The sequence below is a fragment of the Bidens hawaiensis genome, unplaced genomic scaffold, assembly GCF_021521415.1.
Source record: "Bidens hawaiensis isolate Kalapana, Puna unplaced genomic scaffold, B.hawaiensis_p1.1 tig00008123_1, whole genome shotgun sequence".
NCBI lineage: Eukaryota > Viridiplantae > Streptophyta > Magnoliopsida > Asterales > Asteraceae > Bidens > Bidens hawaiensis.
Genome location: NW_027491577.1, coordinates 93644 through 165732, shown reverse-complemented (window position 1 = coordinate 165732; position 72089 = coordinate 93644). Strand labels below are relative to the sequence as shown.

The following is a 72089-nucleotide window of genomic DNA, read 5'->3' as shown; positions in this document are numbered from 1 at the left end:
TCATTAACGAAAGTTTAACGAACTAGCCTTAATTCATATCCAAATTCGTTAAGGAAAGAATGACGAAATAGCCCCATTCGTTGAGGTCCAAGTCGTTATGAGGACCAGTTCGTCAATTCGTTATGAGGACCAGTTCGTCATAAGGTCCAATTCGTTATAAGGACTGGTTCGTTATAGTAGCCAATTCGTCATGAAGGCAGATTCATTATGAAGTAACGAATGGGTTCATTCGTTATGAACACAATTCGTTAAGAACTGGGTAACGAAATAGAATTTTACTAAAACGACAAAATGGTCCCTAGACTTAGAATAAAATAGATTAATTACAAAGAAGCCCTCGAACTTTCGACCCTATCCAAGGGCTCTGCCCCTTGGACCCTGCTAGGGGCTGCCGCCCTTAGACCCCGCTGCCAGGGGCGCTGCCAGTTCGTCATAAGGTCCAAATCGTTGTAAGGACCGGTTCGTTATAGTAGCCAATTCGTCATGAAGGTAGATTCGTTATGAAGTAACGAATGGGTTCACTTGTTATGAACACAATTCGTTAACAACTGGGTAACTAACTAGAAGTTTAATAAAATGACAAAATGGTCCCTTGACTTAGAATAAAATGGATCAATTACAAAGAAGCCCTCAAACTTTTTGAGTTAGCAAATAAAATAATGATTTAAAATTCTAATTGAGAATGTGTTAAGACAGTTAATGGAAATAAACCTTTTCCAAGCTGACCTGGCAGCTCGACCCCATCCAGGGGCTCTGCCCCTTGGACCCTGCTAGGGGCTGCTGCCTCTAGACCCCGCTGCCAGGGGCGCTGCCCCCGGACCCTCATTCGTTGAGGGTTATAATTAGACTAAAAACGCGATATGGGTAATGATAGTTAATTGATATGTACAATTATTATACAGTTAGTCGCGCATAGCTAAAGAAGGGAATAACCATTAACGGTGAACATAACCGCACTCAGGTGAGTTTCTAGCCCCATTCCTTGTTATATTTTTGGGGCTGTGTGCATACTCAATGTGATTAGTTACTACACTTACCTTAAGTGGTAAGTGTATGCCTTACATGATTATGTATAAATGAATGCTTGACGGTGCGTGAACGATCTTCGGATATTGCATGTACCGTCGGGTGATGATAGAAGATATGAATGATATGTATAAAAAGTATGAATGATTGCTTGTCGGTACGTGAACGATTTTCGAATAATGCACGTACTGTCAAGTTATAATGTTATGTATAATGTACGAATGATATGCACGTATGTTATGAAAGAATGTAAGAGATAGCCACGTACAGAAGAAAGGGACTGAGCTCTAATAATACTCAAGGTAGAAAGGGACTGGACCCAAATAATATTAGAGGCAGAAAAGGGACTGAGCCCTTTATAAATCTCGAGGCAGAAAGGGACCGGACCCAAATAATATCTGAGGCAGAAAAAGGGACCGGACCCTAATAATATCTGAGGCAGTTTAGAATAATGTAAAGTGGAGTTTAAAGTAGTATATGAAGGTACGTATTTGTATTATGAATGAAGCATGAAAGTATGAAGTACGTAGTTATGAATGAATTGTATGTTGTATAATTAACTAGAACTCACTCAGCGTAGCTGACTTTTAGTATGCATGCAGGTGAGTAGGATGAGGCAGCTCGCTTGAGGGGAACACATGGCATGGAATTGAAGATGCTGGCATCTCAAGGAAATGTTATGTTATTCTAAAGACTAAGTTTTATGTTTAAACTACTTTGAATGTTTATTTCGACAAGATCTGAAAGCTGTGTAATATAATCTGGTTGAAGTTTATTATTCCGCGAATGTTTTAATTAACTCTGATGTTTAGAACTGTGTTTATGAGTAAATCCAACATCCAAAGTGAGGCATCGGTAAAGGGGCCTTACATAACGGTGTTATACTTTTTTCAGAATTTCAAACTAACTTTTAGGGCTTTTGATCGGAAGAAGAATACGAATAAATTGATGTAAAAGTTAACTAGAATCGGTGATCCAAACGAGTTGGTTTTTGCTTCAATTTGTGTGCTTGAACTTCCAATTAACAAAAATCAAGTCGTTTGGATCACCGTTTTGAGTTAAGTTTTACATCAATCTATTCGTATTCTCCTTCCGATCAGAAACCCTAAAAATTACTTTGAAATTTGGAAAAAGGTATAACGTCGTTAAGTCATTTTTAACGGAGGACCACTGGGGGCCAACTTTTTGAAATTTGGGACCGCCAGTGGTGATAAAATAAATAGGGATTATTATCGGCCAATACCATTCAATAGGGATTATTAAAATCCAATAAACCTAATTTTTATAGGCATATCAACTGAAAAAAAATATATATTATGTTTTGATATTTATTGTTAAAAAACACGTTGATATATGCTAATAAATTGAGTGGAAAGAAATTGTTTTTTAATATAAAGAAATTGTATTATATGAATAAATTGTATTTTTGTTAAGATAAAATGAAGATGGTGTAAATAAAAAATTAAATTAAATTAGTGTTTTTATCATTTTAATTATTATAGTTAGACTAGTTAGATATATTAAATTGAGAAACATTTATTATGGTTATATTAGTTGTATAACTAAAAAGAGAGAGTGCATTTATTGTCACATTTACATCTTTTTTATTTATTTTAAATATTTAAAACATTAAATAAAATTAGTTGCTCATATTCATTTCTCGCATTTCTTGTACTAATATCATTTCTCTCCTGAACTTAAGCACATATATATATACACACACTAGCTTTAGAACTCGTGTAATGCACAAAAATTCAATTAAGCTATAAAAAATAAATTATTAAATTAAAAAAACTATATTTTATCAAATTAAATGGTTTTATAAGTTCAAATTATATTTTCTAATTCATACAAACTAGCAGAATTACCCGCGCGTTGCGACGGGATCCGGTTGGGAGCGACTTAGTTCAGTTCATTGGTATAATATCGACATTCATATAGCACTCGAAAAACACCGTGATGAGGGGGGGCTCTTATAACCGAAAGATGAAACAATGGATTTGGAATGTACGTATAAATAAGATTGTGAGATTTCTTATGACCAAAACATAAATAGTGTAGCTAAAACATAAGCTAGAATCTCAAGATGTAGGTAAAAGTTTATTTGAAATTTATTTAAATCAAAATGTTTGCGTTATTTATACATGGCATTAACTCTATGTATTATATGTCGTTGAAAGAAAAAAAAACTCCTATGTACTATATAATCTAAACTTTTACTTAGGAAAAGGCATACAAATAATTTTAATTAATACAATAACTTAGAGAAATAAATGCAAAATATATAAAATGGATCAAAACGTACAAGTTATATTAAATATAATATAATTTAATCCAATCGTCATGTAAAAAAATTAGATGTCGTTAAAAAAAGGTAAAAAAAATAGATCATCCTTATTTCTTTGTCTTTAAGTAAAGATGAAATTAAAGTCGTTCTCATTTTAATAAAGACTTGAATTTGCTATAATTACACATCACTTGCTAATTTGATATAAGCGTGATTACGATGCAACTCTTCAAAAAGTCCAACATACAACCTGTTGAGTCAACATGTCTATTTACGTGTCCATTATAATAATAAATCCACACATCAGTGTTGTTGGAGGGTTTGCTCCATTGCCAAACCAACCATCAATATGGGAAACATCGTACCCTCTTGCACACCATGTTCGTGATACAACCTATTTGGGTCCTTGAATCATCAAGTTCGGTGGCGATTCGATTTTTCCATCAGCGTCCGCTTGCTTGTAGCGGCGGAGGTATCACATTCATGATTGATCAGTTTTAACCATTTTTTTTAATTAGATTTTTTCAAAGCATAATGTACTACGGTGAATTCGCCAATGGTTGAGGGTTATATTGAGGCATTCTTAATTCCGTTATTGATACACGTAATTAGATATATGTTTTGGGGAAAATATTGGAAGTGGTTGTGACGGTTAAACGTTGGACGAAATAAATGAACAATACTTTGACAAAATAAGAACGTCGATTCAAACTCTGCATTAATTACTTAATTAAATGTTCATAAAAATAAGTCCAAATTAAAAAATCATTCATACAAAGAGAGGGAAATATAGAGTTTATATTTGTAAACATAACCAAGTTTATATTTGTAATGGTGGGATTTGAAGGTGTATTTATAGGTTTGGGATAGTGACGGTTGCTTGACGGTTAAAAGGTAGTTGTATTGGTGAAATGGCACGACGGTTGATGGAATTGTTGAGTTGGTTTTTAAAGGTGTTTTGAAAATGAAATTACGCCATATTATGACACGATTTATAATGTTGAATTAAATTATTCACTTATTCCACGGGTTATTTTTTCATATTGACCAAGGCTTAATTCATTTATTATATTTTAATGATGAAAACAGTTTCAATAATTATATGTTATATTATGAAAGTATTTTCAATAACAATAATATATGATTAGGATGCAAAAGTTATTTGTAAAACATTGCTCTAAGAATAACAATAAAATTTAAAATGGGAACTATGAGCATATGTAATTTATAATGTAGGTTTTTCTTGTAAAAATGTTAGAAAATAGGTTTGCTATAAATTCTAAATGTAGTATAGATAATACGTTGTGTATTCTGACACAATTTCTTTATAATCACGAAAAAGATACATATAAACACAGTTCTAAATATTATAGTGAATTAAAACTTTTGCAGAATAATATAAAAGTCAACCATTCATTGCAAACATCCATAACTTGTCTTTTAAAGAAATAACATAGAACATAGTATTCAAAACATCATGACAAATATTCAAATGCCAGTCTCTTCCAATCCTGCCATGTGTCTCTCTCAAGTCAGCTGTCTCAGTCGATTAACCTGTGTGCATACTAAAAGTCAGCTACGCTTAGTGATTTCTAGTTAATCAGACGACATGCAATACATTCGCATACTTACATATGCACCCGATGGTACATACCTTCATATTTACTTACATACTAACATGTGTCACACCCCAACCTACGGCGGAAATGCCGGGGCGTGAACTGATTGTCACAGCTCATAAGGTTACTATCATGAAATTATAAAGCGATAATATCTAATTAATTTATTTATTATCAAACAACATTCATATACAACAAAAATAAAGAAAATTACAAATACAAAACCAACTGTTCTTGTATATGTTTTATCCTAAAGTCATCTCTATGTGAGCTTCAGTTCGATAAGCAATCCAAATCTATAACCTGCAAATGCGTACAAAATATATGTTTGTCAACAACACATGTTGAGTGAGTAGATCACCAGTTTTGACACAAACAAAAATGGTAATAATATATATAGGTGAATAAAAATAGGCAAAACTGTTATCTGTGAGTATAAACAATTAAATCATAGCACATACATAAACAATCAACCATAAAGAAAGGACTAAACCGTTGCCATGCGAATGGGCATTGGTTACCAAAAATGAGGTGTCGGTGAAACCATTGCCAATGTGATCGGGCTCCGGCCACTACGACGGTCGTATGATTATACTATAATGAGATTATGTTGGACCTCTCTGAATGCGATTCAAGTAAGCAAGTAAGCATATAGCAAGTAACATGCAATCATTTAATTGATACAGCACAAAGACCACAGTTTGCGTTTGAGAGATAATAAGATAAATAAAATGATAAATGGTACGCAAGTGTCCCCAAAACATTTGAAAACAAGTAAAATAGGGGAGTGATTACTCACCTGATCGGATGAACGATGAACCCTTCGGGATTCACTGACAAGTATTCCTAGTTAAAATAATATTAATAAGATTAATCATAGAGATGTAACATAATTTAATGGTTTAAGATTTAGGTGTAATTGGAGTTATGATTGGGATTATGGATTTGGCGTTCAAATTCTACGGATTATTTGTTATTACGAAAACAATATTAGTAGTCATGATAATTATATCTTGGAATACTTAACGAAAATCTAGCTTTATAAATATAATTAATAAGTTTAAAATACAATAGTTACAATTTAAAGTATGATACATATATATATATTATAAAATTATTATAAACAAATTTTATAAAGATGTTTAATGACTAGAGAACACCAATAACGGTGTCGGGTTATAAATAAAATAACGATGATTTATTATTATCAAAATATACTTATAATACATACATACATACATACATACATATAAATATATATGTCTTTTTACGTAAACGAAAACTTAAGACGGGATTTATTTACAAAGACCATAAACTTAGAGATGTAGATTGATAAAATATTATTTACATTAAATTATTAAATAATCATTTATTAAAACTAGTTATATTAATTAACAAAATATTAAATATAAATAAGGCCTAAAAATGCGGGTGGCCGGGTTCGAACCCGCGACCACCGGAATCTCAATACCCAGCCCAACCAACTGCTCTAGCATGATAGATGATTAATAACTGAAAGCGATATAATATATACAACAACTGGTAAAAACCTCCAAATCATAAAACCCTAGAAGCTACAATAGATCGATCTGCTTGTTAATTGATAAATTCACATTAGGGCTTTTATATTACGGATCAAGACGAACTCGTTGAGATGTTTAATTACTTGTCACGACGCTGGATTGATGGTGAACCATCAACGAAACCGACGGCGACCAAGGGGTACGAACAGAGGGTACACAGCTTGCTAAAATTCAATTAATTGATAGAGTATGGTCGCAAGGTGAGGAATAAGGTGTACTAGGGTTTAATCGCGTTTTCATATACGATTTAGGTATATACGTATTATGATATGAGACGGGTTAGATATAAATGTTAATAAATATTAGATTGATCGACTTTTCTTAATTGGATTGTCGGTAAGGTTCGAAATACGCGTATAAGCGATTTGCAATAATCAATTCCAATAATATGGCGAGAATTAAGCCTCAAGCAATCAAAATAGGTTATGGGTTGAGGTTTAAACGAGTTACGGGTTCCTGGTTAGGTGGGTTAAAGGGTTGGATGTTATAAATTGCTGATCAGTCCCTAAACTAATGAGATGGAATCATAAACGAGCAAAAGTATAGTTTGGGGTTAAAGTTGTATAAGTTTGAAAGTAATTTATATTTAATAAATAGATATTTAAACAATTAATAGAATATTAAATACTCGATAGAAACGATATTTTATCATATATAGTAAAATAAAATTTACCCGAATATTAAAACGGGTCGGGTTGCAGATATTATATAATATTCGGAAATACCGAGTTGTTACAGTCTCCCCTACTTTAGAGAATTTCGTCCCAAAATTAAAGAATACTATAATAACACCATTATATTTTGAGAATAGGAAAAAAAATTTAAAAATATAATAAAAAAAATAATCATAACACAGAACCTTGAATAGTCCAAAACAACGCTCCAAATGAAAATCCGAAAAGGGCACTTATATATAGGATGTACCAGCGGCGTATCCACCATGTCCTTATCATCTCTCCATTTGTACCGTTATCCCATCTACTCTCGATTCTATATTATGACACACAATTGCACGCATTATGATTTCCATGCGAGGACTTCGATAATTATGTAGGCCTCCATAATTACTTAGGTCGTCGGATGGTCCACATAACTCGTCACTAAGTGTGGTTTACAAAATATTTGAAAGGCGGGATTTTGTGTGAAAAGTTATTAATTTATTATAAATATGAGGAAAGTTTTAACATATTATAAGACCATTGCGAGTTGATTTATTATAAGTGTAAAATCTCAAGATTTTATAAAATATTTCTAATAACGCAATTTAGATGAACTTTCAAATTTGATTAATGAAATTAGTGAAAATTTTAAAGTAACTTAAAAGTTAATAGAAACGGAAACATTGAATGCGTTTGTTATTATCGTTATTATCGTTGTTATGAGGGTGAGTAACGGTAAATGAATCGAAATTTCACTGAAAGAAATTAGTGAACAAGATTAAATTGATTGCATTAGTGTTTTGAGTTAGAATTTATACCCTGGAGATTGTAGGGGTTATCTCTTTGACAATACTTGTGGTCATAAAGTGGGTGTAGAGAATATATGACCTATATTGTTTGATGTAGAAATCATTATATAATTATGTAAATTTTGATTAAATGAGTATAAATAATAAGTTGTGTAAATTTTTTATTAGTTATTAAAGAAAAAGTGAAATTCGACATAAGTTGGGCTAGCGTTAATCATGACTTAAGGATAAGTCAGAATTTAAATGAGGTAATCTATTCGATAATTCGTTAAGTAGGTGATATAATCAATGAGATGATTTGATATGATATTTTATCGAAACATAACAAATTAAAATGTTAATACTTATAATTTGAGGGTGATAACTGAGATGTAACTGATAGTTATTGGGGGTATTGAGTTACTTGTGATAAGTTCGTTAGTTGATAACGTGATAATCGTGAACATGAGGGACGTTGTTTAAATATTAAGGTATTTAATAATACTTTTATTTTATTTGATAGTCTGATGATGTTATAATATGCGTAGGAGAAAATAGCTATTAATTGCTCTTGATAATTTGTGAATGTGATAATATGAGTGCGAGATAACTGATTAGATAATTAAATAGTAAATTGTTTAGATGAACTTGTGATAACAGAGTCCCAGTGAGTGAATGATTTGTGCTTCATCATGGGAATGAAAATATTTGTGAGTATGTGAATGAATTGAATCAATAAGTCTTGGTTCAATGTAATTGAATAATTAAATAATTGAGTCAAGTCGTAACTTGTTTCAAAAAGAATAAAATATATAAACAAATAATAAATAACGTAAGTTTCTCGATATATTGGGTTTCCCATGAGCTTATTCATGATATTTTGTTGGTCCATGAGTGTTACGTGCCGTTTTAACCGACCAAACTAAATAACCAATGACAAATGTAAGTATGAGTAGTTGAAGTATCTCATGTATCACCACACGTGATAATGCTCCAACCAAATATCGTAAATATAATAATTGTGAAAATGAATAGTTGGCGTGTCCATGGCGTCCCATGGATTTTTCACCCGACCAGACATTTAAAAAGTAATAAAATAATAACAATAAAACGCAATGGAAAAAAAATGTAACCGTTAACTGATTACGATAAACACTAGAAACGTAAAAACAAAACTTAGGAAGTCCTAAAAGAAATTCCAGTCAACGAGAACAACCAACAAAAAAAATTTTAATGTAAATATATATCTTGGGAATGAGGTATTGCGTCGGAGTTATAAAAATATTTTGAGGATGAGACACAGTCTCGGAGTAATAAAATATTTTGAGAGTGAAGCATAGCTTCGGAGTTGTGTGTGTACATGACAATAAAATAAACAATTAGCTAAGCAGCCAAATAAGTATTTAATCTAACAAGTAATTACGTAAGCTGTAAACAACCAAATAGAACACATTAGGTAAACAAATAAGCACGTATGGGGTTCCTAAGCATGTTACTAAGGCACCACTAACGACCTATCTTAAACCTTCGGCTCTGATACCAATCAGTTCACGCCCCGGCATTTCCGCCGTAGGTTGGGGTGTGACAACATGCATACGTACTTTCATTCTTTCTTTCATACTTACATACATACTTTTATTCATACATATACGTTTTAAAGAGCATTTTGCCCTATAACCTTCGCCGATATTATTAGGGTCGGTTCCCTACATTCTCCAATATTATTAGGGTCGGTTCCCTACATTCGCCGATATTATTGGGGTCTTTTCCCTACACTCGCCGATATTATTAGGGTCGGTTCCCTACATTCGCCGATATTATTAGGGTCGGTTCCCTTTTCTAACTATACCTTTCGTTCGTCATATAACCATACGTACCTTTCTTTATATAACCGTCCTTTCGTACATACTCATTTCATTACGTACTTTCATACATACATATTTCATACTAGGCATTCTACATATTACTTTCCCTGCCGATACGTGCAATATCCGAAAATCATTCACGTACCGTCAAGCATTCATTCATAACATTCATACATATTATCACATCAATCATTATGGCATACACTTACCATTTAAGGTAAGTGTATAAACTTTCACATTGAGTATGCACGCAGCCCTGAAAACATAACAAGGAAGTAGGGCTAGAAACTCATCTGAATGCGGTTACGTTCACCGTTTTCGGTTATTCCTTTCTTTAGCTGTGCGGGACTAACTGTATAACAATTGTACATATCAATTAACTATCACTACCCATATCGCATTTCTAGTCTAATTATAACCCTCGATGAACTGGGGTCCGGGGGCAGCGCCCCTGGCATCAGGGTTCTAGGGGCGGCAGCCCCTAGTAGGGTCCAAGAGGCAGAGTCCCTGGCTGGGGTCTAGCTGCCAGGTCAGCTTGGAAAAATTTTATTTCCATTAACTATCTTAACACATTTTCCATTAGAATTCTTTAATAATATTTTATTGTCGACCCATTAATCCTTTAAGGAATCTTTCATTAATTAATAAAGTCCAAGGGCTATTATGTAATTATATCATTCTTTTCTAAGTCCAGGGACATTTCTGTCATTCAGCCAAACTTCTAGTTCGTTACCTAGTTCTTAACGAATGGGGTTCTTAACAAAGGAACTCATTCGTTACTTCATAACGAACTGACTATTATCACGAATCTGCCTTCATGACGAATTGGCTACTGTAACAAATTAGACCTTAGAACGAACTGATCTTCATAACGAATTTGGACTTATTCGTTTGGTCTGATTGACGAATGAACCCTATAACGAATGGGGTTCATTCGTCCCTCACTTAACGAATGGGCTAGTTCATCAAACTTCCGCTAACGAATTAAGACTCGCTCGTTAAGTTTCCGTTAACGAATTAGGTTTAGGTCAGAGAATGTCATAATATTCCCTGACATTCTCTTAACCTCGTACCCACGTTCTCCGGCGCCGCCTTTCCGGCGCCATCGTCGCCGGAAAACCGGGATCTCGCCGGAAAAGCGAGATCTCAGTTATTTTCCACTGTTCTTCACCGTTTTTCGTCCCGTTCAATCCAGATCTGAGCTAGGGTGACCCCTAAGCTCATCTTTTCCTCGGTTTAAACCCGATTAACGTTTAGGGTGTCAGCTCGTCGTTTCGCGACTAAATCTATCGGGTTTGGGCCCATACAATATCATACTATAGTTACCTCAGGTCGATTCTCGGTTTTCCTCTTGGGTTCGGCTCAGATAAAGAGAGAACTAGAGAGAGAGCTTAAGTGTGTGTTTTGGGTGGTGTATGGAATATGTGAAAATGAATGGATTATGGAGTAATTGTTGTTTATATATGATGGGTCATGGGCTTAAGCCCACGGTCTTTATTTCTTTCCTTCTAACCCAAGTCCATAACTCATATCTATTTAACCCAACACAAGCCCAACTCATAGTTACTCATATTTTATTTATTAACCGAAACGAGAAAACGGGATATTACATATTTCATAAGTTGTAATTATATTTTTAAAGGAATAGCGAATTCTAATAGATGATAAGATATGTTGCATTATTAATAACATAAAAAGAACATCATGTATAAGATTAGCATAAATAGCACAATTTTGTATTATACTTTTGAAAGAAATGGATGAAAACTCCATAGATCCATGGAGGTTGAATAAATATGTGAGAATAAAATTCTTATTCACTCACAACTCTTCTTGTCTTTATCATCTTAGACCTATAAATATTGTTCATTAAATTTTACCACATGGCACGTTCATCATCTCTTACACTCACAAGTGTATATAAATTGATTTAATAAAAAAAGGTAGATATGATTTCATTAAAGATATAAATACTTTGACATAAATACCTGCATATTTTTAATCCATATAATTTATGTAATTAGTTATTTGATAAAATGGTGGATTGATATACTTTGATTACACTGACATAAATATGTTTATAATAAAAGTAGAAGAATAGTTTGAGCGAGAAATTTAGACAAAGAATGAATATCCAAGTGTCCCCATTTATTTTCTTTTATTAGTATAGGTAGACACACTATCGACATGGTAATATCCAACGAAAAATAAATTCACAAAAAAATTTGAAGTTGTAAACTCAATTTAACAGTCCCATCTTTAGGATGTGAGATAAGGTTGTCTACATCTTACCCTCCTCAGACCCTACCATAACTTTGCTATTGGTGGGATTTACTGAGTACGATGATGATGATGATGATGATGATGATGATCTTTAGGATATGAGGACATGGTTCAGGATAGGAGTTTGTGAATACATATAATAGTTGAGGATTTTTTTAGGGGAATGTACTTTTGCATCTTCACTTTGTCTTGTAGGCTTAGCCATACTTTCGGTAAAATTTTCATGCAATTGATGTATATAGAAATATACATCTTTTTAGCATCAATTAATCTCTAAAAACTGTAACTTCTATCGTATAATATAGTTAAAATAACTACTTATCATGATAAAATGTATTTTCAGGTAAATTCAAGCCTCAAATAAAGAAATGAATGAAAAGAAAGAAACATCAAAGAAAACCAAAGAAAACAGCACACTCCTATGCTTCAAAGAACATGGGGCCGTGCTTCAGAGAATACAAGGTCGTACTTACCTTTCAGAAAGGAAAAAAATTTGCAAGAAAAGACAAAATACTGGACAGCTGTACACGGGGCCGTGCTTCAAAGAACATGGGGCCATAGTCACCTTTCAGAAAAGACAAAAGAAGATATAACATACACCCAAAAACACGGGGTTGTGCCTCAGGAAGCACGCCCCCGTGGTGAGTCATCATGTACGATCTGACAAAGAATTTAATGTGACTGAAAACCTGGACACGGGGGCGTGCTTCCCTTTACATGGCGCCGTGCCTGATCACCCAGACAGCCTATAAATAGAGGAGCATGTTGCACTCATTTGGTGTTCTTGAAGAAAACTTCTATACGGGTTTCTCTTATAAAAACACCCACTTTACACTCATACTGAAGATCTTGTGGAGAGTTTGAAGGCTTGGAGGTTATCATCATCATCATTTAAGAAGGAAGATTCATCCACATTAGGTTGGATTGTTCTAGTTTGATCATGTGTTTTTTATCTTCATCTCTTTTGATGTTCATAACTATGCTCATTATGAGCTAAACTCCATTTACCATCTAATTTCTATGAAGAAGCATTGTTTTACTTGATGCTTATATTAAATATGTGGTTTAGTTTAGTGAAGTACATGGTTATTTTGCAATTATCCTTTGATAAAAAATGTTTTATCACTTTCACTCAACAAATCAAGGTTGATGATTAACAATCATTCATGATTCACTCATGTTCTTGGAGACTAGAAATGGTAAAAAGAATACCTTGATAATTTATTCAAGATAAAACATGGTTCCTTATATTGTACTTAGAAATGATAAGATATAAGTTATGATCTATTTCTCTAGTTTTGATAATTCTGAAATAACATCGTTAACACGATTGCTTAGGTTATCATGCTAGTTAAAGAAATCATATGTTAATGGAATGTGTAATTATAACCTAATTAAATCAACCAATGGGAGGTTGTGTAACTAAATTATAACCACTCGAAGTTGTTAGAATTGGTATTTGAGAAATCAAAGTCAATCATAATCTTTCTACTTTACTAAACTACTTGCCTACTTAAATTGACATTATCGTGGTAGTATGAGATTAAGCAAGGATGGACTTGAAAATATGCATGCTATTTTCTTTTATGTCATAGAATATGTTCACTTAGAAATGATGGGCTATTCTATCATATATTATTAAGGCAAGTTTATCACATGTTTACTTATTAATCATCAAGGAAGAGTGGAGTGGATTCTTTGATCTTAAATGGTAATCTTCATATAATTGATTTACTCATTTAGAATTTCTCTTCTTGTCACCTACATATTATATATATAAGTATTTCTATTTTATAAAAAGTTTAAAAATCAAACTCAAAATGATTAAAACTCTCCGATTGAACTAAAACGAAGATTCATTACTAGAAACATTTGTGTCCACGGATCGATACTTGGTTCTTACCAATACTATTCTACATATACAGTAGGTACACTTGCCTATTTTGTGTGTGTTTAGTCTTAGTAGAAATCACTTTTATAAATTCAAAACATGATCTTGTGCAAAAGCTAAAATTCCATTCCAACCATTTTAAACACACCACACACAACACATCAATGATTATCCTCTGGCATCTATGTTTTTATGTGTTATATGATATTATATATGATCTATGATATTATATGTGTTCGATGTCAATCGTTTAGCGTATGCTCTATTATTGGTACATGTATGTTTTCTATGTTACGGGTTTTGGAGCTGGAGGTCTCTCTAGAAAGCAGTCTCTCAATCCCTCATGGATAGAGGTAAGATTTTTCTACATCCCGCCCTCCCCAACCCCTACCATTATATAGCTTTTGCTATTTATGGGATCAACTAGGTATGGTTGTTGTTGTTATTGTTGTTGTAAATTCCATTTAACAGCCTGTAATATGTCTATAATCACCAATTAAAGCGACGAAATCCCTGGTAGTGGTTGAACCAACCGCTAGTTTGAAAAACAAGTTTAGAGGGAGATAGCAACGACATAAGTCCTTGACATAGGCTGCTCTATGGCAACGAAGCCACCATAAACTTTCTCATATTTTTACGTTAGGTCACCCTATATCGACAACATGTCATCAGGATAGCATTAGGTAAGAAAGTGATAAAGAGAGCCATTTTAAAACCCTATGGAGAGACAAAAGTCGTACTATAGGTGTAAAAGAAGGCGCCTGACCCTATAGCAACGATATGATGTTGCAACATCCCCATAGGGTTGATTTTTGTTAGCGAATAAACTGTTGGAAATTTTGTGACACAAATAATTATTATGGATATTAAATATTAAAATGTCTAATTAGAGTAAAGATGAATGCGACATCGATACTCTAAGGTGTGTGTTTGAGACTATGAAAATGGGTGTGTCCCAGATAAAAGTGGAGTGATAACCTATTAATTAATATATATAAGTAGGAGGGTTCACAAGCATGCATTCTTGTATGACAAGACACATTTAGTGGCAACTGCATGGATGCAAAACACCTGACGCGCTCGGGCCTTACACGGGACTGGGCGAGGAGCGACATGCGTAACGTGACGTTTTGATGGCACACTTTACACTTAATTGGTTAATCTAAATGCCTGAAATATGTTTTAAGGGACCCATGGTTAAACAGAAATCCTACTCCGCCTATGTCTTTTATTTATTTTTCTGTTTTCTTTCTCCTGCTGTTTAGTAATTTAGTTCAAATGTATTAGTGTGCTGTGTATTTCCTTTATTTATTTTCTTGTACTGTAATATAAAATATAGTGATTTTATTTTTCCTGTATTATATTATGTGAACTGTTGGTCTACTACATAAAACTAATTAAATTATCTTCTTATAAACTTCCCCAAATCTTCAATGAGGATGCAGTTGGCTGATTCTATAGCTTCAGCTGCTGCCTTTTTTAGTGTTAGAAACTGGTTTTATGTGAGATACTATTTTCGTGGTCGAAGAGAAACATAAAACAAATTTTAACTAAAAGCTTCAAACTTGGTATTTTAAATAGAGACCTCGAAGGGGAAATGTATTTAACAACAGGCAAGCATCATAAATTGTTTCTTCTCACATACACACACAATACGTACACTTTTATTAATTTGTTCGAATGCCCTGCTTGCGGTGCACACATATGATGTATATATGTGTGAACCCTCGGGTGGGCAAAAGTGAAATTGCACTAATTTTGACGTTATTTTACTAATCTCGTGAAAATAACGTTAAAAGTGACGGACGGTTAATCAGGCATCATGTAGTGGCGTTGATAGCTGAAAGATAAGGGTACATGCACCGATCAGTCGGTGTCCCGATGATTGAGTGCTATGTGCCTTATGTCCAAGGCTTGATGCAAAACTACTATCGAGCCGGGGGTCTCACCGGAAGCAGCCTCTCTATCCCTATGGGGTAGAGGTAAGGCTGTCTACATCTTACCCTCCTCAGACCCTACCATAGCTTTGCTATTGGTGGGATATACTGAGTACGATGATGATGATTATTAATTTGTTTCGAGAAATAATTTGTTTTTTTGTGGCAACATGATTCTTTTCAACTTTGTTTGCTAGGTCGACCACATGTCTACTTTGAAGATCTCAAGATTTTGTCTTAATTTCTTATACTCTATTACTTAATGCTTAGATCAATTTAAAATTTTCGTAGTATTCTGAAGTGAAACTTTGAATTTATTCCTTGAAACAAGGAAAAGTTGCTCTGTGTGTGTGTGTGTGTGAGAGAGAGAGAGAGAGAGAGAGAGACAATTTAAGATATTGCTTATCTATTGTTTAATGCATTGCCATCTAAAACACTTAATTTGAAGCTTTTTGTTAATCCTGCTTTCTTTCTGTTCCACTTCAAACATCAAAATAATGTCTCAAATAGAAGAGTTTCAACACCTCAAAATACAACTAGAAGATCTAATATCTGCAACCAACAACTTTTCTGATGAAAATTGCATCGGGCGTGGGGGTTTCGGAAGTGTTTATAAAGGAAAACTTGTTCTTTCCACGGGCAAGACCATGGTTGCTTTAAAGCGTTTGGATCATGCACACGGACAAGGAGATGCCGAGTTCTCGAAAGAGATCATGACGCTTTCCTTATATAGGCACGAAAATATCATCTCTTCTAGGGTATTGTGATGATCATGGCGAGAAGATCCTCGTGTACGAATACGCATCCAAGAAAAGTCTCGATTCTTATCTCGCCATCAACGAGCTTGCCTGGGTTCAACGCCTTAAGATATGTATTGGAGCGGCTCGCGGACTAGCGTACATTCACACTCCAGCTGAGGGTCAATTTAGGATATTTCATCGCGATATTAAAAGTTCCAATATCCTACTAGATAACGACTGGAATGCCAAGATTTCAGATTTTGGCTTCTCTAAATTTGCACCTGCAAATAATCAATTCTCATATCTGTTAACCAACCCTGCAGGCACCCTTGGGTATATAGATCCGCTCTATCATGAGATGGGGTATCTAACAAAAGAGTCAGATGTGTACTCTTTTGGTGTGGTGTTGTTTGAAGTGTTGTGCTGGAGGTTATGTTTTGGAAACGATGATCTTCGGCTTTTAGTAGGACTGGTGCAAGAATCCTATGAGCACAACAATATATATGAACTTGTTTATAGTATTATAAAGGGTGAAATAAGTATATCTTCTTTGAAGCTGTTTGTGGACATAGCATACCAATGTTTAAGCAGAGATCGTAAAGAACGCCCATTGATGAATCAGATTGTCAGCGTACTTGAAAGCGCACTAGATCTTCAGGTAGGCTTAATCAATTGGTATGTTATTGTAAACGCACTAGATCTTCATTCATTAAACAACGACATGTGTAATAATCATTAAAAAAGGCAAAAACACAGGTACATCAATATGTAAGAACAGCATATGTAATAATTAAAAAACCAAGTTTAATTCAGATATATAAGACATATAACAGATTAGATAAGATTAATATAAAGCTATAACAAAGTATGTATTCTTTTATTCAGGAATGGGCAGATGCCAAGACTGGTGTTCACGGAGCAGGAATCTTGCATGTGAATGTACTTGGAACAGCGAATGCTACAAGTAAAAAACCTTTAGATGCTTCAAATCATTACTTGCTACTCGGTACATATTTCAAGGGTAGACTTGTAAAAGCTGAATGGAATGAAGAGTGCACTCTGTATGTGGATAATGTGGATCGGCAATTTCTATACATATTTGTTAACCAGATCGTATCTGTATGTTTTCTGGAAGCCAAATGATAAAAACTTTTAAGTGGTGCATGTTAATTAACTTTTAAAATATATATCATGTCCAAGTTTGTAAAATGTTGGGGATTCGGGAGTTGTGATAATGCTCGGGTAAATTCTGGGAGTCGTTATATAACCACCTGGTAATTATGTAACGGATATAACCACTCTTGGTAGTTTTGATAATCGTTGTAACTACCGGTAGTGGTTATAAACCTCCATATCTATTATATATCTACTAGTGACGCTGCCGTTATTACCAGAAACTAGAATAGTTTTTATCAATTGTGCACTACGCAGTTCCTAACTTCAGTAACTTGTATCAAGGCCGGTATATTGCAATTTCTCATTGAGTCTTAAGTGAATCCCTAATGGCCCAAAATGGTCACTAAAATCACCAACATAAAATCCGGAGGTTAATAGTTATTGTTTTGCTACGTACACACCAAATTGGATACGGTGAAACTTTTAAAGCAAATGCAAACTGAATATTCGATCCGTTTTGTAGGTAGACAAGCATCGCTTTGTGGGGCAGGCTTCTTTGGAATTAAGTAAACTTACTCCTGAAACTCCACAGGCTTTTGACCTACGCGTATGCTTTGATCAGAAATATATGTGTGATCTCAAAGTTGAAATGGTGCACAAACCGACTGATCTTAAAGATGTAATTAGTTCAGTTCAAAAGGCTCATATAGGGACACCTAAGGATGGAGGATTGCTTGTGGTTATCATCCACCACGCCTATTTACTTTCCGAAGGCTTTACCACAAGTTCATCCGTTTCATTGCTATTCCGTGGCATATTAAGCAAAACCGTGGTTTGTTTTCGAATTATTGTTTGTAATTAGCAACATCTTTTTTATATTATCTGTTTTCTCTCTTATACGTACACTAATCTCTTGCATGGTGTTTGGATTTGGGTTTTTGCGCGCAGTCTATGATGAATACCAGTCACCCAAGATGGAGACAAGAGTTTACATTCATGGAGTTTTTTACCAAAATGGGGTTTAGGTAAAAAGTATTTACCAATATAGAGATTTTGAAACTTATTTACCAAAATAGGTTTAAAATTAAAATAAAAAATATAAAGTATTATATACGGCCCACACCACCCTCATCAACTCTCCCCATCTTCTTCTTCAATTCACCAGCCACCGAATTCCGGCGACTGGTATTCTATTCGGCAATCCTTCTCCTAAACCGATCACCAAAATGTTGAACTTCTTCGATCGGTTGAGCAGCAATGGGTCTGCAACGGTAGGTTCGTAAATCGCAACAGCGGGTTCATTAGGCGTGTGTCGCCGTCCACCATCAACCGAACTACAAGTGACGGCAGCTGCAGCATCATCATCCTCAACAAATACCATCTCACGCGCTGCTGATTATCATAACATAAAATCGGTGGTTCTTAAGAAGACAAAAGCGATGGTTGTGCGGTTTCCTTTGGAAAATCGATGAAAGGGAGAGCGACCGGATCTGTTAGTTTGTCTGAATATTCATTCCATTTGATTAATAATATGTGAATTCACCTCGGAATCAAGTTTCTTAATATGCATTCCCTTTGATTAACGATCTGAGAATGTATATAATTAAGCATATTACTGATGATAGTCCATTATTTTATGCTTTGAATAGTGCATTTGTGCCAACATTTGTAAAGAAGAAAAAGACTTGAAGAGCATGTTGCATCTTTTAACGGAGAGTTGAATAATAATAATAATAATTATTGTTTGACTAAAACAACCAAAATAATTTGCAGAGTTGAAGAATAATCCGTCGACTTGAACAACAATAATAGTCAGAGAGTTGTGCTAATAATTAATTGGCATTTTAGTATGATTTTATTTATAAAATAATTGGTTGAATTAATTAACTGAGTTACATTAACAAAGAAACAAATAAATAAAGAAAATACCTATTTTGGTAAATAAGTTTCAAAATCTCCATATTAGTAAATACTTTTTGCCCAAACCCCATTTTGGTAAAAAAAACTCTACATTCATGTTACAACAGCCACCAACTAATGAAAAATTGCATCTGGAAGTCATTAATAATTCGTGGAAGAGAGTGCTTCCAGGAAGGGTAAAGTTATTACTTATCAAAGACATTAAAATTTGTCATATTTCATCCTTCAAAGTAAACTTAAACACACTTATGTTTTTCTATTAAAATATATTAAAACATAATTTAACAAGGAAAACAAAAACAACTTAAAACACACTTTCCAAAAAAAAAGTGAATAAACGTTTTGATAAAATTTATATAGCAAGTATATTCATTTATTATAAACGTATTTCAAAAATATAATCATGCAATGTTTTTATAAAAACAATTGATAAAATTTTGTTTATTTTCTCTTATTACCCCATCAAAGAAAATAGTCAAAAACAATTTGACTTTTTTTATTTGGTTCAAGTAGGGATGAGATCGGTACAGTACCGACGATACCGGTATTGAAGGTAAAATTTGGAAAATAACAGAACCGTTAACTAAACTCAAAACTTTAGTACCGATTTGGTACCGATGGTACGAAATTGGTACTGATTTTGGTACCAGTACCAATACAAATACCGAATTTGTTCATTTTCTAGGTTCAAGTGCATGAGATTAATGACATCTGATGAAAGAATCAAACTTGTTTGATGAAGCAATATGTTATATATTTTTGTTATTTATTAACAAACAGTATGGGTTTTTTTAAATGTAAACTATCTCAAATAGTTATTTTAAAAACACTCTAAAAAATTAAAATAGTTATAGAAAAAAATGTTTGTTTATATAAAAAAACATTTTCCTAATAACTTTTGTTATTTTAAAAAATACAAAATAAGTTTTAAAAAATATACAAAAATATAAAAAGAAAAAATTTACGTACAAAATGTTTTTAAATAATAATAATAATAATAATAATAATAATAATAAAATATAAAAACAAAATAACAAGAAAAAAATAATTGAATTAAAAAAATAACAGAGAAGGTTTTTTTTTATTATTAATTAAAAGATACTAACAGAAGCCATACATATACACGGTTTCTTAATATGCCTCAAACACAAACCGGGCTAGTTTATCGAAATAATAAAATAAGTATAAGCATAAAGGAATTAAATGATAAAGATAATATTTAGTTAAATTTGAATCCAATACTCCCCCTCAAGTTGGAGTGTGGAGATCACAAGCACCCAACTTGTCAAGCAAAACCCGTAATTGTCGTGCTCCCAATGGCTTAGTAAAAAGATCTGCTATATGTTGCTTTGTACCAATATGAAGTGGCAAGATATCTTTTGATTCAACTCTTTCTCTCACGAAATAAAAGTCCATCTCAACATGCTTCTGCGCTCATGAAAAAGCGGGTTATTAGCAATATGTTTGGCAAAAAGATTATCACAATATAACGGGGTCGATTACATACAAAAGACATGAAAATCCTTTAACAACCACCTCACCCACAATATTTCACTAACTGTGCTACCCATCGCCCAATAATCGGCTTCAGCTAATGAACGAGCGACAACAGACCGCCTTTTAGTTTTCCAAGACATTGGAGCACCTCCTATCATCAATAGATAACCAGTTCGTGACATGCGTGTGAAGGGACAACCCAACCAATCAGCATCACAATAGGGAGTGAGGTTCAAGTCTCCATATTTAGGTAAGAAAATGCCCTGCCCCGGTGTAGACTTCAAATACCAAAGGACACGAATGACAGCTTCCATATGTTCTTGCCGTGGGCCCGAGACAAAATGGCTTAGAATATTAACGGAATAAGCAATATCCGGTCTAGTCGCTTGTAAATATAATAATCTTCCAATCAGTCTACGGTATTGAGAGGCATCTACCTTTTCACTTTCAGTGCACTGATCATGTTTTAAATTTTGCTCCCTTGGAAACTCACTAGGCCGACAACTGATTTGCCCACTATCTTCGAGGATATCCAACGTGTATTTTCGTTGGCTTAACACCATCCCATTAGACGATCGTGCAACTTCAATCCCCAAGAAATACTTCAATGGCCCCAAATCCATAATACATAATCTTCCATTCAAGTATGTTTTGGTTTGTTCGATCTTTTCAATGTTCCTTCCCGCTATGATTACACCATCCACGTAAATCAAGATGGTGATGAAAACATTGTCGGAAACGAATGTAAACAGTAAGTGATCAGCCTTAGACTGAGTGTAACCAAATTCACGTAAAGCTGTAAACTTGTGATACCAATTTCTGGAAGCCTGCTTAAGACCATAAAGTGACTTACGCAGCCGACATACTCTTGTTTCATTTTTCTTGGCAAAGCCCAAAGGAATCTTCATGTAAACTTCCTCATCAAAACCTCTATGAAAAAGACATTATTTATGTCTACTTGGTGTATTACCCAATTTCGTTTGACAATAACTGTAAGGTCGTTCTCATTGTCACGAGCTTTGCAACGGGTGCAAATGTTTCATGGAAATCTACCCCTTCCATTTGTGTGAAACCATTTGCCACCAACCGTGCTTTATATCTTTCTATTTCTCCATTCGTCTTGTACTTAATTTTATACCCCCACTAAAAATCTATAGCACATTTCCCTTCTGGTAGAGTTTCTAATGTCCAGGTTTTATTCTCCTCGAGGGCTTCGATCTCTTTTCTCGTAGCTTCAACCCAGATATTATTTTTCATTGCCTGGTAAGGGCTCATCATTGCAAGTGATGGCTGCTAAAAAAACTTTATGAGAATTAGAAAATTTTCGATAAGATAGGTAATTAGAAAGAGGGTGTACGTGGAAGAAGACCGATTGCTTGTGACACGTGAATGGTCGATGGACGGTGGTAGTTTTATGTTGAAACCTTCAAATCATTTTGGATGGGCGATATTTATTTTCTCCCTCATTTGACTAATAGTTTCAACATTGTTCAGTTGTGGAACATGCTTTTCGGTCAAATTCTGAGTCGTGACAGGTTGTTCTTCTGAGCCATGGTCAGTGGTTTCTTGTTGTGGGCTTTGGTCACTAACTTCTAGTTCTCGGCTACTATTATTAAATTGTTTTTGTGGGTCGTGAGAATCACTTTGTTGTTTAGGGATTTCATTATTTTGTTTATTAATGAGTTGATGACCATATGAGTTATCCATTTGTTCTCTATTGATTTCCTTAGTGGACTTTTCCATAAGAAAATGCCAATAATTCTCATCAACATAAGGTGGCTCGAACTTGTGAGGATCCTTTGCTCTTGTCTTGATTGCTTCGAAAGGATACTGACCCTCTATAAACCGAACATCTCAAGTTGTAACAAGTTTACCATGTCCAACGTCATAAATCTTGTACCCTTTCATACCTTGCATATATCCTAAAAACACGACGGGCCTCCCCCTGGACTGAAATTTGTCTCTTTTCGTCTCTGTGCTTCGATAATATACCAAACAACCCAATACTTTCATGCTTTAATAATCGGCTTGTTTTCCAAAGACAAATTCATATGGCGTCCTGTTTTTAATTGCCTTTGATGGGAGTCAGTTTATGACATATGTAGCGGCTTGTATGCATTCGCCCCAAAATATTCTTGGTAAGCTTCCTTGAAACTTCAATGAACGAGCTGTTTCGAGTATATGTCGATATTTACATTCCACCACTCCATTTTGTTGAGGTGTGTGGACATGTGGTCTCCAATAAATTCCTTATTGAGAATAAAACTCTATCATACAGTTTGAGACGAATTCCCCCGCTGTTATCACACCATATTTTCTTAATTGGTTTACCAGACTATGTTTTCACCATTCTTTGGAAACTTATCAAACACTTGCTCGCATCACTCTTGTGTATGATTAGATAGGTCTATACAACACTAATATAATCATCAACAATAGTTAAGAAAAAACACGTGTGTGATGAGAAGGTTTACGATATTTTCCCCATGTGTCATAATGAATGAGATCAAAACAGGCTTTACTTTTAATATAACTCTTTGGGAAAGGTAATCGAGTAAATTTAGATTTATTACAAGCATCACAAGCATAATACTTAAAATTAAAACAAATATTTTTATGAAAACCAATTCGACATAATTTATCGTATGAGGCATGGCCTAGTCTTTTTACGCCAGACTTCCACATCCGTCTTTGACATCATAGCTTTCTTCTCTGTACCCACCATGCCCATCCGATAAAGAACATTCACACATTTACCCACTCCAATCATCTTCTTCGAGTGTAAGTCCTGCATGCAACAGAAATCAGGGAAAAAACTCACAACGCATTGTAAATCAGTGGAAAATCTACCAACTAAAAGTAAATTACACTTAAAGTTGGGTATATATAGCACTCTATCAATTTTAATTTGGTTTGTTAACATGGATTCACCCATTTCCTTAACGAATATGTTGTCACCGTTTGGGATTATGACGGGTTTTTCGTCAATGCATTCGGTGTGGTTTTCTAGTAAGTTGAGTGTATGGACTATATACTCTGTGGATCCAGAGTCAACAATCCACCCATCGTGTTGTATTGACATACATGTCATTGCCATATTAGCTTTAAGTATTGAATCACCTTGTATGTTTTCCTTGAAGTGTTTGATATTGTTCATCCCTCAACCCCCCCCCCCCCAATTGTTCTGTTTTTGCTATTCTCTACACATCCGACTTTTGACTTCCATTTTTCTCTTTTCGCCTTTCCCAACCACCAAGAAAGGTGTTGGCATATTTCACACTACCACGTATCTCTTTCTCCATGGCGATCGTTAACCATCCTTTGATCATTTCGTCACAACGCAGCCAAGCCATTCGGAATGGATCCATCAACAAACCCCATCTTATAGTTAGCAAATAGAAAGTTCGTCATCTCTTGACACCAATTGTATAGTTCGTATCATTGAGTGTCTTGTTAACTTGCATCTGCCTAGGACAATCAGAAGCGTGGATATAGCATGGCGAACTTGGATCAATGATGTTGTTGTTCTTGTTGCTGGTTGAACCATTATTTCCAGCCATTGTGGTTTTGTTTGGAGCTTTTAGGGTTTATCTAATTTTGAGAAACCACGCTTTACTACGAGAAAAAAATAACTGAGAAGGTTTTGTTTATTAATCAAAAGATACCAACAGAAGGCATATATATACAAGAGTCAAGCTATTCTACAAAGGGGAACACAAATGAGAAGGATTTGTAGCCATACAAAAAAACCCTTTCAAAAAATAAAAATTTAATAAAAAAATCATAACTCAAAATTTAATAAAAAACGAAAAGAGTAAAAACACAAAAATGTTTTCACCATCTTTCACGTTCTAAAAACAAAAATAATTGTGAGTGAAAAAGATCATTGTGTCTTTTTGTTTATCATTGTGTTTTGTGTTTATTTTCGTCATTGATTGTGTTTTTTTTCCTTTACATTGTGTCTTTTTTTTCTTGATATTATGTTATACTACTTAACAATTTGTTATATTTTGTTTGGCACTGTGTTATATTTTGCGATGTGATTGTGCATTTTTTTAGTTATAATTGTGTCTTTTGTTCAATTTCGTCATTGTGTATTCGATCTCGGCATTGTGTCTTTTCGTCGATTTTTTTAAAGAGAATGATGGGGCAAACATTTTAGATTTTTGAATTTTTTTCATTTTTTATTTATATTTTGAGTTATTAATTTTTTTTAATTATTTTTAAGAGGTTTTTTTTGTGATCACAAATTATTCTCCCACTTCTTAGTTTTGTCTCAACTGGGAATTTTAGTTTATTGAAATAATAAAATAAGAATAAGCATAAAGGAATTAAATGATAAAGATAATATTGAGTTAAATTTGAATCCAATAACATTTAGGAAATTAAAGGAGGAAAGATGATCAAATACATTTTAGACAAAATGGCAAAATACGTTCTCCTTTTCGGCAACCAGCACCGTAATTATGCATATCTCTCTCTCTCTCTCCCCTTCAATCATCCTTTTCGGAAACCAGCAACGTCCAACCACCACCACCACGGCTAACCACCACCGTAATTAACTGGATTGTTTATAAGTTCCAGAGGAACGATGGACCTTGCGATATGTCCACATCGCTTGAAATCTCCTCATCGTAATCACGAAACCTAGGAGAAACGGTAAGTGTAGGTGGCAGGGACATAAAATAATAATCAAATCCGGAAAATATATCATTATCTGAAAGACCAATTAGAAGGATGCGATGCCAGAGGTATGCGTCTCTATGCGGACGACGGTGTTAGAAAATACCAGACGGTAGGATGTTGCCCCTATTTATCCATCCTTCTTCATCATCATGCCACTATTCAAATCTCAATTCAAACCCCATATCCCCTGTTCATGACTACACCCATTTCTCACCATAACCCCTTTTTATTATTCTCGTTTTATGTCCGGCAATCACTAAATTGATGTTTAGTTGGCCAAACTGAACACCGGAAGGTGATTGGATATGGAACAAGGGAAAAATAGCAGAGTTTTATCCAAAATTAAAAGGCCAAGAACCGATTGACGGGGATAATAAAGTGGATCTGTGCAGAGGTTAATGTGGATATGTGTTTCTCGTTCACCGGCGTCGTTGCCCTTGTGCCGGAACCCTAGCATCGCCGGAAAATACCTAACCGGGTTTTGGATCTCGGGTGTCGGAACCTAGCTTGTGCTGGAACCCTAGCATCGGGTTTTGGATCTCTGGTGCAGCGCTGCGGTGGTGGTGGTCCGATGGGTTATGTGGTGTAGATAGAGAAAGAAGAGAGAGAGAGAGAGTTTTCAGGAGAGGGAGAGAATTATCTTATTGAGAAGAGAGAGAGCACTTTTGAATTTTTCCTTTTATTTTTAGTTTTAATTAGTAAGTAAATTATATTTATAAATTTACAAATATACCCTCATGTGCATTGCACATGACCAAATTTAACGAAAATACTTAACTGGGTTTGGGTCAAAGAACAAAACGTGATAGAGTTTTCAAATATAAAGGATGTTTTATGTCATTAAGTTTGTCAAATGACGTCTATTGAAAAAGCGTGGTAAACATAAAGGACTAGTTTTTCCATTATGTCTACATTTTATTCATAACATGAAAACAGTGAGAACCAACTTGTTGTTATCATTATGTCTATTTTTATAGGTGTTTGTTGTTATTTTTTCTTCGTATTTGCTAATTTTCGATTATGAGACGGTTCAAGTATTTGCTGATTTATATTTTGTTGTTATTATTAAATTTTTTTTCTTTTGCTGTTATAAGTATTTTCTGGTATCTGTTGTTATTATTTTGTTCTTGATTTTGATCTTTTGTTGTAATTTTTAGGTTTTTTTCTTTGTTATTATAAATCATTGTTTATGTAGATTGATATTGTAGTTGGTATTGTTTCTTACTTTCTCATATTTTTATAAATTAATATTATTTCTCATGTTAAGATTAAAATGTATATAAACCTTCCCCATAAAAGAAAAGAGATATGTTTAGCAACACATTCCTTGAAATGTAAGATACTAAGATGATCCTTAATTTTCCTTACACGAGTATAATCTATTTAATGTAAACGCAATGCCTTTTTTTCCATTAGGGATCTATTGGGTGTGTGGGTATAAGCCTTGCGGATGTGGTTAACAAGAAATGAACCGACAACCTATATGTACTTGATGAACGCTATATTATTAGTGGTATACCGGTGCACAATGAACTTATTGTCGAGTTGCATTGGAGAACCTTTAATTAGATAACCACACGTAACGACGGCCAAAAATTTGGTAGCGATTCTTGATACGTGCTAACACATGAATTACCCACGTTCAGTTCATGTGGACGTTTAATTTATCATTTCTATTTGATTGCATATTTTCCTTTTAAATAGTGCATGTAGTGGGTTAGTTGCATGAGATCCATGTTCTATTAGTTTTGCATATTCATGTTCATTTCTTCAAGTTTGTAAGCATGTATAAGGCCTTATTGTTTGTTTAATATTAAGAAAAAATGTCTAGTTTCTATCTTATTTTTGGTATATCACTTGGGAGATTAGCCATCTCGAATTGGCTTACTATCAATTCTTCATCAAACTTTTGTAGAAACTATTATTGTTAAATTTTATCCACCGTGACAGCTTTTTGGGTTGAACTATTATTGTTATTACTAGTTCTAGTGTTACTATTTTTGTGGGTGTCATGCAAACTCTTTTGTTAAGGCTTACCACCTCTTTAGATTTGTAACAAATATTTTAATCAATATGGCGGATTACCTAAAATCCAAACACTTCAACGTCAGACACCTAGAAACTATTAGTTCTTCTGAGATCGTGAGGCCAATTGCATCTATTCTCACATTCACTCTGGCAATTTGAGATGCACCTTTTTGGCATATATTGGCCCATTGGGCCTTACATTGAGAACTCAATCTCATTTTTATTTCAAAGACGCTCATATATAACACGTCTGTAGTTACGACTATAGGTCCAGAAGCGTTTTGCTTATCGGGCGACTTTTAATTAAGCATTTAAGCATCTTGCCATTTTGGTTACTCATATACATTTATATGTATGTACTTCTACACAATATAATCCATTTAATTTATGTCATCAATTGCAATTGTTTTTATAGTTTATTTTCAAAACATTTATTGGTTACACTTGCTTTCTTTCCGTTCCTTGTGTGTTATTATTTTGTCTGTTAGTAAACCACGAATGCATGGGCTGTGACCCGAGATATAAGCTTGTTACCAATGTACAGGGGAATATGAGATGGTAATCTGTAATTCATTTGAACATATCTGTTTTTTTTTACGCGTAGGTAGCGTAAATTTACCCGTTTTTTTCCCGAAAATTTTCTATATGAAGTTTAAACTTGAGCTCCAGCCAGCTCGTATATTTAAAAAAATGAATTTTCTTGTACTTTTTACACAAGGGAAAGATACTAAAACAAAAACAAAAGGTGGGTGGGTCTTTTTGAGCTATAAAAGTTAGGTTGCTTAACTTGAGTGAGCTAAACGAGTGAAATCACCCTGCTCGTGCTCAAGTGAAAATATATGCGAGCCAGCTCGGTTTGTCTATTTGAAGCGAGGTTCGAGTCGCAAGCTATTTAAATAACCCTGCTTATTATAAAACTTCTGTTATTTCTAATTTTTTAAGTTTAAAATTTATACACATATATGTCGTTGAGTATATCCAGCAGCAATATACATATAAACTTCTAAAGACCCAATTAAAGATTAAAAAAATTATTCTAATAAACTATGCATGCGCCTTTTAAAAAAAAATGTTAACTTTTTAAATTACTTGAATTAAAATTTTGATTACAGTTAGATATTTTAGTTTTCAAATAACAAGAATAACCAAGGCAAAGTTATGTAGGATACAACTCATCTCGAAAGCATTATCATGTGCCTAATCGTTTATTCGATCGGGATCAAACAATGAATGATAAATAATCTGCAAATTCACGTCTCATGGCTTAAAAAGTTGACAAAAATGAATATCATATGTCGGTCTTACCTGCAGCCTCTAATTCCTGGTTAGTTAGTAATTGGGAGGTGGGAGTGAAATTCATGTTTGATGGAGGTTTGACTGCTTCAAACTCAGTTGACTCAACTGAAAAACAGCTTCCTGCTGCATCAATTGTTTTACTGATGAAATCGGACCTTGAAATGTAGTCCTTCATGGGGCAGATGAAATCAAGATGGTCCCTAGCCTAAACGTAAAGCAGAGAATATATGCTTAGCTTAAAACGTAATTAAGCGTTACACATCGCATATAAGTGGATAACGGGGTCGTTTCTATTGCGGGTCAAAATCAGTTGGGCTGGTCCATAATCTGTTTTTAGTTTCATAGATAATTAATGTGTTAAACATGATTACAGTTGGACTATCCATTGGTCGGTTTTGGGCTCACATCGAACCATATACAGAAATTTCGGTTGAGGTTTTAAAAAACGTTCGGTATCGGTTTTCACAATGGTTTCAATTCAGTTTCGGCTTTTGCCATTTGGGCTTAAAAATTTTGGGACGAAAGAATGGCCCAAAATAATGAATTCTGCCAATATTTTTTTTAATAATGATTAGTTTATCATTACAAATTTAGACCTCAAATTTATTTGCAACAACGTTTATTAATTTTTTTAAAATACTTAGCATTCCAATATAAAATTAAAAATCTATAAGATTAATAGCAAAAGGCAGATTTTTCGTTTTTTAATACTTGGTTCGGTTTTCCGTACATGCAAAACCGAAACCAAACCAGAAATTCGGTTTTTGAAAAAACATAACTGAGTTCACTTCGGTTATTTCGGAGCGGTTTTTCAGTTAAAGTTATGTTATTAGGGGTGTACACGGACCGAACCGGACCGTACGAGAGCTTGTTCGTGTCCGTCCGTTAAGCTTTTGGCGGACAAACGGACGGTTAACGAACACTCTACCGAACGAAAATTCATGTCCGTGTCCTTCCATTAAGAAATTTAGTCCGTCCATGTCCATCCATGTCCGTCCGTTAATAGTGTAAACAGCGTTAACGAACAATAATGGACATTAATGGACAAACGAACATGTGAACATTAATGGACAACGAACACTAATGGACGAATATAAACGGTTACATATTAATACCAAAGATAAATCTAAACAACTTCACCTACAAATTTGGAATTACACCATATAACATCCAAATATATTTAACACGTAGTATATAAACATAAAGTGTACCACTATTATGTAAGAGACATCAGACATGTGTAATACAAAAGTGTGATTAATAACACTAGAAATTCCACAATTATATTACAATACTGGATAGATCTAAACAATAACGATATCGGACGGACATTACCGGACATAATCGGACGAACGCTACCGGACGTTCACGAACACTATCAAACGGACTTGGCCCTTGTCCGTGTTCATCCGCTAAGCTTACCGAACGAAATTTTTTGTCCATGTCCGGTTCGTTTATTAAACGGACGAACATAAACAAACTTCTTGCCGAACGGACGACCGGACATCCGCTGGACGTCCGGTTCGCTTACAGCCCTATACGTTATTTTGGTTTTCTGCATACACCTTCAGTTCACAACACTAATTTTCTAATACACTACAGACACACACACAAACACATTATATGTATATGTACTTTGACTTTTAGCTAGGGGTGTTCAATATACGAACCGACTTGAGAAACTCGAAATTCGATTCGACCCGCATTCGAATTTGAAGGTTTGAATTTGGTTTTCAATCATTCAAATTTGATTCGGTTCGATTTCGATTTAGCAATCGAATACAAAATTATGATTATAAATTCGATTCGATTTGAAATTCGAGTTCAAATTATGCATTTTATTTTGTTTTAAATATACATAGTTTTAAAAAAAGATAAATTATAGAAATTTCTTAAGTTCTAAAGACTAAAAATTAAAAGTTCATTATTTTGGTTATCAATTCATGTAATTGAAGTATTGAACGTGACCACTTTGAATATTTAAGATGTTGTAACTTTAAACGATATATTTGCTTTACATACTCGTATTCTTTATGTTGTTATAAAACTCAGTTTTTTGGTAGTTTTAAACTTAAAATTAATATATATCATTTTAAGCTGAATTCCAATCGAATCCATTCAAATTCGAATCAAATTCGGATTCTCGAATCGAATTTCGAATTGCCTGTTTTAAATTCGAATCGAATTCGAATCCAGCTTCAAAATTTCAAAATTCGAATAAATTTGATTCGATTCGTTGAGCACCCTACTTTTAGCATTGCAGTCATATGGGCAGTTATAAAGTAATACAAACAGAGGATATAAGTTATAACTAGCATACCAGTCGATATTCAGGAGCCCGTTTAGGAAGCTTGAGATATGACATATTACGCGTCTCATAATCCCACAAAAAAGACGTATGATGAATCCACCGGTTTTTAGTAATTGATTGTGCATTCCCACCAAACTTCCGTAGACCAAACACATAATCTACAAAAACAATTAAAGAAACATCATGCTCTTAAACAAAAGAGATTAACTAAAACCAACCAACCAAATTATGACTCAAATCTCCATACCATTCTCACGAAGCTTAAAATCAGCAATCCCTTGAAACACTTGACTGTATAAGAAACTGCTCCAAGACATAATAGGCCGAGGATACGGTTGTACATCGGGCACATCATCCTTGTTACATATGAATGAAACAAATATTGTCCCGTGATCAACTATTACAGTCCCACCGCCGGTAAACCTTCGTATGACGGGAATACTATCTTCTAAAACAGGTTTAATTTCAACAAGTTCACCAGGTTTCCTATTAACAGGCTGATGTCAAACAATAACGTAATTGTCAGTTATTAGAGTCATGGTTAGTTGAGAGTGTTACCCGGAAACACCCATGACTATGTTGGGTTTATCTGTCCCGTCATTAATGACGCACCAGTTGTCTGATGACGTCCGAAGAAGGCACTCTTCAATCTCCAGTTGGTGTAAGATGGGAACTCCTTTCATTCTGAGAACATTCATTAATGGAAGTCGAGCGCGTGCGACGTGTCGTGTAGCCATTTTAAGCGAGTTTTCATGAACTGATTACACTTTTTCTTCTGGTTTTTTTGTTAATTTGAGATTGTAGTAATCATTGAACTGCAAAACAGGCATAAACAACATTAACAAGTAAGAAGAATCGGTTGCTTGACAAATTAAACAACTTAGCAAAATTCATAGATTCCAGTAGGGGTGAGCAAACGGGTCTCACCCACAATATAACTGATGGGTTCGGGTTTGGCGGGTGGGTCGTATGCTCACCCGAAGATTCTTCCAGTATAGGTTAAGGCAGTGGCGGGCGGATACAGAAAAATTTTGTACGGTAGGCATAATACTAAATGGATAAAAATAGATGAAATACAAAAAAAGATGATAAAAATATGTACGACACGTCAGTTTTTATCCCTTATCTTTCTTTTCGGTAAGTTATGTTCACGTGGTTGGCCCGATCATTTTAACCAATATGGTCTTGTTTCATCTCTTTCATTTGCATCTAAAATTCGTATCATATTAACGGAAAATTATCCAAGTCAACTAATTTAGGCATAATCAGGGTAGAGACATGCCTCGGATTATCAATACTACTAGATGAAATTTCAGTTGTTATGTTTTAAAAAAATTGTTATGAGTTCCTAGATGAAACTAGATATTGTTAAGTTGCACTAACAAAACAATCAACACAATTAAATTATACAAGGGGATTAAAATTATGCACCTTAGTTTGAGTTTGGGAGACATCACCAATTCAGTAAACACAAACGTCAATGTAAAGTAACTATTAAATCTGTTTCAGCAACTAGAAGTTCGTAGGTAGCAAATGCTATTGCAATTGTAAAAAGGAATTTAGCAAATGGAATAAATGTGTAGATCTTCAAGATAAGCCTATAATGGCAAATTATAACTAACCTAAAATTTGTATTGTAATGTTTAAATCTGAAGAAAATAAAACAATAATAAATAAATTAGAAATCTAACACTTAAACTGATTCACTACTCATCCGTCACCACCAACACCCGTTTGGATTCTGGAAGAGGAAGTACACTATCAATTAGGTTTCAAATGCTTTTGAGCTTGGGCTGGAACTCACGGTGGGCATCTGGGCTTAAACAAAAAATAATAACATGGATCGGACGGTGGGCCTACTTTGCCTTTAGTGTTGAAGTGCTCATAGCTAAATGAATCATTAACCATCGAAACAAAGTTTTCAATTCACCAAAACCAATAATCATAACATGAACACTATTACAAATCAATCGTCCAGTAAGTGAAATTAAGGCACAGCACACATGAAAATAAATTAACATAAAAATAATTACAAGGATCAGAGGGAGATCTAACATTCCACTGCTGGAGATCCGACGGCGAGAAAATAGTTAAGAGTTGTGGCAGGTGAAAGCCGCCGCCCAAATTGACCAAAATTACTTGCGCGCCGTCGCAATTTGACTGAACAAATTCTTTAGTTTTAGGAAATTTACGATATTTTATAACTTTATCAATCGATATGGTGCTTGTGTTCTTCTTTATGTTATTTTATGTGACATGGAATAATAAAACTATCAAATATGATGAATGGTAACACCATCGGACGTGTATATATCAAGAAATGAAGAGCTCTGCCAGAGATACACCACTTAAGAAATTTACACACCATTCCCCCATTTAATCATAGGCTTCATAAGCAACGTATAGAATAATAACTTAAGCTAGTCAAATCAAGTAAACCATACGAGTCATATGCCATAGAAACTATACGAGCCATATTCTTTTGTATACAGTTCGTATTATATGGAAGACGAGACGTATATGATTTCATACGAAGCATGTAAATCTAACATAAACATATGAACCGTTGTTTGAAAAATCATGTAAAGTAATCTATACGAACTGTATAGGAAATAATACGAAATGTATGACGAAGAATCTTTAAAATTGTACAATTACTTTTGCAAGAAGCGTGAAACGTGTTTCAACATTTAATCCATCAATCTCTCACTGATATTTATGTGTAATCGATTCTTTAACGATATTGTAAGACGAATATTAGGTATAAAAGGAATCTCTCAACCATATAAATTGTGTGATCTCATAGGGTTTTTTACCCACTTACTTCTTTGAACGAGATAAATCTAACAATGAAGTCTGTGTATATTTTACTCACTTCTTTCTCCCCCTTCATCTCTTCCAAATGTTGTTAAAAATATTACCAACCTAAATTTATTTTTCCAACCACATTGATAAATTTCGTTGATGAAATGCATAATTTTGAAGAAAATTTTGTGGAATCCGATGAATCTTTCGCCACCGATTTTGTGGAATCTGGTCATTGATAAATTTCGTTGATGAAATGCATAATTTATTAATTTTACTTAAAAGTTGTTCATATGAATCGTATGTTTTTCATACTATTCGTATTGTTTATACAAAAGCCATATGAACCGTATAACATTACATACGAAGCGTATGACGTCTAAAAAAGTATTACAGCATACGGGTCGTATGCTAAGCATACGAAACATATATTGAATGGTGTGTAAATATGCTTAGTTAATAGGTATAGATGGTGTGCCTATAGAATTTGTCAAAATAAACAGAATGAAACAAATAGTTAATTTGTTTATTGGTCTTACGTTAGTTTTGCGTATGGTCATGCCGTCAAACAAGCTCTGAAATTTTAAAGTTGTTTATTTAGACCTTTACGCCATACAAAAGTCTGGTGGGTGTTGAAATAGAACCTTTGGGTGTCCAAATAAAATCACATTAATGACAATATTGGTACCGGTAAAATGAGTTGACAAAAGAAACTAGCAAACAATTCAAGGTCAAGGTTGGTACAAACAATACAGGTACTAGCAAATAATTCAAGGTCGATACAAACAATTCAAGTTTATTTTAAGACTCTTTTCTTGTTCATAATATCAAGATCATTATTAGTACAGAAATTAACTATTAGTAACCTAGTGTAATTGGATTAATTGGGCGATCAATGTAATCATAATAAACATTAAAAGTTCGGGATGTGCGGAGTGAACGCCTATAAGACCCCGAAATTAGAAGTCCTACAATTAGTAACATTTCCATAAAATTCATAAGTAAATGGCAAAGTGAATTTGATTTATTAAAATAAGTATAGAGTGGCATGCAACGAAAAGTGCAAGTCCTGATCCGGGAAAAAACATCCGAACAAAATTCTTAAATCAAACAAATAAGTTCATGCAATAAATGGAAAACGTCTATTTTTATTTTAATAATAAGTCTTCAACTAGAAATGCCTTCAAAAATTTCGGGTAGCCTCAAGCACGTCCAAGCGGTGATCCATGCCTCCTTAACCTGAAATCAATATAACATACACGCAAAGTCAGCTTGAGCTGAGCATGGCCGGCTATAAGGGAGGGTCGGGTGGTCGACGGACCCCGGCCCGACACCCCGATAGGCCCAGATTTTTTTTTTAAATTATATATTTTTTTATGAAAAACAATATGTATATATAATGTTTAAATTTAAATACACAACTATTAGCTTGGTTTAGTGGTACAAGGGTATGACTTTCAACACAAAGGTTGTGGGTTCTAACCCCACTTGAGACATTCAATTTTATAAAAAAAATATTTTTTACACAACCAAATCATAAGCCCCAAAAATTAAGGCTCATTTAAAAATTAAATTGTTTAAACCCAACAAGATACCTAAGGCCTAAGAAAAATTTCGCCTTCGGCCCAAATTTTTTTAACCGTTCTCAGAGCCGGGTCTGGAGCTGAGTGAGTTCATGTTTTTATAAATAAAATTTATAAAAAAAACTGATTAATGAAATAGACATACGACTTTCATAAAAAATAAGATGAAATAATCTTTTTCCTCAGTCAAGCACATTACACGAGCCTCCTCACCTCAAGTCCATAACACAAAGTCAAGGACTCGAGTAATACATCATTTTGCCCCAAAGACAGTTAAACTATCCCGGGACTCCTCACCTTAACCCGCCAAAAAAGGGATTAAGGAATTTTAAATCATTCATTTGACCCGGTCACGACTTAATAAAAACATTCACATCGGTGGCCACACACACATACAAATTAGTCATGCATCAAGTAAATTAAATCCTCAAACATAGACAATAAACATATGTATAAGTATAAAATATACAAATATGGTAAAGTCCATGCAACATCGTCTAAATAGTTTAAACGGGTAATAATCATACTTAAGCGTACATGCTAGCCCAAAAGATAAAAACATTTAAAAAGGTGCATCATGAAACTCACCTGATACGAATCACAAAAAAGATCAACGAGCTAGGGAACCGCTAGGTGAACACTCACAAGCTAAGGTTTGCCAAGTTATAGCACACCAAATCATCAACTAGACCATGCTAACTCACTCGCCCTACGAGACGTTCCTGTCACACCCCGAGCAAAGGCGGCGGAACATGCCGAGGTGTAACGATTGCCCATAAGCACATGACACTAATTAAAATGACAATATTTAACAAACTCATTTCATTTCACAACATCGAAAATGTCACATAACAAATATTCATAAGTAGTCATAACAAGATATCACGAAATATAAAATCAAATATTGTTCATTTTACTAATATCCTAGAAGTCTTGACAACGTTTTCTCCACAAACTCGACTCAATCAAGATAGCAAACCTGTAACATTTCATAAAATAAAGTTTATCAACACAAAGGTTTGTGAGTAATTCATAAGTTTGAGCATATAAATATATAATAAGAAAGCGCCAAAAAACTCGTATATGAAACAATAAATAAAAGCAATAATTTGAATAACATGATAAAATCGCTAATAGAATTACGTTAGCGACACCTAACTATAAGGGGATGCCAAATAGTCTAGGATTTTTATAGTTATCGTTAATTGCATTACGTTAACGACACCTTGCTATAAGGGGATGCCAAATAGACTAGGATTTTATAGTTCCACCAACCAAAAGCGATAAACACATAGGCATATAATCATAGAACACCAGTTCGAGTAATTATTCAAGTAAAGTATACAATAACGTTTGCGGTTTAAGATTCAAGTATAAAACATTTAGTTGAATAAGTATGAAATGTCACCCCCCAAAACAAAAGATAGAAAACTTGAAAGATGATAATTTGAAGATTTGCCGGAACGACGGGTTTAACGAACAATGCCTAAAAGGAAAGAAGTTTCATATTTAGAAATGTTTTCTTGAAAGTCTTAAAATAAATGTTAGAGAAAAGTAAACAATTAAAGTTCAAGGTTTAAAATGTAACTGATTACGAATTTGTAACAATAATCCCTTTAAAAATATAAGTTTGCTCGAAACCGGGTTAAAGTATCTAACCTTAATATTTACTCAACCTATGTTAAGTAATAAGGTGGGTAAAATGCAAGAATGCAAGTCTCTTTGGAATAAAGATACTAAAACGGGTTTTAACGAGTGTTCGAGTTGTTGATTCGGGTCTTGACAATTGGTCAAACCCAAATCCAACTTTCCAAAATATTAAATGTTATGAGATAAGTCATAAAAATCCAATAATACATTACAAAGTATGTAGATCTATTGTTTTAGAACTAACAGCGTACGTTAAGCGAGTGTTCGGTTTTGTCGGTCCAAAATTTGTTATGAGATCAAGTTGGATCCAACATTTCCAAGTACTTAAGAAAATAATTAAAATCAGTTTGTAAACTATTTTTAAAGAAATATACAAGTCTTGATAGCTAAAAACACACTTGTGTGTCTTAAGCGAGTAAAAGTCGGTTTAGTTCGGTTTGGTTCGGTTTCCATCTCACAATAAGTTCATAGATTGTTTCCACATGCCCAAATATCCAAGAACTTGTATAATAATATACAAATGAAAATACTTAAGTTTTACAACCACAAAGTTAACAACAAAGTCTTTAAACAAAAGTTTTAAAGACAGATTTAACCCCTGTAGTTCGTTTTAGATGATTTTAACGCGTTTTAAAGACCGAAAAGGATGTTTTCAAGACCCAACAAGTGTAAAACAATATTGTAACATAAAATCCATCATTTTGATTATTTCCAAAGTTTCGGTTTACAAAACGGGTCGATTTCAAGATAAACAATTACAAAAGGGATACAAATCGAGACCCGAATTTGACGAATGTCACAGTTCCTACATGATTGAGTTGGCCCGAAGCCTCGTCCATACTTAAACTCATTCACATCATCCCAAAAATTACCCAAAACTTCCCCTGAACTAAAACCGGGGCCAGCGGGTCACAAACTATACCCACTTAAAATTAACTGTACCGAATTCGCGCACTAACGAATCATTTAATTTTTGTTAATATTGCTTCATTAAAATTTCATTAGAAATATTAATTTATGATTATGTCACACATAATCATAAATTATCCAAACCCAACTTTTTCCGCAGAGATATATAACGCTTCTTTCAATTGAACGATATTCTGGTTCATCTTCTTCACAAATCCCAAATTAAATTCTTGCCTCGAATTCAGAGTTTTATCCGATTAAAGTATTTTGGAGAACCACCAAAATAACTTTAAATCTGAAAGTTTTCATACGACTCTCTGAATAATCAAGGTTGCAATTCCAAAATCCACTAACATTAACAACCTATTCAAGGTCGTTACAAACCATACAAGTTTAGTTTTATTTTTGTACTTTTTTTTATCAAGTTTGATGTGCCTTTTAATTTAAAACCATGTTGTCATAGTAAATTTTACTATAAACCGCGAGTGAATGTTAATGTACAAGTCGTAACCGAGGCTTACAAGTTTCAACACCCTTGCCACGGCGTGCGGGTTACATGCTCCTCATTTTATGTAATTGTAGATTACATAGTCCAAAACATGTATTGGGTGATACTTTTGAGCATTTACATGTTACAAAATGAATTATATGGGTTACAGAGGTCCCATTGACAGAAATTCTTTTTGTTTAAAACTTTACGTCTTGTTCTTGAGTTTTTTAACCAATGAAAGAAAAGGAAAGGAGAGGGAATGATAAGAAAGGGAAGGGAAGTGAATAATTTTTTTTTAATTATGTGTGTTCTTAAGTTGGAAGGAAATTAGAAAAAGAGAAAGGATAACTATGTTATTAAGTTGGATGAAAAGAAAAGAAAAATAACACTTTTACAATTTTACCCTTAAGTTGGATGTTTTTAATTATGTTCTTAGTGGATAATATTGTAATTAGGTGTTGTTATCCTTAATAATCAGCCGAATAATGGAAGGATAACTTTTTGAAAAAATACATTACTTTAATCCCTCCTAACTCCTCATACTCTTTACCTTTTCATCCTAAAAAAAACTAAAGAACACTTATTTTTTAACTATCCTTAGTTTTCATTTCTTTTCCATCCTTTAAAAAAATTCAAGAACAATTATAAATCCGGGATGCAACTTTGGAAAATAACATGTATATCAGGTTAAAAAAATTAAAATTAACCAGGTTCGAATATTTACGTGGCGGAGGCAGCGATTTGAAGGTGTACAGGATTAATTTTGATGCTTGAAACAGAGCTTTGCTTTAGGTGGTTAAACCTGATCTCCAATGATTTTTTTGAAGATTATAACTTGTAAGTAAAGGTAATAAAAAAATTAGATTAGTGTTTATGATTCTGGTCAACGGGGTCAAAGAAAAAGATAAATGGGCAGATGGGTCATTGGTGGATATGGCCACCGGATTACCTCTAGTCCCGAGGGATTGGTTGGACCAACTAAACCATTTCTATTGGTGAACTAGTTTAGGTTGAAACACTGCTTTAAAATTAAAAAGAAAATGCAAAAAGTCCTCAAACTAGGCCAAACAACTCGTGGAAACAACCTAGTTTGCCCACTACTTGCATGACCACATATCACTAAATTATTGGCTCACATTTTAATTTATTTTCATTTTTCATTTCATACTAATTAATTTTAACATTAAAACTGTATTTCTTTAATAAGTTTTTTAAAAAAATCTAAAAACACAATATTGTTTAGTTTTTCTTGTGAACATACTGGTATAAATTTTATTACAAAACATAAGATTGCAAAAAAATATATTTATTTAATAAAAAGTAATGAAGTTTGGTTTGCTAATTTGTGTGGATAGTTCGGTTTGGTTGGATTGAATTGGTAGAAAAGAGAGAAATTAGTTTTATAATAAAGATTGGGTTATGTTGGTTTATAAATGAGAATGGTCTAATCCATATCACGTGGGTCGATTACTTGTATTTGGTTAAGTTTACGGTAATAATTTTGAATGAAATGGCCATTCACAGTTTTTTAAATAAAAAATATATTAATATGTTTTAATTTTTAGACTTAAGTGTTTGGAGTAGCTAAAAAGTGAAAAATACCCTGTCACGTCACTGCAACATAGGCATTGATGCTCTTGCTAATTTTTCCCTCAAGCCCACAAACGCCCCGACCTTCTACCATTGCCCCACCCCCCAAACCAAATTCACCATGGCTTAATGGCGTTTGGCGCTATCCTTGCTATAGTGTAACGTGGGTGTTTGCCCAATACACTTGGTCTTATGTTTATAGAAAAAAAAAATTTCAAAAGTTTAAAGATAAGGAAAGTTGAGGAGAGAAACGTTTGTTACTTTTAAAATGTTAATCTTGATCTATACATAAATGAGTAATGAATGTGTTAAAAGCTTAAAAAAAAAACTATCCTATTTTTTTATTGTTTTGTAACATTTTTTTAAATAATATTTTTAGTGACCACTATATGCTGAAGAGGGAGAGAAAATGCGTGTAGAGTCACGATAATGACTCACTTGCTTGAACCATAGGGACTGCCGACACGATGTGTCACGTGTGTACATGCAGCCACAATGACTCATGTGAGCATGTGTGAGAATGACGTCACATGGTCTACAACTCTCTGCCACCCCACCCCTATCTCTAAAGACGCTGTTGCCCTATCCACGTTCTAATAGCGTCTCCTTTTTTCCCATTGTAACAAAAGTTACTCCTGACACCCCTCGATGAATGACGTTCTTTCATTACTCTCTTGTCCATGTCCTCATTGTCTTCTTTTTTCCCCACATTGGACAGCATGCACAACATAGTGATCTTGAAGAAAGGGTCTTAAATTTAACTTTTTTAAATATATTATTATTTGAAAGCTTAATATAATTATAAATGGCATGATTCCGATTATCTGAGTCTTTTGATAGTATTTTACCAATAGTTTTAAGGACATGTGTTATACCTAGTGAGAGGTGAGTATCGCCATGCGGGCGCCACGTAAACAAGAAACACACTCATTCACTCATATCATTATACATGGTGAGTAGTGAGTGATTTTTTTTCAAACATTAAATGACATATTATATTAAATATTAAAAAGAAAAAAAAACAAGGTATCTCCATGTAATTGGTTGTTTATCAAACATGACTCACTTCCATGAGCATATTCACATGGTACCCTATTCACCCCTCACCACTCATACCTCTGTCGTGAAGTTATAATGAATGTGAGTCATATATATATATGGCTCACTCCTTTCACGTCACGATGTATAATAAATACTCTTATATCAAATGTGCGTGTTGTTTGTTATGATAATTGTTGTGATTGATGGGCATACAAAGAATGTCCATGAAAAGGGAATCCGGGATCACAAACAGCCATGAACAGGGGAATGAAGAGACTGAGAGGAGCGGTGAAGATCCTAGGTCTTCCACCGGTTATAGATGCTCTAAATGGCATCATTGCCATATACCATATGATATCATATGCATGACTGTTAGTGATTTGATCACCTTAAGACAACCATTTACGGTTTAATTCATAAGTCAACAACTTGGATATATTGATGAAGTGAAACGCTTACAATTGATGAAATCAAAACTATAGGGAGGGATGCTCAAGGTTTTGTTTTGTCCAACTTGTTGGGCCATTTAATTTGGACTACTTAATTGATTAAGTTGGGCTTGTGAGTTGGGTCGGTTCACAACATGACAACAATAACAATCGTGTATATGTATTTTTTTAATCACCAAAAAGATCACATTACAAGAACAAATCAAAGACTCCCAATGTTTTGTTACAAACCATAAAAAAATAATTTAGTGACATGCTGATTAATCGTCACCAGGTGCAGTAGTCGAAGATGGAGACACGCCATCAGTTTGATTGATCGGCTTAAACCCTAGTTTTCTAATAAGTTCATCAGCAATCAACTCATTAGCGCGATCCGATGGATGGTATTCGTCCCAAAATAGATATTTACTTCGGTCTTTACATAGTCTTGACACCGGTATACATGTCAAAGCAGGTCTAATCTTTCCAAACGAGCAACAAGGCGAATCAGCATTGGCAAACCCTACACTCATGCCATTTCAATAACATACACAATTAGCGACAGTTTAACCGTTAGAAGAAACTAATAGAAACAAGAAGCTTACCGTATTTACTTGGATTGGTAATAACATTATTAACTACATCATATGCATCTCCAAATTTGTAACTCGCATTCGGAAACTTTGCCGACAAATCATCCATGAGTTTAGCGGTCGCCTTGTTGAAGTTTAGAGCGAGGGTATTTGTTTTTTCTTGGCACCCGCCCGAACTACTTAACACCCTTTGAAGAGGAATACAACCCATCGGACCTAACCCAAAAACCATCAACTGTCTCGCCCCCATTCCATGCAATACCTACAACAAAGGTCCTTTAGCGACGGCACGTAGTCACAAATCATTAGTCAATGAAGGAGTCATCATTTACCGTAAGCTGGGCACCAAGAGTTTCCATCAAGTAGTCAATGTAGGAGTCATCATTATACGTCCAAGAATCAGAGTAAACGGGCATCAAGTAGTTGTTAATAAAATCGTTGCTACCTAACGCGACAACATACTTAGCGCCCTGAAAGAATTCAGTCGCTGCTTCGTTGCCAATTTTGTCGCGGATCAAAGTTTGAACCCCCGTTGAATAACTCGATTTGCTTGTACATTGAAAATCTTTGAATCTGTAGAAATTTGACCACCCTTTAACCATATGTTTCAACTATATTGTACGACTCATGAACATAAGAACATTGAGTTAATTTGGACTTACAAATAAACCGCCGGTTTCATTCACGATCCCACCACCTCCTGATGCGAAATTCACTCCATTAGCGAGAATTACATCTTCTGATAACGAGGGGTCGAGGAAAGCTGGTGGTCGAGGAAGCCCTATCTTATCACCTACAACAAAGATACGCCTGCGGTTATATATTTAGCTCTTTCACATATCACAACAAATTAAAGAACTTTCACTGACAGACAAATCCGTTGTTTTTTTCCTTAGTGAAACTAGGAATCGTCGGTAATTTGTTGATGAAGAATGAAGATAAGTGAGGAAACACGACAGGGCCGTCTCAGACCCCATGCAAGGCTCAGCCGTCATCTAGGGACTAGGGAATGGTCTCGATAAGGGCAAGGATTTTTATATAAAAAGTTATATATAATAAATATAAAATCTTTTTTAACCGTTATTAGTGAATTGAGATGAAAATTGTTGATAAAAAACACCAATAAGAGTCTAAAAACCTGAACAGGTTTAGTAAAAATTAAAGTACAATCTAATAAAATGTTATTGAGTCTAAGCCTAGTAATGCAATAAATCAGTAATGGACAATTAGTTTTGGGAAAAATTTGTTATAAGGGCCATTTATTAGTATTTGTCTTGAGCACTTAAATTCTGGGAGACGGCCCTAAAACACAACGTGATCATTGAAAGATAGGTAACTGGTATTACTGACACAAAAAGATACATAATGACGGATGGTTTTGCTAGATCACTGTGACACTATCAGCCAAAGATACATATTTTTGGTCTTTTAAATTTAGTTGATCTATTAATAGTGTGAGATTCCGTCAATGGATCATTTTAGCATTGTATATAACCAAAAGGATTGTTTTCAAGAATGGAGTGGAACCGATAGGACGGATTGAATTGGGAACCAGGCATCGGTCTAACCGTCCCGAGTCCCAACCAGTGACCACTAAGATTATCAGTTTGCTGTCTGGTCCAATTCTAAAAACACAACAAAAAACTTGGCTTTGGCAGCACCCCTCTTTTAGTAACACTTGAATATATCACAAACTGAACACAAGTTGTAGAAGAAAACCATAATATCTATTTTTAGCGATACGAGCAGTGCCAGCCGAGTTCCAACCCAAGCCTGCCATGAGATTGGGTTGTTTAACTTGTTAAAACTTAAGCTTCAGCTCCAGCTCGGCTCGTCTCCAAATCCATTTTTGAAGCTCAAGGTCGAATTATTAGTAGTGTGTAAAACAAACTAGAGCTTAGCTCGGGCTAGTCATTAATTACCTTGTATATATTTATTCTTCGGGATTGAGGTACGGTTTGCCTACATCCCACCCTTCTTAGACCCTGTTAATACATTTGCTATTTGTGGACTTTTTTTTACCAGGTATGATTAATTGATTATGTTATATATAATTATAATTTTATATATAATTTAGTATATATTATTTAACTGCTTTTATCAAAATTCTATATATACTAATTAATGTAAATATAGAATAATATATTTTATATATTAAATAATAATTGTGTGTATATAATATATATCATGCTCCTTTAGACTCATGAGCCCACTTAAGTTTTAGTAGTGAAGCTCGGGCTTGGGCTCGTACATTAAACGAGTTTGTTTATAAGCTCAAGCTCACTTAAGTTCTACTTAATTAGGGTGTTAATTAGCTGATCTCGAGTAGCTCTGTATGTTTACACCCCTACCAAACAAACTTTATCATACATGATTGCTGACGAATAACATTATCTTATTGCATTACCCATCTCAAGTTTAAATGAAAATACTGTCCTATGACTACTAGTCTACCTTTAGCGACTGAAATAGTAACATCTTTAACATCACTTTCACGTACCTATAATATCCGCGACAGTTCGGCCATTGGTGAACCTGCCATTTGGCAGTCCGTTATCAAAGTCGATCCCGTACCAAGGTTGTGCTGCCTGAGCAAAACTCTTAGAAAGCCGATTGTTGTTTCCGTTATCTGATAACGAGTCTCCGAATATGAACTGCACAATCTTGCAATTGTACCCGTCGATCAAACCTGAAAATACGGTCGTTAAAACCACCACCACTGTCACAGTTAACTTCATTTTTTTGTATTAAGATTTTCTTCTTGTTAATATCATGCAGAAATGAGGGTTTTTATACATGAAAATGATTTAGAAAGCGTGTACGCAAGTCTTTGACTAGGGAGAAGTTGTGCTAGCTACTTTTATTTTTAAAATGGTTATTTCTTGTTATTACCGATTATACTAAACTACCCTTTAAATAAATATTAATTAACGGTAGTTTGTGGTTAAAAAGTTTAATTTATAAAAAAACGAGGTTTTTTATCTTGAACAAAAAGATCACTTGATCTATTTTAATATTTCAGAATCCCTAGCTGGTTTAAAACGCACATCTATGAAATTAAAAAATGTGGGTGAGATCCGGTACAAATAAAATTAACATACTAAACATATATATAATTAGAGTAATTACAGTTTTAAACCAGAGTAATTATGTTATAAATAAAATAATGCAATAATAATTACTCTAGTTCAAAAGTTATAATTTAATAATAATTACTCTTGTGCTAAAATAATTACTCTAGTTATTAATACATTTCTCACGATAAAAATCAATTTGTATTTGATCTAAACCAATTAAAAACTTAACATAGATTAATAGCACAATTATGATAAGTGTACCGAGTGGTGTCGTTGTGTCCAGTTAGTAGGTAGAGTTGTTCAATCCTTACATGACATATATTTTTATTCTTGTAATGAACATCAAATCTAATAGACACACAATTAAAATCGTGTAATAAACATGATTGTCTAACAAATTTATCTAGCTGTGTAACGTTTATATTTTATTTATTTATTTTTTAATTTTAAGTTTGTTCATGATAGAACAAGGTTTTTTTTTATGTGGGGTGAAAGTGCATGGCGTTTGATAAGCTAACTGTAACTACTGCAACGACTTTGATATTTTCATAATTGGCGTTATGTTGCTTGCCAATATATTTTTATGGGTGTTCACCAACTTCATGATTTGGTGGAATTTAATTTTATGTGATGTTAAGAATTAAGATGTATATTCATTTTTCGTATTATTTGTCTTTATTCTTTTATGTCAAATATTTCAACATTAGATTGGTTGTTCACGAGTCAAGCTAGAGTGGTTTCGAGCTCGAGCTCGAAATTAAATGAGGCAGCTTAGCTAGGCTCTGTAAGAATAAATATATGGATATGTATATTTATATATAGCCATCATTATCATTTATATAATAATTAAATCAAAATATAAAATTAGACCTTATAATTATATTAGCTAGGTAATTGTTGATGGATCAAATTACTCTTTATTGTTAATCAAGGGTTTTCCCTTGGGTGTATATAAATATATGGAGATACTAATTAACATCATAAAAATATAACCTAAACCTCATGTAATAATTTGTGACCCTCTCTCCATATATTATTCGGTTTCTCAAGAACCCTAATCCCCATCACTAATATACATCCTAAAGGGGAACTCGACCAAGCTGACTATCATGTCGTCTGAATCTTTCTCTCTCTGCTGTGACAGGTATGTTTTTAGTCATAGGTTTATCATAATATTCATGTTTCATTACCGACATGAAGAACTGATCAACATGTGGTATCCGAGCGATGTTAATCAATCAACTCTTCATGTTTTCTATAATATCAGGATCTAATTAGGGAGTCATGGACTAAAACATGATAAACCCCAAATTAATTTTCGATTTTATTAATTAAGTTTTGTATACTGAAAATAGAAATCGCCGTAGACCCATAAACAAATATTTGTAACCAATTTAATACAATTCATGTAATTATCGATATGTTCTCTTATTTATATATTATATATCAAATTAAATTATGATACGTTTGTTATATAATTTTTGAAAGGATTTTTTTCTTTCAAAAAATAAATAAATATTGAATAAATTAATAATCCTTAAAGAAATCTTGGAGTAATCTTGTTAAGATTATACTCCTAAATGGTTCCATTACAAGCATAACATGTATTTTGGTTTAAAATTTGGATTAGGATATGACTTTTTATTTTTTTCTAATTTTGGCTAAACTTTATCTCCAAGTTATTTCAAAATTTGATTAATGAATAAAAGATATATTTTGAAAATAACTCAATTTTGGAGAATCCCTTAGAATTTTGAACTTAAATCTTATTGTCTAAAATAGTTTTCGCGTTTAATTTTAATGTTCACCGAGAACTCATAATTTTCGAGATCTGATAAAACTGAGAACTAATAATACCGAAAACGACATAATTACCGAGTACTTATGTTTTCCTAAAACCAAGTTTTCCGAAAACTCCTAAATCTCGTAAACCGTACGCTAAAAAAAAATTAATAATGTTTTGTAAATACTAAAACTTTTACAAAGCATAAAAGCTTTACTTGAATGAATTTTGATGTATCACTTCTGCCCAAAGGTGATGTGTTACATCTACCCCTCATTCAAGTCTAATTACAAAGCTTTGTTAATTTTGCCTACATGATTTAAATGTCTCATTTCTGCCCAAATGTGATATGTTACATTTATATCCAACAAATTTAACTCGTGCATAATTAAAATAATTGTCTCACTTCTGCCCAAAAGTGATGTGTTATAATTGTTTTGCACACATATACTTAAATAGATTTTACTTCTGCCCAAAGTTGATTTATTTTTTATTTAAGTAGAACCTTTTAATTAATATAATCTATTAGTTTGATGTTAATAATAGACATTTCACATCTTCAATAAAATATAATGATCCTCACATTAATGACCCTTCATTAATCTAATGATCATAAAATTTAATCTGTCTTGCTTTAATATCCCATTATATTACTCACTATAATTTTCTTCTTAGAAATTACATCTCATTCAAATCATCCACTATAATCTCAAACCTAATATGTTTTGCTTCATAAAGAGTTTAATTAACTTTTAGCTCTTATCATTTTTGATTATCTATAACATCCCAAATTTTATATTAATAAATAAAAGAAGTCCATGATTTAAAAGTTAGTGTTAATATTTAATTAATATTAAATATAGAAAGAAGTATGGACTTGGGTAATTAATATGGATTAGGATGGTGGGATGGGCCTTAGGTCCATGGGCTTTAAGGGATATAAATACTCCCTTAAGCCATCCGAAAACCCTAACTTATCATTCCATCTTTCCATAATCTCTACACACCCAAAACACACACATAAACACCACTATTGCGGCCGTGAGAAGAAGGAGGAGATCCGAGACCGATTCTAGCCTAAATCTTTCTTATACAATCAAGATACAAGATCGTAGTTCATAACCAATCTAAACCGTGACCTAAAAACGGGTAAAGGTACGTTCTTTATCGTTAAAGGTTATGTTTTTATAAACGTTTAGTCTTGAAACTTAGAACGAGATTAGATCGGGTATAAATGAAACGTAAAGTTGCGAACTTGATGCTAAAACGAACTGAATGGACCTGCAAACAGGTGCAACTCGTTTAGAATGAACCCTAGGTCTAGTTTTGAACGTTTTAGCTTAAAGGTCCGAACTTTATGCTTTTCCGGGCCGAGTTTTACCCGATATCGATCATAGGAAATGTTCGCGGGGTTGGTAATATCATACCAAGGGGTTTCATGTGAAAACGGAGGTGATTATGGGTGTGAAGTGCGAACAGTAGCCACTGCTAGGGCAACTTCGCCTGCGGCTAAGTTCGCTTGCAGCCAAGTTCGCCAGCATGTTCGCTGAGCAAGTTCGCCGAGCAACTTCTCCTCGGGATAAGTTCGTTTAATGCTAACTTCGCCTAAGGCTAAGTTCGCTTAATGTATAAGTTTGCCATGTTAAGTTCGCATACAGTTAAGCTCTCTTAATACTAAGTTCGCCTAATACTAAGTAAAAGTAATCTGATACGATAGGACGAGTATTAATACGTATAAATTATATACAGTCAGCCGAGCTCAGTAAAGGAGGGATTAACAACTATCGAAGGAAGAAGCAGAGTTCAGGTGAGTTTCTAGCCCCATTTCCTTATTATGTTTTCGGGGCTGTGTGCATACTCGATGTGAAGTGTGAATACACTTACCTTAAGTGGTAAGTGTATGCTATAGATGTTATACAAGTAGCTAATAAATAATGCTTGCCGGTGCGTGAACGATCTTCGGATATTGCACTTATCGCCAAGGATGGTGACTGTCAAGTGGTTATTAGTGTGTATGATTGTTGATGTGACTTGCTTATTATGTAAATAATGTGCTGATAGGAAGTGGGTTATAGACAAGTAGAAGTATAGTATGATAGAAGTGGATAGGGGTCTAGTAATAGAGTTAGGGGCATAACGTGAGCATGTGGTAGAGTGAGTCTATGCGTTCCTTCGTTATTAAAGTGACATAAAGTGGCACAAGTGGCATAAAGTGGCATAAGTGGAATCAAGTGGCATAAGTGGCTAAGCTGTAGGGGTAATTAAGTGGTTAAGCAGTAGCGGGTTAGACTGGGGGTTATGTGTCTTCGGACACGTATATGATGTATGTAGTGGTTGTATGATAAGTTGCTTGATTAACTAGAACTCACTCAGCGTAGCTGACTTTTAGTATGCACGCAGGTGAGCAGGTTAAAGAACTAGCATGAGGATGACACGTGGCATGGATTGAACGGCTGGCATCTGAAGACGAAAGAAATGACATTTTACATATAATGTTTTATGTTTTGGTATCAAAGAAAAGATTTAATGTTTTGAAATAAATGATTTAAGTTGACGTTTCCGCGAAAGTTTTAATAAAAACTGATTTGTAGAACTGTGTTTATGAGTAAATCCGACGTTAAAGTAGGGCTACCGGGTTCGGGGCCTTACAAGTTGGTATTAGAGCCAGGTTCGAGAGATTTAAGTATCCTACATGCTTAGACTCGAACAGAGAATGAGACTTAAGTAAGAAAAGAAAGAAGATGTCAGTTCAAGATAGCCATGTATCACTCAAGCAAGCTCAGTAATGGTAAAGTATGTTAAATAATGTATAAGGATGTTCGCTTAATTGTTAAAGTATGGATATGTGAAGCTTAGGGATAGGATTAATTGATTGTTTGATTGATTAACTGTTTTACGGTAGAAATTAGCACAAGGGAAATCATAAAGGGAAGTATGTAGGACCCGAGGAGTAATGCAAATAGTTAATTACACTTGATCAACGTCATTAACTACTTACCTTACGAATCATGTGCTAAATAATTCCCGGAGTGATGACGTTTGTGTTTTCCTTTAGAATACAATGGCTGGAGCAAGAAGGTTTGTTGGTAAGGGAGGTCACACTGGACGTCCTCGTGGAATACGCGTTGTCCGAGAACCTTCTGAAGAACTAGTTACTACCACGAGAAAGGAGAAAAATGAAACTCTGCAAGGACCAAGCAGCGATGAAGGGTATCAGCTGGATCCTGTTGTTCAATTTGCCATTTCTTACGCTGTAGCTGCTGCAGAGAAGAAATTTCGTACTGACAAGTCTGCTGAAAACCATGCAAGGGCCACTGAGAAGGCAAGAGAAGACGGTAAGAAGGGTGATTATGATAAGGGAGGAGCGAAAGGAACCAAAAGATCTGCAGATGTCGTGGAGTTTGCGGGGAAAAAGATACCAAAGGTTGCTGGGAGGGAAACATGCAAAGTGTGCGGGAAGATGCACCTGGGAGAATGCAAGGCTGGTTCAAACCAGTGCTACCGATGCAAGAAGAAGGGACACATAACTCGTGATTGCACCGAGGACCATAAATGTTACAGGTGTGGTAAGTCGGGTCACTTAGCTAGAGATTGTGGGGGAGCAATAACGGTGGAAGGAACAAGGAGAGGTGAGTACTCGATCTGTGGAAAATGTGGGAAGAAACACTCGGGAGAGTTCAGAGTGGGACTAGGTGTGTGCTTCAGGTGTGGAAAAGTAGGACATCTCTCTTGGGAGTGTAAGGATCACCATAGGTGTTACAACTGTGGAGGACGTGGACACCTAGCAAGGGACTGCAGAAAACCGAATGAGGGGCGTGAAGCAGAGAAGAATGCTTGAGGTTTAATAGTTTCCTCTGCATGCTTGGAAAAAAATCATTCAAGAAGGCTAGCTACTAGCCATAAGTTTATTTTATGTGTTTGACTTATTAATGACTCTATGCGTGTTATTTTATATTGAAGTTTAGACTAGTGTTTATTAATTATGATATGAATTGTTTTGAATGCATGTGGGTTATGATAAATAGATGTGTTGAATTAGAGCGTCATCTTAGGAGTTAGCGTTATGGCATAAAACAAGATTCCTTGGAAAGACGAGACAAGACTTGATACGTCGAGGGCCTCATGGACAAGCTACCTTAATAGCTAAAGCACATGATCATCGCTCGATGACTGCAAGTCAGAAGTAAGAAGGATGACCCGCATAGCGGAGGCGATGCAGTAAAGCGTGTAAATATAAGAAGTGTTCCTTTTACAAGGAATAAGCTAGGTTTCGTCCCCGAAACCTCTTTAAGGAGGGAAGACTTGTAACATCCTGAATTTTATATTAATAAATAAAAGAAGTTCATGATTTAAAAGCGAGTGTTAATATTTAATTAATATTAAATATAGAAAGAAGTATGGACTTGGGTAATTAATATGTATTAAGATGGTGGGATGGGCCTTAGGTCCATGGGCTTTAAGGGATATAAATACCCCCTTAAGCCATCCTAAAACCCTAACTTATCATTCCATCTTTCCATAATCTCTACACACCCAAAACACACACATAAACACCACTATTGCGGCCGTGAGAAGAAGGAGGAGATCCGAGACCGATTCTAGCCTAAATCTTTGATATACAATCAAGATACAAGATTGTAGTTCATAACCAATCTAAACCGTGACCTAAAAACGGGTAAAGGTACGTTCTTTATCGTTAAAGGTTATGTTTTTATAAACGTTTAGTCTTGAAACTTAGAACGAGATTAGATCGGGTATAAATGAAACGTAAAGTTGCGAACTTGATGCTAAAACGAACTTAATGGACCTGCAAACAGGTGCAACTCGTTTAGAATGAACCCTAGGTCTAGTTTTGAATGTTTTAGCTTAAAGGTCCGAACTTTATGCTTTTCCGGGCCGAGTTTTACTCGATATCGATCATAGGAAATGTTTGCGGGGTTGGTAATATCATACCAAGGGGTTTCATGTGAAAACGGGGGTGATTATGGGTGTGAAGTGCGAACAGTAGCCGCTGCTGGGCAACTTCGCCTGCGACTAAGTTTGCCTGTAGCCAAGTTCGCCAGCATGTTTGCTGAGCAAGTTCGCTGAGCAACTTCGCCTGGGGATAAGTTCGTTTAATGCTAACTTCACCTAAGGCTAAGTTCGCTTAATGTATAAGTTCTCCATGTTAAGTTCGCGTACAGTTAAGCTCTCTTAATACTAAGTTCGCCTAATACTAAGTAAAAGTAATCTGATACGATAGGACAAGTATTAATACGTATAACTTATATACAGTCAGCCGAGCTCAGTAAAGGAGGGATTAACAACTATCGAAGGAAGAAGCAGAGTTCAGGTGAGTTTCTAGCCCCATTTCCTTGTTATGTTTTCGAGGCTGTGTGCATACTCGATGTGAAGTGAGAATACACTTACCTTAAGTGGTAAGTGTATGCTATAGATGTTATACAAGTAGCTAATAAATAATGCTTGACGGTGCATGAACGATCTTCGGATATTGCACGTATCGTCAAGGATGGTGACTGTCAAGTGGTTATTAGTGTGTATGATTGTTGATGTGACTTGCTTATTATGTAAATAATGTGCTGATAGGAAGTGGGTTATAGACAAGTAGAAGTATAGTGTGATAGAAGTGGATAGGGGTCTAGTAATAGAGTTAGGGGCATAACGTGAGCACGTGGTAGAGTGAGTCTATGCGTGCCTTCGTTATTAAAGTGGCATAAAGTGGCATAAGTGGCATAAAGTGGCATAAGTGGCATCAAGTGGCATAAGTGGCTAAGCTTTAGGGGTAATTAAGTGGTTAAGCAGTAGCGGGTTAGACTGGGGGTTATGTGTCTTCGGACACGTATATGATGTATGTAGTGGTTGTATGATAAGTTGCTTGATTAACTAGAACTCACTCAGCGTAGCTGACTTTTAGTATGCACGCAGGTGAGCAGGTTAAAGAACTAGCATGAGGATGGCACGTGGCATGGATTGAACGGCTGGCATCTGAAGACGAAAGAAATGACGTTTTACATATAATGTTTTATGTTTTGGTATCAAAGAAAAGATTTAATGTTTTGAAATAAATGATTTAAGTTGACGTTTCCGCGAAAGTTTTAATAAATTCTGATTTTAGAACTGTGTTTATGAGTAAATCCGACGTTAAAGTAGGGCTACCGGGTTCGGGGCCTTACATTATCCCTAAGACACGACCATCACTTTGCTCATTCTAAAAATAGTAATAAAGAATAAATCTAGAGCGTAACAAATGAGTTGAGTCAAACATAATGTCTCTTATGATAATCAATAAACTCATGTTACCAAATAGGGTTATTCTAGATTTAGTTTTCCCTAAAACTAATCTAATATATATAAAATAATCAAAATAACCTTTAAGATGCATGCATTTCTTCTAAATTCTAACTATATGGTTAAATGACATTACTGAATACGTCATAATATACAGCTTCTTGACCCATAAAATTAAGGGTTCACACATGAAAATAAGTACAGTTTCCCAGTACATTATATACTAAAATTTTCAATAGTACAAGTTGATGCCTTAAGAACCAACTATAACACTCAAAAGTACCAAAAGAAAATGAGTGCATTAATCAGCGACGTATGTACAAGAATGGAAATGTATGGTACTAGAAAGTAAGATGTTGTTTAACTCATTTCCATTTAATAAAACCTAAAAGAGGATAATACTAAAGTTCATGAACAAAATACAAATATTACTTTCAGCTTTAAGTTCTCTAAGGAGAAGTCTCACTGCAAATATATTTCATTAAATTATGCATAAGCAACAAGACTATCTATAATTCAAAAGAACAACTGGCTAAATTAATAGTTGTATATTAATGATATTTAAGTATGTTAATCCTAATATTCCCATTAACACATGATTGGTTGAGTCTAGTTCTATATGTTTACCTAAAAATCAACAAAACTAACATGAGGGTTAGTGGCAAATTTAAATGTTAAGGTTATAAGAACCATGATAAACTGTCTTCATATTACGCTTTATGATACCTTAAATATTCTGGAGATTAATCAGAATTTAGTATCAATACTTAAGCTACATTATGATAGTTATAATGTTTGCGTAGCCAACATAAAGTCACAATTACCTTAAACTCTCATATGATTTGTTATCAATATTTGGATTGAAACATTTATAAAATACCACTAGAGGATGCTATATACTTTCACAACTTTTGTTATCATTCAAATAAAAAATTTAGCAAAAAACAAATGAGACATATAAAATTCATCCATTAAAACCAAATTTTATGAGAAATCATGACATGGTTAATGAGGATGAGTTTTCATATAATCTCATTCTTATTGATTTTAAATCATGTGTTAGATGCCATAAACATTATTTAGCTTAAGAAATAAGTATGGGTCCACTAGAAGTTATATTTCACTTACATTAGTGGAACTTATTCAAACGGAATATTCAGACATAATTATTTTATCATTTAAATGGCTATTTACTTGTATCTAATCTGTTTTCTATCATTCATGTTATTAAAGAGATCCATTCATATATACTTAATATAATTTCTTCTAAATATGTCCCTAAGTTTCTTATGACACAAAGGAAATCAAATTAAGTCTAACGTATGTATGACAAATTCTCACATGACGTACATCATGAAACTTCTCATGTAGTTTTCCCAGAGATATCAGATATTAATGGGAGCCTTAAGTGTCTCAATCATAACTTACAATATTTGCAAGAGGTGGGGGAGTGAAAAATTGATATTATCCTAATTACACACCTCTTGTACAAGACACGGTTCCATCACAACACTATTCCATCAAAACTTATCTCTGTAGAATTTACTACTACTCTTACAAAAGTTTCGGTGTTTCTTAAATGTGGGCATACTCCGATTTCTTACTGAAATAATCCTCACAACAGAAACTACGACGACTTACATCATTAACTCGTTTTCCTATTAGAATCTATTGGTTTTTAAATATTGACCCTAAGCATGCAAATTTTCCTAAAGGCTTCTAAGGTCAGTGGGAGTAGTAAAAGTCCTTATAATAACTTGTAAGAATGACAAGAGGCGGGGAGAAGAGAGTCATTAAATTTTACTCTATATTTAAACTCCAATTGGACCTCTTGTACACCATACTGCACCAACTCTTATATATTTAGAATCCTAAAAATGATAGCAACCTAACCAAGAGCTAATCCATAAAACCGGGACTTTTAAAATTACCCAATAATCAACTCAGGAGGCCATCTAGGTTTTAAAACCTACTAACACTGATGATTATGTAACCTCCCTAACTAAAGTTGAAATGGATGTTGGAAAGTTTAATGATCTTACCCCTTATAATTAAACCATTAGCATCAATCATAATTGATTCCATAAGTCAAGCTAACGTTTTGAGATTTGGTTAAATCACCTAAAAGTGTTCATAACTAAACTAAATCCCAGCACGATTGATTGTTATAGTCAAGGACAAACCAATTATCAAAGAATCTTATTACCTATATTACAAAAGATTTCTTTAAGGGTCATTATTGTTCTAGTAGCTTATAATAGTTAAGAGCTACATTAGATGAACATTAAAATAACTTCCCTAACAATCGGCTTACATATTTATATGTTCATAAAACAACCTAAAAGTTATAAACTGAAGGTCAAATAACATTTTGTCCATAAGTCAATAAAATCCATATATGGGTTAATGCAAACATCAAAATATGATGGAATCTTTATACAATTATTTTCATCAAAAACAAGTGGATTAATGTACCTACCTGAAGATGGGTGGGAGCAACTAAAACAAACTTGTTCTTATATAGATGACATTCTTCTGACAAGTATATGCTACATGAGTCAAAGGATTTTTCACACATACTTTGATATTATAGATCTCGGAGATATTCCTTACACATGTAACAAACAGTATTGCTCTACTTTAGAGGAAAATAGGATCACATAGATTATTTCCTTATGCTTCATCAAGTAGAAGCCTTATATAAGTTCAAGTCTATACTCGTTTAGATATTATTCAAATTGCAATACACTAGATATGTCTAGATTAATGTGAAGCATTTAAAAGAGTATTAAAATAACTTTAAAATAAACGAAATACTATAATTTAAAAGAAGAAGTGAGAATTCAAACCGGTTGATTACTCTAAAACTTTGTTATATTCAAATATAACATAATGTAATTTTCGGGATATATTCTTATGTCAGCAGATAAATCTATCTCATGGAGGAGTCGTAATGAACTGATAACAACAATCCTAATTTTAAGGGCATAATATGTTGGTTAAATAATAACACAATTGTCAATTAATTTTGTTGAAAATTTATCATTGGACTCACAAGTTATTAACTCCATATAAATTATATATTGAAGACTTATTGTGATAAAGTCGGCTACCATGTTTTCTCAAACAGTAACAGTTCGAGAGGTGCTGCATTAAATTTCTTTTTGAAATACATTAATCGTTTATGAACGAATTGAGGAAACTACATTTTCATATCGAATACATTCAATATATGCTTAAGGATCCTATAACCAATGGTCTGTCACCCATAAGTCTTATGAAAGCACTTATAATAAAGATGAGATTACTAATGACCATGAAACTGTATATCGTAAAATGAATGACTAATTATTAACTTCCTCATCAATTTTGATTTTGTATGTCTCTTAATATGTTCTGCATGCGTAATGACATAAAAATAAATTAGTATACAAATCAAAATATATGAAGGGCTTACTTATAAAATTTTGATCATAACTACTTAGGTTTTAAACAAGGACTGCAGTATGATTAATGAGGGTCTTGAGCTGATGTTCAATTCAATGACTGTATTTCTCTGCTCAGGTTTAAGTTTAAAGCTAAAATATCACACCCGCACTTAGGGCCTAGGCGTGTGACCAATAGTTGGTACCTCTTTTGAAAATATATCAGTGTTTTAGCTGAAGTCTTTAGTTTATGATAAAATATTAATTTATATTTTGAAACATTAGTTTATTTGTAAAATCTTTATTTATAACAATAATAATATTTGATTTATTAGAAAGCTTTTCGAATGATAAATATTCGAGAGTTTGATTTATAAAATTTGTTTAAATATTATTTGCAATATTTTAAACATTTTAAAACTGAACCATCCCTACCTTGCGAGCATCTATCTCATTGGATGACTATAATTCCTTGCTACCCGTGCTAACTTTATTTCCTGTGACATTGGGGGAAAAAATACGTCAGTGATATGCTGGTGAATCGTTGACTCTAAAAACATTTTATAAATCTTTTTTTAACTGACAAGATAGTTTTCATGAAACAATCTCAGCAGAAACGTCTATTATTTCTGGGATTGTGCCACTGCCATACACACAATTACGGTTCTATGAGAACTGACACCCTTTGGAGAACTTTTATTATGACCTCTAGTCTGCGGCCATGAAGCCTTGACTGATAGACTAGATTGATTATGTTTGGATCCAGACACATGTGTACTCGGTCTGAGTTGCTTTTATTTTCTATCTTGTATTTTAATATGGATCACGTAATCCCATAAATCTTTATTTGACTGTCTTTGTTTAAGATAAACAACCTGTTTATCTTGACTAAAAAAGGTTTAACGTATTCACCTGTGACTGTCTGTTCTGAATGATGTGGTGATCTCGTTTGAAAACCTTTGTGAATGAATGATTGATTGATTGAATAATTGACCTATACTAAAATAGGTTTATGTAAATACCCGGATCGTCTCTTAATCTGGCTACAGACCTTTAATCTGGTTTTGATAGCTTAAACTTTGATTTGAACGAAATATTTTTGATATGAAATCTTTTTCTTTATCTGCTAACCATGCACTATGTTTCTTTTTCAAGAAGAAATCTTTATGATATGTTTCTTCTTCAAGAAGAAACGTCATTTATCTAAAACCTTTGTATGTTAAGTCTCATGTTTCTTAAAAATAATGAAACACTATCTTAACTATAACCTTTGTTCATAAACTTTTACTTTTCATTAAACATTTCAATTATATCCTTTATATGTAAAAGCTTAATTTTCTTAATCATAAAGAAACTATATTTTTACTATAATCTTTGTTTATACTATTTTGTATTTCTTAATCATAAAGAAATTTAATTTAATTGTTATACTTTGATCAAGGTCTAGGCTATACCCTCGACTAAGGTCTAAGCCTTTATTATTTTATTAATATTTTATTTGGGCATTATGGCTACCTTGTTTGGCTTATTATTTTCTAAACTCTCGGGCAGCACTCCGACGCTTGCACATAAATTGAGAATCTTTATCAACAACTCAGCACGTAAATCAAGGCACGCTGGTCTTCAAAACTCGTCGGTACGCACTTCAAGGCGGGATGTCGGGTCGTCTCGGGTCGGCACGGTTTACGAGGTCGTCACGCGTTACGAGGTCGGCATGCAAAACGAGGTGCGCCGGTCGTCGGGATTGTCGGCACGAACTTCGAGTTGTCGTCGGTATATGATACGGATTACGAGGTGATGATTGTCGGGTCGGTGGCATGGAAACTGAGGTAGAGAGAGAGTGGGTTTTGGTGTGAAAATGAATGTGCCAAACACTCCTATTTATAGGCTGGTAAACGAACCCATCGCGATACGCGATGGTTGTTGAAAAACCCCGTCGCGTATCGCGACGTAGGGTTGATGACTCACCGGTAGCTTCACCACGTGGTGCCACGTGGCACGACATTTTGCCACCTTGTGACACATGGCGGGACACGTGTCACGCTGTCAGACCACGTCATCGCGATACGCGTTAACATTGGGTTTTGGTTCGTCGCGTATCGCCGACAGCCCATTTCTCATGTTTTGAAATTATACCCATCGCGATACGCGATGGGCTTGTCTTTTGTGTCGTCGCGTATCGCGACCAGAAAAGAAACCAGAATTTTATATTTTAATTCCTTGTACTGTTGGAACTTGTTATTTTTAACCCGATATTTTCGTGAGGTTACATAAAATGAGTGTTAAAATTATCTGCAGACTAATCTAATGCTCATAATAAATGATTACTCGGCCAAGTGGGAGAATGTAGGAATAAATATATGGATATGTATATTTATATATGGTCATCATTGTCATTTATATAATAATTAGATCAAAATATAAAATTATACCTTATAATTATATTAGCTAGGTAATTGTTGATGGACCAAATTGTAACATTCGTAAATTTTCGGACCCGAAAACCCGAAAATCCGACTCATCAAAATCCTTTTCAAAATCATTAGAATATTGCTTTTAGCAATATTTCAGTTTTGACATTAGATATAGCTGTTAAAGAAAGAGGCATATCTTGTTCATAATAAACTGAAAAAGTGCAATACCAAATTCTATGATGTACTTCATTGAATTACAGTTCTAAATGCTATTTTAAGAATTTTAATTCATTCGTATGAATTTGCAAACAATATTTTATAAACAGTGCACAGATTCATACCTTCTGATTTACATGGCTGTTTTGGCCTATGTAGGTTACGAATTTGCAAAACATTTCTAAATGAAAGTTGTTCAAAACATTCTAATTTAGTAGACTGGAAAGTCTTGCTTTATAATAAAATTATGATATTTTAAATACCTTAAATCAAAACAGAACAGTTTGCTGTCCAAAAACTAATTTTATATTTCTCTTCCTTTTTGATCTTTTCCTTGTTTTTATTAGATTTAGTATTCTTTAAACTTTCCAATCCCATTAGTTAGGATTTAATTATTATATTTTGTTTATTTATAGTTCGTGAGGTTCGATCGTTCATTTTATTTAACGCGCTTTCGGTTGTCATATCAAGTATGGCTTTAATCTCAAAGGTGAGTTTACATATCCCCCTTTTTCATCTTTTAAGTTTTGGGGGTGGCATGTATACCATATTTAAATTACTTATTTTTATTTACTTATCTATTCATAACACAATTCAATATATGTTTATGTGTGATTATTACATGCTCTATGATAATGCTCTATGTGCTTAATTGTTTATTTTATGTTTGGTGGTTGTTATCTCAACCTCATCTAGTATGATCATACATTTACCCAAGTACTTTGATTTCGTATCAATAAGAACGGGTCCACATCTATTTAGTTGTTTACATTTTCATAGAAATAGTAATACTCATCATTTACATATGAATTGTGGTTTGTATCTATATATGTATCTCAACTAAAACTTATGTATTCTCACCAATATTCGTGTTGACAAACTTTATTTTTATACATGCTACAGGTACAAGTAATTTACATTGTTCAAGATCGAAGAATTTAGTTTTACCGTAGGATATTATTCAAAATACAAAACATGATGTAATTGTTGTTCTGTTTATTGAATTTGTGTACTTGTTTTTGATATTAATGAATTAAATAATTATTGTCACTTTAATTAGTGTCTTTCGAGCTACTGTCCAATCAATATGTTACACCCCGCCATGTTCCGCCTTTGGTCGGGGTGTGACACAAATTACCCTTTCTTGCTAATCAAGGGTTTCCCCTTGGGTGTATATAAATATATGGAGATACTAATTAACATCATAAAAATATAACCTAAACCTCACATAATAATTTGTGACCCTCTCTCCATATATTATTCGGTTTCTCAAGAACCCTAATCCCCATCACTAATATACATCCTAAAGGGGAAATCGACCAAACTGACTATCATGTCGTCTAAATTTTTCTCTCTCTGCTGTGACAGGTATGTTTTTAGTCACAGGTTTATCATAATATTCATGTTTTCCATTACCGACATGAAGAACTGATCAACAGGCTCTAGCTCGTTAAACGAGCCTAAGATCAAACCAACGAGCCGAGCCATGAACCGAGCTGAGCTAAGGTTGATTTTGGATCGGTTAGAAAACTGGTCCAACTTAACTCAGGTTGTTTTAAATAAACTTCTTTAGGTAGATTTATTAGAGCTTTTATTGAGTGAGCCACGAGCCCACGCTTCGAGCCACGAGCTTTTTGAGCCGCCCAAGATTGCATAGAGCATTCTCAACTCATCCCCTAAATATCTGTAAGAAGTTTTTGTAAATTATAGAATATAGTCAAGAGTGGTTGTTAGTGAAGGAGAGAAAAATTAGTTATTTTTTGTAATTTTGAAAAACTTGTTTGCCTTTATTTATTTTTTAATATTTGTTGAAACAGGTTGTGATTAGATGAGAAACTATAATTATAAAGATATAAAAATGTATTATTTAATAAAAGTAAGATATAAATGTAATGTTTTTTAGTTTAATTATAGAGAGAGTGGAGAATGGGTTGAAATGCTCTAGCTCTCAACTCGCATCCCCCTGATCACTAGTTATTAATATTGCATTGGTTAAGTTATAATTTTCTTTATCCCGCAAAAAGTGTTTTGATTTCCATTAAAACCACGTCAAACTAATTTTTACCATGTTGACTTATGGTATTGTTTTACGTAACTCGTTTTAGATTTCAAAATTACTTTGTTCACCTAGCCAATGTTGACTCTTATGGTAACACTCGAACGGTATAAACTTCAAACCGGCCACTTGAAATGGCCAACACGATTTGATCTAGACGGTCTAATCAATTTCTAACGGTCTTAAAAGGCCCTTATAAATAGTTAGAAATGTATATTACATCCTTAAATCAAATTATAAAACTTAACATAAATGTCAAAACTTACTAATATCACGTTGGTTCGTGAGTTATGATTTTATTTATCCCGTGAAAGTTTTTCTGTTTTTATTTTTACCACATTAAATAAACGGAATTATTTTTACGATGCACTCTCATTGTCTTCTAAGTGATTTGGTTTAGATGTCAAGATCACTTTGTTCACTCAGCTGTTGACTCTTATGGTCACATTGGAACCCTATAAATTTCAAACCTCATTTTATACGACCTAACCAATTTCTAATTGCCAATGGAAAGCCATGATATAAATTGATAGAAATGTAGTTTACATGTTAATGATTTTGGTGTAACTAAGGATTAACTTATTGATCAAGTTAATTGTAATATGAATTTAAATAAGTCGGGTGCGGGATGCAAGCTTATTTGATCTTATTATAATGTATAGTCTTATTGGTACTTAGGGGCGATACCCCTAAGTCATGGGGGTTCCAATTGGGCAACGCCCCTCTTGGCAGGGGTCCGTGGGCAGCGCCCCTGGCTGAGTCCAAGGGTCGAATTATTAAGTCAGCTTGAAAAACTTTATTTTCACCTTATATCTAACTATACTATTAAAGCAATAAGCTTTATGTCAAAATCCCCCTTTCCTATTGGTTGATTCTCATACTTTCCATTTATATCTAGGCATTCTCTAATTTTCATCTTAATTAAATTAATCAAAAATATATTAAAATTAGATTCATCAATGCTATTAAAGTCTTATTTTTCATTTTCATTTTGAATATTTAAAATTGTCATTTATATAGGAACATTTCTAGATATTTCTATTAAGTGACATTTCTAGGTACATTTCATTTTGAATACTTAAAATCGTAGCTATAGTTTCCAAAACCAAATATTCAAAATATCATTTTGAATATTTTATTGTTTTTGGTTGATTTTATTCACCACCTTTATTATTTTCTTAGATAGTATATAGTATATAATATAGATTATTATTTGATATTTTATCAATAGAAAGGATTACAGATTTAATATAGAGATTACGTATAGAGTGAATATATATAGTATATAGAGATTACCGATATTAAATTTTGAATTTTTGTTATAATATTATATTTATTTTAATTTAAATTTATCAAATTCATAAAGTTGTAAATGTTTGTACCATTCATGTTAAATTTAGGAAATGATGACCGATTTGATTAAGGAATGATTTAATTACGGAAATTGTAAATTTAAATAAATTTTTGTATATTCTTTGAATGTAATTAATTTGTAAATTTGAATTAATGATTGTATAACTTATGGTGTCAATTTGAATGTAAATTTGAATTAATTAACAATGATTTAGTGTTACTATAATTATGGATGTTCACCCATTGACCCATTTACTTAATTTCGGTCATTAAGTGTAACATCCTAAATATTATAATGTTAAATAAAGAAAGTTACGTTTAGTGATTTCGCGTTATTAATTAATTAATATCGAGTAAAGAACGGATAATGGATTTAGATTAATTAAGATGAGTTAACTGAGAATGGGCCTTAGGTCCATGGGCTTTAAGGGATATAAATATCCCCTAAACCAACCTAAAACCCTAAACCCTCATTCATTTCCATCTTAATCTCTACACACTCCAAACACACACACACACACCATATACGGCCGGCGGCCGAGAGGGAGAAACGAGCAAGATCCGAGAGAGAGTAAACGTTAGTTGGTATTAGATCTTATTACACGAGATCTAGAGTGCATAAACAAGCTAACCAAGATCGAACGAGCGCAAAAGGTATGTTCTTGACCTTTAAAGTTTACTTAGTATTGAACGTTTTTACCATAAAGGTCCAAACTTTATGTCTTTCCGGGCTAAGTTTTACACGAACTAGGCCATGGGAATGATCACGGAGTTAGTTAACGTAATATCCAAGAAATTCTCGATGAAATAAGGGTGATTTTGGTGATTAAGATTGAACAGAGACGGCAGCTGGGCAACTTCGCCTGCAAGCCATAACTTCGCCTTCATGCAAGTTCGCTTGCAAGCAAGTTCGCCTAACTGGTAACTTCGCCTAAGGACAAGTTCGCCTAACTGGTAACTTCGCCTAAGGACAAGTTCGCCTAACTGATAACTTCGCCTGGTGACAAGTTCGCCTAACTGATAACTTCGCCTGGCATATGTTCGCCTAGGGTTAACTTCGCCGAACACTAATTTCGCCTATGCTTAAGTTCGCTTAATGTTAAGTTCGCTTATTGTTAAGTTCGCTTAATGAGAAGTTCGCTGGAGTTAGCAAATGTTAAGTTCGACCCCAGCCAGGGGGTCTGCCCCTTGGACCCTGTTAGGGGCTGCCGCCCCTAGACCCCGCTGCCAGGGGCGCTGCCCCCGGACCCCCGTTCGTTGTGGGTTATATAAAGATAGAAATACAATATGAGTAGTAGTAGTTAATTGATACGTGTAAATATTATACAGTTAGCCGTGCACAGCTCAAGAAGGGAATAGCGATTAACGGAGAGCGTAACAGGATTCAGGTGAGTTTCTAGCCCCACTTCTGTGTTATGTTTTCGGGGCTGTGTGCATACTCTATATGTTTGTTAATACACTTATCCTAAGTGATAAGTGTATGCCTTATATGAATGATGTGAAATGTATGAATGATTGCTTGTTAATACGTGAACGATCTTCGGATATTGCACGTACTGTCAGGTTGTAACGCTATGTATAAGGTAAGTATGATATGTATGCTTATGTGTATGAATGTGATAAAGTTAATAAAAGAAGGAAAGGATGGTTGTATGGTTGTATGGTTACGAAGAGGGTACCGGGCCTTAATAATACTCGAGGTATGATGTATGGTTGTGTGGTAACGAAGAGGGAATCGAACCCTACTAATATTCGAGAACTATGGAACCGAACCCTACTAATATTCGAGGAAAGAGGGTACCGAGCCCTAATAATACTCGAGGAAAGAGGGTACCGAGCCCTAATAATACTCGAGGAAGGAGGGTACCGAGCCCTAATAATACTCGAGGAAGGAGGGTACCGAGCCCTAATAATACTCGAGGAATGTAGGGCGTAATGCTCTTTATAACGTAAGATATGAAAGCAAGTTAATACAAAAGAAAGTATGAAAGTATAAAAGTATGAAAGTATGAATGAAAGAATATAAGTTGGTGTGTATTGTATAATGTATGATTAACTAGAACTCACTCAGCGTAGTTGACTTTTAGTATGCACGCAGGTGAGTAGGATGAGGCAGCTCGCTTGAGGAGACACGTGGCACTGAATAAGAGGCTGGCATCGGAAGACTCAAGACGTTTAAGTTTAACGTTTTGTTTATTTTGAAAGACAAGATGTTGTTTTAAGACAAGATGTGTTTTGTTATGAAATGTTTTATGAAAGCTTTTATATTCCGCGAATGTTTTAATTAACTCTGATATTAGAACTGCGTTTATGAGTTAATCCAACATGAAAGTAGGGCTACCGGTAACGGGGCCTTACATTAAGTTTTAACAATTATAACCAAAATCCATTGTCTTATTATTGTTTAAGAATAACACTTGAGTTACAAATCCATTCTTGACCCATTGACCGATGACTTATAATTACGATTTACTTATAATTACAATAATATAATTCACAATTTACTTACATATATATAACAATATTATTAACTTTTATTTTCAAACCTTATATGAATTACATTAAATAATATATGATGTTATAATTGATGATTAATTATATCATTATAAATAATATAATTAGTAACTTATATTTTTATATGAGATTATAGTCAACATTTAAATTAAATAATATGACATTTATACTAATCTAATATTTATATTTATACTAACCTAATATACTAATCTAATTATACGAAAAGATAAATTAAGACTTTAGTGGAATTGTTAAATTGTTGAATAATAGAAATTTCAAAATTTCAAAATTTGAAATACATTCATTACGGAATCCTTTGTAATCGTTCTTACCATACTTTATTTTCAAAATATTCAAATTTACTAAATTTATGTTTGCAATCAATTACCTTACTACATTCCTTCTATAATTTTGTCTACTCTAATTCATTTGGTATAAATACGTACATTTGATAGCCTAATCCTTACACCATCATAACCTCTTTATTAAAAACGATTACCTTTATGCGAAGGTTTTTACTTTTTGTTGTTTTTATATCTTCCACTTTCTTATTAATTTTATTGGTTAAATTTTTTATTGTTCGTAAATGATATGTTTGTTTTTTTAAAATTTTTCACCACTAGCAATATGGAGCCAACCAATATCACCATGTTGAACCAACTTGATGTTCAAAACAGTGAGTGTATCCTAAAGGTGCGTATTTTGAGACTTTGGCCGCTGAAGGATAACTCAAAACCCGGGCAAGATTGGTCCATCAAAATGATTGTTCAAGACGAAATGGTATTGTTAATACATTCATTAATTTATTAATTATTCATACAACTTTTTACTAATCTTAATAATAATTTGCAGGGCAACAGAATGCAAGCCTATGTAAGGAAGGCGTGCATTCCTAAACATGATGTTTGGCTTGCGGAGAATAAATCTTTGATTGTTCAGAAGGCCTCACTCGGTGCAAATATGTCTACTTACAAATACATAGACTGCCCACACAAACTTTGTTTCACAACCGAGACCCATCTCACAAATTCCTACGAATTTGAAGGTCACTTGTATGGGCTGAAATTTGTTAATGATTGTGCAAGATGAAATGGTAGTGTTACACATTCATTAATTTTAGTATATTTTTCATACAATTTTGTACTAATGTTAATAATAATGTTTCAGGGTAACATAATTCAAGCATTTGTAAGAAAGTCATGCATCCCCAAGCATGATGTGTGGCTTGGTGAGAATCTTAAGAATTTTTTAATCTTAGGATTTTTTTGGATGAGAAAGAAGATTTCATGGATTGAGTATTACTTGATAAGATGTATTTTTTTTTATTTTTTAATATTCATGTATATTTCTTTTTTAATATTGGTGTATATTTCTTTTCACAATCTATGTAAGTTAATGATTATATTTTATTCCGAAAATGAATTTTAATTGATTATTCTATAATACATTTAAGTTAGATTATAATGTGCATTAAATTACCTATAGTAGCATAATCATTACTCTATTGTTTTTGTCAATGTCCAATTAAGTCACAAATATTCCGTCCAATTTAAAACATCATTATACTTTCCAAGATTATATTAATTTACATTTTTAGATTTATACACATTTAATATGGTATTATAGAAACCGATTATTACTCATCTATACTTAGTTTACAAAAATTTATTATTATATCTTAGTATGAAAATGTACAATTTAAAAAATATATATTTATCTTAGCTAAGGATCCCATTATTACAATTATATAGTTTGACTTTCCATATTTGTTAAAAAACTGAATTTGAATAACTTAAATAGCTTAAATTCAAACTAAATCCATTTTAATGGAATATTTGTAACTAAAAACATTACAATGTTTTTTATTCATTCATATTATTTACTTTACATATATGGTTCACAACATTATTATTAATATATATTTTTTTGCATTATTATTCGTTTAAGTTTTATTCAATATTAATATAGACTATTTTCTCAAACTTTAATATGATAACCAAGTCTCTATAATTTTTAAAATTATCTCTATAATTTTTAAAATTAGATTACAGTTTTTCAAAATACATAATGATATTTTCAAAACTTTCTATAATACACATCACCCACATTTAATATTATTAAATTTTAATCAATAATATTTATCAAAATATGCATCTAAATTAATGACACTTTAAATTTTAAAATTAAAGTATTATTTTTATAAAACTATCTAACGATATAAATTTTAATATATAATAAACAAGTTAATTATTTATTACATATTAACTTAATACATAATCCATAATTAAACATTTTCTTAAATTTAATTTTATGTATGAGATTTTTAAATAAATGACTTCCTACATTTCCATAATTCACAAATTAGATTCTTTTATTAATGCTACGTAATATTGTTTCAAAACGAACTCACACGGTTTTTTTAAACTATATGAAATTACATCAGTTTGGGAATACTATGTTTTGAAAGGAATATTTACTCCTCTATAACATCCCAATTTTTTGTTCGGATAGTAATAATAATAATAAAATATGATAGGATAAGTAGGCTTTTAGATGGACTTAATTATGGACCAAAAGAGAAAGATGGGCCTTAGGTCCATGGGCTTAAGAGAGTATAAATACCCCTTAAACCCTAATCCTTTCCATTTTTATCCATCTCTACACCATAGCCTACACCTTGATAAACACACACACCATCCTAAAACCCGAGCCGAAATCCGAAGGTGAAAACCGGAGTTTGTTGGTGCTAGATCGTCGTGAAGAACCAAAACAACATCAAGGTTTAACCGTGTTCGTTGTTCGACTTGTTTAAGGTATGTTTATAGTTAGAAATCGTTCGTATAGGTTCGGGGATTGATTTGGGAAATCATAGATCTGTGTTAGTTTGTTATAAATGAACCCAAAACAAAAAATATTACTGGAATTGATTAGCATTTGATAGGTTAATTGTTAACCTAAAATAACCCGTAACCTATATGCCTAAATACCACCCCTTAAACATCGATGTTAGGCCGATTTGATGGTTGGGGTTTGTAGGCGCTGATCAGACGATTCCGTTGATACCAAAATCGTGATATTTGGTTAAGAAACGAAGGTTTAATTGCAGATCTAAGATCTGTTGACTATTTGCTGTTCTTGACGATTTTGACTTTGACCCTTGAGTCAAAGTCTGGATAAGAACTATTGGTGATTCGTTATGGGAGATTCTTTAGCTAGTTCGTTATGGGAGCTTAGCGAATCAGAGGGTGATTCGTTAGCTAGTTCGTTATGGGAGCTTAGCGAATCAGAGGGTGATTCGTTATCTAGTTCGTTATGGGAGCTTAGCGAATCAGAGGGTGATTCGTTAGCTAGTTCGTTATGGGAGCTTAGCGAATCAGAGGGTGATTCATTAGCTAGTTCGTTATGGGAGCTTAGCGAATCAGAGGGTGATTCTTTACCCAATTCGTTAAGGGCAAAGTAACGAACTAGGAGTTTAATATAAAGACAGAATGGCCCCTGGACTTAGAAAAGAATTATATAATTACATAACAGCCCTTGGAGTTTGGCAATTTATGAAAGATACCTTTAAAGGTTAATGAGTAACGATTAACTAACCAGGTAATGATTTAATGAAGTAAAACAGCTTAGACGTGTAAGACTAATTAAGTAGCAATGAGATGACTAGAGCGGTACTTAATACTGTAATTATTAAACAGTTAGACGCGCACAGCTCGAGAAGGAGTAACCGTTAGCGGAAGAAGTAACCGAGTTCAGGTGAGTTTCTAGCCCCATTCCTTGTTATGTTTTCGGGGCTGTGTGCATACTCGATGTGTTTGTTAATACATTTATCCTAAGTGATAAGTGTATGCCATATGTGAAAGATATGAATAATTGCTTGTCGGTACGCGAACGATCTTCGGATATTGCGCGTACTGTCAGGTTATAAATAAAGATATAAATATTATATATGGATGATGTATGATTGTTATGAATGAATGCTTGTCGGGGCGTGAACGATCTTCGGATATTGCACGTGCCGACAAGGAGTATGATTGTTAATTGAATGATGTGAAGAACGCCTAGGGTGTTCTTATGCTATAAATTGTATATGTGAAGAATGTGTATGCAGGTACAGGAACGGTATGGTAGTTCTACGTCCGACGTAGCAAGTTAGGATGGCAAATCCCTCTAACTCCCGTTGGACATGGACTTGGCAGGTGATGGCGTAGTTGAGGACTGTGGGCCTTATACGTGATATAGATGATAGATGTAAACGTAGATAGGGACAGTGGGCCTTATACGTGTTATAGGTATAAACGTCAACATAGATAAGGACTGCGGACCTTATACTTACTGTAGATAGGCGTCAGCACAGGAAAGGACTGTGGACCTTATACGTGCTATATTTGTGTTGTGGCAGCATAGGAAAGGACTGTGTACCTTACACGTGCAATATTTGTGTTGTGGTAGCATAGGGGAGGACTACGGACTTCGTACGTGCTATGGTTAGGTTGCAACATAGGGAAGGACGGAGGACCTTGTACGTGTTGTTAATATAGGATGGTATAGGGAAGGACTGCGGACCTTGCACGTACCATAATCGGTGAACATAGGGAAGGACTGCGGACCTTTTACATGTTCACGACCTTGAGTACAGGTATAGACGGCGGACTATGAACGTACTCTCGGTAGACTGAGGATTGTGATTGTAGATATGTATGGTAGTAAGTATGTATGTAGAACAGAAGGGTAACTAGTTAAGTATGAGTATGTATCTTCGGATACGTAAGTATGTATGATATGTGTATGTAATGTATGATTACCTGATTAACTAGAACTCACTCAGCGTAGCTGACTTTTAGTATGCACGCAGGTGAGTAGAATGAGGCAGGTAGCTTGAGGAGGACACATGGCAGAGTTGGACGAAGCTGGCATCTGAAGATTTTGCTATGATGTTTTATTTTAAAAGACTATGTTTTGTTTTTGAATGACTATGAATGCTCGATAAGACAAGAATTATGGTTATGGAATGTAATGGTTTGAATGTTTTTAATGATCCGCGAATGTTTTAATTAACTCTGATATTTAGAACTGCGTTTATGAGTAAATCCAACACGAAAGTAGGGCTACCGGTAACGGGGCCTTACATCCTCTTGGTCGACTACGATTTTGAAAGAGCAACGTGTTTTAATATTGATAATTTGCTACTTGTAAGGCCCCGAACCCGGTAGCCCTACTTTAGCGTTGGATTTACTCATAAACACAGTTCTTACAAATCAGAGTTCATTAAAACTTTCGCGGAATATAAAAACTTTCATAAAACATTTCATAACAAAACACGTCTTGTCTTAAAACATCATTTTGTCTTTCAAAATTAACGGAACATTAAACTTAAACGTCTTGAGTCTTCCGATGCCAGCCTCTTATTCAGTGCCACATGTCTCCTCAAGCGAGCTGCCTCATCCTACTCACCTGCGTGCATACTAAAAGTCAGCTATGCTGAGTGAGTTCTAGTTAATCGAACGCCATACAATACATACACATACATGCATATCCGTAGATACATATCCATACTTCACTAGTTACCCTTCTGTTCTACGTACATACTTGCTACCATACATACATACATATCTACAATCACTAACCTCAGTCTACCGAGAGTACGTTCATAGTCCGCCGTCTATACCTGTACTCAAGGTCGTGAACACGTAAAAGGTCCGCAGTCCTTACCTATGTTCACCATTTATGGTACGTACAAGGTCCGCGGTCCTTCACTATACCATCATACATCCACAACACATACAAGGTCCACAGTCCTTCCCTATGTTGCAACCTAATTCATAGCACGTACGAGGTCCGCAGTCCTCCCCTATGCTACAATTACAGCACGTATAAGGTCCACAGTCCTTTCCTATGCTGAAATACATCCACAACACGTACAAGGTCCACAGTCCTTCCCTATGTTGCAACCTAATTCATAGCACGTACGAGGTCCGCAGTCCTCCCCTATGCTACAAATACAGCACGTATAAGGTTCACAGTCCTTTCCTATGCTGAAATATAGCACGTGTAAGGTCCACAGTCCTTTCCTGTGCTGACGCCTATCTACATTACGTATAAGGTCCGCAGTCCTTATCTACGTTTACATCTATCATCTACATCACGTATAAGGCTCGCAGTCCTTAACTACGCCATCACCAGCCGAGTCTATGTCCGACAGAAGCTAGAGGGATTTGCCATCCTAACTTACTATGTCGAACGTAGAACTCACATGCCCTTCGTGTACCTATATACACATACTTCACATATACAATAATTACATTATAACATAAGAACACTCTAGGCGTTCTTTACATCATTCTT

General features: G+C 34.0%; 1 protein-coding gene and 2 pseudogenes across 2 annotated transcripts; 1 reads left to right on the top strand and 2 right to left on the bottom strand.

The window, feature by feature from the left end:
* Positions 1–16435: 16435 nt before the first annotated feature.
* Positions 16436–18656, top strand: LOC143637066 (putative serine/threonine-protein kinase PBL28; annotated as a pseudogene).
* Positions 18657–29187: 10531 nt separating this feature from the next.
* On the bottom strand, positions 29188–32330 carry LOC143637069 (uncharacterized). Its single transcript, XM_077104531.1, has 4 exons — positions 32091–32330; positions 31780–32018; positions 31542–31690; positions 29188–29426 (listed from the first exon to the last, which is right to left on the bottom strand). Exons 1-4 carry the CDS (start codon positions 32267–32269, stop codon positions 29214–29216), a joined length of 780 nt encoding a protein of 259 aa, XP_076960646.1. The 5' UTR covers positions 32270–32330; the 3' UTR covers positions 29188–29213.
* Positions 32331–42206: 9876 nt separating this feature from the next.
* On the bottom strand, positions 42207–45485 carry LOC143637067 (GDSL esterase/lipase At1g74460-like; annotated as a pseudogene). The gene is made up of 5 exons (XR_013154365.1): positions 45122–45485; positions 43284–43414; positions 42954–43194; positions 42634–42883; positions 42207–42551 (listed from the first exon to the last, which is right to left on the bottom strand). The product of XR_013154365.1 is annotated as a GDSL esterase/lipase At1g74460-like (transcript).
* Positions 45486–72089: the final 26604 nt, after the last annotated feature.

What these genes read in the sequence shown, in the direction of transcription:
- LOC143637069 (XM_077104531.1), bottom strand. Translation starts at nt 32,269, where the DNA reads ATGGCTACACGACACGTCGCACGCGCTCGACTTCCATTAATGAATGTT. An exon ending in ATAGTCATGGGTGTTTCCGG is followed by an intron (nt 32,019 to 32,090) that starts GTAACACTCTCA and finishes GCCTGTTAATAG; the next exon opens with GAAACCTGGTGAACTTGTTG. An exon ending in TTTTAAGCTTCGTGAGAATG is followed by an intron (nt 31,691 to 31,779) that starts GTATGGAGATTT and finishes TTGTTTTTGTAG; the next exon opens with ATTATGTGTTTGGTCTACGG.